Source organism: Pogona vitticeps, chromosome 4, assembly GCF_051106095.1.
Source record: "Pogona vitticeps strain Pit_001003342236 chromosome 4, PviZW2.1, whole genome shotgun sequence".
NCBI lineage: Eukaryota > Metazoa > Chordata > Lepidosauria > Squamata > Agamidae > Pogona > Pogona vitticeps.
The window spans coordinates 136,521,401-136,593,489 of NC_135786.1; the positions used below are offsets into that span (position 1 = coordinate 136,521,401).

The following is a 72,089-nucleotide window of genomic DNA, read 5'->3' on the forward strand; positions in this document are numbered from 1 at the left end:
GAACCCTACCACTTTCCATGTATAAATACAATACCCACCCTGTAGTAGTTGAGCAGCCCATGCCATGAGAGTGATAGAGAAGCTCACGTCTGAGACTCAGAAGAAAGCTAGACTGATTTGCAGTCGAGAGCTAAATTCTTACCCAAACTGCTCCTGCTTTGGATTCCTATAAGCAGCTCTGATTCTTGCAGCTTGACAGTTCAACAGGTATATGTTTTATTTCATTTTATTTCAAGAATTCCTTGGTGGTCTTCCAGGGTAAAGGTTCTCCCAAGGTACTTGCATAAAAGACATAAAGCTACAAAGAAATGAATACAAGAATCCGTTTCAGTATAAGAGTAAAACAGCAGTTAAAAACAAGACACTAAAATTGCATTATATTCTAGCTCAACGTTCTTATCAAATCTCTTACACCAAATTTTAAATTGCTAGTAAAGTGTGCATTAAATAATTAGAATAGCAACTTGGTTAAAAGTCACCCTAAACAAATGGATGTTTAGGGCCCATTTAAAAGCCAGAACTGATTAAATCAACTGTATTTCCTTCAAGAGGAATTCTATAGATAACCAGTCATCATCACCACCGCCAAAGCCAAAGAGAACTGGGTAAATTTAGAACTATGTAACCACATAGCTACCATACCTACTTTTATTGTGGAATTAGGTCCCTCTCCTAACCAAAGTATTGGCTTAATTAGGCCAATGTTATGCTGAATTTGTTTCCATTCATTGTTCATTCAACTCATGCTGGTGGAGAATCATAGCTAACAGATTAAGAAGTAGGAAGTGGGAAAATTTGAAGTCACAAAGGAGTTGCACCAAAATCTGAAAGTAGATGTTGCAGAATGTATTACCAGGAACCAAAAGGAGGTGTTGGAGAAAAACTAAAACAAGGGTAGGCAACTTATGCCCCTCCAAATGTTATTTAAATACTACAGTACTTTTATCAACCACATTCGTTCGTTCGTTTAGTCGTGTCCGACTCTTCGTGACCCCATGGACCGGAGCACGCCACGCCCTCCTGTCTTCCACTGTCTCCTGGAGTTGTGTCAAATTCATGTTGGTAGCTTCAGTGACACTGCCCAACCATCTCATCCTCTGTCGTCCCCTTCTACTCTTTCCTTCACACTTTCCTAACATCAGGGTCTTTTCCAGGGAGTCTTCTCTTCTCATGAGATGGCCAAAGTATTGGAGCCTCAGCTTCAGGATCTGTCCTTCCAGTGAACACTCAGGGTTGATTTCCTTTAGAATTGATAGGTTTGTTCTCCTTGCATTCCAGGGGACTCTCAAGAGCCTCCTTCAGCACTACAATTCAAAAGCATCAATTCTTCAGTGGTCAGCCTTCTTTATCAACCACATCCACTGGCAAATCAATAATCTACTTCGACTGATTGGCTTCCCTTCTGTCTTTCAGTCACCCATCACTTCCATTAACCACCAACTCTGGCTGGCAGAGGTTAATGGGAAACAGGGGTCCAACAGTACCTGGAGGGCCACAGGTCCTTCACCCATTAGAAGATCAGCAAGGTTAAGAAGTTATTTGTTGTTGTTGTTTAGTCTTTAAGTCATGTCCGACTTTTTGTGACCCCATGGACCAGAGCACACCAGGCCTTCCTGTCTTCCACTGCCTCCCAGAGTTGGGTCAAATTCATGTTGGTTGCTTCGATTACACTGTCCAACCATCTGGTCCTCTAAGAAGTTATACGGAACATCAAATAAATTCAGGATGAAATTGTAAGGATGTAAGTAAGTTGAAATAACATATACAGTGGTGCCTCGCTAGACAGTTACCCCGCATGACATTTTTCGCTAGACATCGACTATTTGCAATCGCTATAGCGATTCGCAAAACAGTGATTCCTATGGGGGAATTTCGCTGGACAATGTTTGGTCTCTGCTTCGCAAATTGATTTTTGCTAGATGACGATTTTGACAGCTCCCTCCACGCTCGCAAAACAGGTGTTTTCGGGACCTATGCTTCGCAAGACAGCGATTTAAACAGCTGATCGGCAGTTCGCAAAGCAGCTTTCCTATGGCCGATCTTTGCTAGACAACAACGATTCTTCCCCATTGGGACGCATTAAACAGGTTTCAATTCATTCCAATGGGGAAATGCTTTTCGCTAGACAATGATTTTGCTAAACAACTACTGTATTTCAGTGGAAAGGATTATCATCGTCTAGCGAGGCACCACTGTATGAATGTTCCTTTAAAAGTCCATGGCAATTATTACTGCTACTTTATCAGCTCAAGGTTAAAAGAAAAGTATGCTACATTTAATTGTCTGTGTACTTGCCATGCATCCCTAGTACACATGTCCATTTAAATATAACAGTACTCTGTCTCCTGTAGTAAGAATGTACAACTTGTGAGTTGAAGAGATTTATTACTAAAAATTGGTCACATAGAACCTGAAAAAGGAGACTTAAAAAGGTGTTTGCTTCCTTGTTACTGACTAGTAACAAATTCTTCTTGTTCATTTCTGAAATCTGTGGCAGCTCAGTATAAAATGTCTCTCCAGTTCAGCCGCATGAGAGGCAAAGTACTGCATGCAGCAGCACACTCAGTATTTCCTCAGGAACTATAAATCCATTTGCCGAGCACAGCTGAGAGGAAAAATCAGACTTGCCCAGTTATGAGACATGGGGTGGCTTGACTTTCAGTACCAGTGTGTAGGGTGCTCTCTTAAGCATGGGGGCGGGGTAGGTTTGCATAAAATTTGCATGTGCCACTTTATGTGTGTGTATGGTTTAGGTACCTGGCTGTAGAGCCAGAGATTGAGAGTTTGATTACTCACTGTGCTGCCTGGGGCAAGAGCCAGCCTGTATGGCCTTGGGAAAGCTGCACAGCCCTAGAGTGTCCCTGGAAGAAGGGAATGCTAAGCTACCTCTGAGTACCCTTGACTAGGAAACTCTGAAAAGGGTCACCATAAGACAGAATCGACTTGATGACACATGCATAATATTATATACGTACATTATATATATGTATATAATTTATAGAAATCAAGAAATAATGAATCTAATTTAAATAGAAAAACAATGCAGTGTCTTTCCTGCTTCCAATAGGGAAGTCTATGACCATGTGGTTTCTTTTAGCTATTTGCACACTAATTCTTTTAGTGCTTTTCATCCTTAGGATGAAAGTGAACACGGATGGACCCTGCTTGAGTCAGAGGACTGTCTCTTCTTTCTGCCTTTCAGACAGAGGACTGTTCAACGTCAGGAAAACATTTTACTAGAAGGATAAAGTAAAATTCTGGAAATTTACAAGAACTTGTTTCTAGAACTCTGCAAGAACTTGTTTGTGGAAACTCAAAAGAGATTGTGGCTCTTGAACACCTATTGTGCATTGATGAGGTTGATCTGTCCTTGGCAGCTGGAGAGAATTTATCATGGAAGGTCTTAAGAGTTTAAAAATTGGCAAAAATAAAACAGCAAATGTAACTCACTGGTGATAAGTCAGGCACGATGGGAGCAAGATTGCTAATTGACAATGAACCAACAACACTTTAAAGTACTCTTTCATACATTTTAATGCATGGACAATTCACAATATCAGGTCCTCAAAGATGAATTTAATTAAGCCATTATATTCTAGAGAAAGTGGTGATACTTCTCACCAGTTAAAATTTTCAATCTGGGTATAATATACTCCTGCATTGATACCTCTTTCACTTAGCCACTTTTTCCATTCTGTACTGTGGTTCCGAAATCAAGGGGCTGAGCAGACTCAGAAGGCCCAGGGGGGCAGGTAAAAAGATTTTCATTTGGTGATGTCATGAATTGACAAGGACAAATGATATTTTTGTCTCCCCCACATTGAAATGGGCTTTCCCCCTTGCATTGCAAATGTTTATAGCCCAATTTTTATTTCCATACCAAATATATAATTTGAGAGATTTGGTAAATTGTGAGAAAATGAAATTCCCCTCTACGTACACTGTCCAGTTCCCAGAGATGCATCTATTCCCAGATAAGACCATGATGTAATTGTCTGCCAATTATTATTATTTTATATTATTATGTGCTGTTTAGTTACTTCTAAGTTTTGGTGACCTGACTAGAGTTTTCAGGGTATGTGAAATATACAAGAAGTGGTTTACCATTGCCACTCCCCAGTGAAATTCCATGCTGAATGGGAATTTAAACCCCAAGCTGCTATATCCTTTACCCCACACCAGCTCTCAATAAATATACAGTATTTACTCCTATTATAGAGAAGATCACATTGATTGCCATAGAGATGTTAAAAGGAGGAACTGACTCTGGAAAAAAGGGGACGAAAACAAGCTTCACTGTTAATATAGCTAAAAGTATATAGGGATTCCAATCCAGAAGCATTCAAAACTACAGACATGGAATGGACAAATTGGTCCATTTTGGTTTCTCTCAGATTCAGACTTTCCATTCTATTCCAAATATGAAGAAATCTATAAGAATTGGAAAATTCTGATGGGAAAAAATGAGGGAAAATTCTCTCTCTCCCTACTTTCTGTTATGTTTAGAAGGGAGAAGCACAATTCTTTGCTATTGAATCAATGTAAAGAGAGGTTTACAATCAGCTAGTCCTTCAGCATTATGAACACAAACAAGCTAATAGCTGTCAGAATGCTGATCACCTTCAGGATTCCTAAGTTAAGGCAGAAGGAAGAAAAACAACAATCTACTGTTAATTATACAATGGGCATAGTTGGAGCCACTGAGTGGCACATTCTGTCTTTTCTCTCCTATGATCATTGAGAGATAAATTGTGATGATGGATAGGCAGCTTGCGAGCTGAGCTGGCTTGCTTTAAAGGAGATTAGACAAAGCTGGTTGGATAGTCCAGTGGTTTAGAACTCTGGCTGTGGAGCCAGAGGTTGGGAGTTTGATGCCCTACGGTGCCCTCTGTGAGTAGAACCAGCTTGTGGCCTTGGGCAAGCTGCAGAGTCCCAGAACGCCCCCAGAAGAAGGGCATGGTAAACTACATCGGCGTATTCTCTACTTAGAAAACCCTAGAAAGAGGCTTAACAGCAACAAGCAATTATTAATTAGTTCTTTCTTTCCACATTATAGTCCTGATATTCTCTCATGTTCCCTCAAGATTCATAGATATTCGGGGGGGGGGGGGTTCCTTTGATTTTAATCTGGGAGGGGCAGATGGTCCCCAAAGAGTGGACATGGATTTGATGTAGATTTGTGTTTTTCACTACTAGCTTTTACCTCTTGGTATGTCAGTGGGTGCAATGCCTTTGAGATAATTGATTTTATCAATAGGAATTGGCTTCAACCAACCGTTAATGATTCTACAGCTTTCATTGAGTGCTACATCTACCTGTTTTCTGTAGGCTAAACTATATATAACATATCAGAGTTGCATAGTTGCTGGTAGACTAGCCTAGTTCCAGGCTGTAGTTTTTAATATTCATGGTTGTGTGCCCCAGCTGGCTCCCAAGAGCTTTCAAAGAATATTGTACATACTGTACATTTGGTTTGTATTTGTATATAGTAGATATATTGGCTGAAATCCTGTTGCTGAGGGTAGTAGGTCACAATTAGAGTAGGCCCATTGAAACAGTTGAACTTACAGAGGCATTGACTCATGAAATGCCCACTGATGAAATGGGCCTACATTAGTTGTGACTCACTATGCTAAGCAACAAATTTTCAGCCAGGTTTTGGTAATGGTGTGATTGCATTCCTTCTGAGATACGTCTCAGTTTATTCCATAATAAAATTTTCCTCTTTAACGTGCCACAACCCCCTTTTTTATTTTTGCTACACTGACACGATTGGCATTACTGACTTCTCAGAAGTTTATTTATTTAAACTATTTTACTTTTTAAAAAAGTTAATAACTTGGGAATTTATTTAAACAATTTTACCACACCTTTCTTCTTAAAAAGGACTCATGGTAGCTTGCATCATATTTTTTTAAAAAAAGCTAAAATATTCAAATATTTAAAAGGATCAAACAAATACCCCACTACTGTAAAATGGTAAAGAAATTCAACACCAAAAACACATTCAAAGCAACAAGGCACAGAACAACCCTCCACTAAAAAATCCCTCCTAGATAGCCAATCAGTAAGGGAAGGTCTGAAGAGAAAGGTCTTTGCCTGCTTGCTGAAGAACAGCAAAGATGGGACCACCCTTGGGAGCAACCACAGAGAAGGCCCTCTCCTGTGTCGCCACCAAGCATGCCTGTGAGGCTGAGAGAAAGGACTCACCTGATGATCTTAACACGTGGGCAGGCTCATAAAGGGAGACACAGTCCTTGAGATAGTTTGGGCTGAAGCTGTTTAGGATATGGCAGTCACTTGCAAAATCCTGGCTTGAAATCCTGGCTTCACTAACTACTTACCAACTTTATAAGTTTGCTGATGTGAGAATAAAACAGGATACCACCTTGCCTGCATTTGCAGGGAAATAGGGCAAATAAAAAAAATATTTATATCTAGCTGTTGACTTTGCAGATTGGTAGAACAGATGCAAAGTGCTGCTTTATAATTTAGGCATACCACTGGCCTCATTTGAAATCTTATCCAGGCTTTCTCCCTAAAAGATATTTTAGCTGAAGACACTAGGGATCAAATTTGAATCTTTGTGCATGCAAAGCCAAATGTCTTTTCCTCTCATATAGCAGTAGATCTCTACAACACAGTAGGCCGCACTTCCTTATCTAGCCTTTATCTTATTTGCAACTGACACTTCAGCTTTTGTTTTTAAATGATATTGCCAGTCCATGCAGAGATCAGCTGAGCGGATTAACTTTTTTCTTCACCATCCTCATCCTTTGCCACATGCTCTTCACTTCTTCATGTCTACACATGCAAACTTGCTCTACACTTTTCCAATCACTCTATCTGTTCTCCACTAAAGCCTGGTCTTCCACACGCACCTTCATGGTGCCCTCTCTTCCCTGTTCTGAGCCAGAAAACTACCATTTTCCAAGAAGTCTTTTCGCTTAATCCCTCAAGTTTTCTTGAACCTCCCAGCAAAGAATACACACAACTTTGGGCCTTCCCTCTTTTCTGTGTTGACTCTTCTCAGTGCTGAAGTTGATACAGAAAGCTTTTCAGGGTGCTGGCTGTTTCTCATTGTTTATACAACTCTACCTTGCTCCACACTTTGAGTGGTCAGCTGCATTTTTTCCCTGCAATATCATGAAAATAGTTTTACATAAGTGCCCTCTGCTGTTAAGAAGTATATACAGCAGAGCTTGATGTGAATGCAAGCAAGCAATCAGCTCTACACTAAGGATGTTATGAATGCTGGACATTTTTAAAAAAATTCCAGTGATTCTTTTGAAATTTCTCCCAGGGGGGAATCCCTCCAGGACCTCTATGATATTCCCCAGAGCAGCAGTGTGAGCAGTATTCCCCTGCTTCTGGCCAATTTCCTGCTGAAGGTTAAGTTTGATAATCTTGCCCTTTTTGTGTGTGTGTCTTTGTTGCTCTGTTCAGTTTCAGGCTCTTATGCTAGTCAGTTTCCATGGTTGATTGGTCAATGCAGGGAATTGTTGACCAACCATTTGAAATTGCCCAGTGTAGAGCAACAAGTGGTTAACAAAAATCCTGCAGAGAGTAATATACTTCAGGGACCAGCAGCACAGGACTAATCAAATTTAACTTTGACAGAAATATCTATCTGGGCACTAATAAGGAATCCTAAGGGATGCAGGTGGTGAGGTGGGTTAAACCGCTGAGCCACTAGGCTGTCAATCAAAATGTTGGCAGTTTGAATGTGTGATGGGGTGAACTCCCATTGCTTGTCCCAGCTCCTGCCAACCTAGCGGTTTGAAAGCATGCTCACTGAAGTAGATGAATAGGTACAGTACCAACTTGATGGCAAGATAACAGCCTTCCATGTCTAGTCATGCTGGCCATGTGACCACAAAAAGGATCTATGGACAAATGCTGGCTCTTTGACTTACAAACAGGAATGAGCACCAGCTACTAGAGTTGGACACGACTGGTCTGAATTGTCAGGAGGAACCTTTACCTTTAATAAGGAATCTTACAGATAATGGTATCAATTCCTGCATGGTATCTAAGGAATTATGTGAAGGATTTCACAGGAAGAAACTGAGGACTTTATTGGTTCGGATATCCTAGGGAATGAAAAAAGAAAAAGATTATATAGAAAGCTGTGGGACTGAGAAGCATCTAGATCCCCAACTCTGCTGTACACATCCAGGCACCAGACAGTAAAAGCTTACAGAATATGATTGCTTTTGACACTTGTTACCGAATAACTTCGCTATTATGGCCGCATGTCTCCATTCTGTAATGTATTAAAGTTGCCTTTTGCACCAATAAATAGGCAGCAATTTATAGAATTTTTTTTTTCAGTTTTGGAGGACCTGTTGAAAGAAGTTTCTCTGCCCCACCACTGAAGGTCTCCTGCCATGCTTTTAAGACCAAGATTTTCCTTGAAGCATGCAGCAGTGACATGGTATGATGATGAATTGCACCAAATAATTGCTTTTGTTTTGATTGTTAACATTTCTTGTATGGTATTTTGATTTGTTTTAATGTTTAGTGGAACTTGCCATGGTATCGCACCTAGTGTCTTGTTTTGGAGTTCTACGGATCACAACCTCCATGAAGGGAGTCCTCTGAAAATTGTGGAGGCCAGACTTCCCTAATCCTATTTGTATCTCAAATATGTTGAGATACAATTCTTATTGCCTGCCATGGCCCAAGTCATAAAGTACATACATGTAATAAAGTATATGTACATGTAATTTTTGGAAGAAAGGGGAAGAAAATATTAGACACTTTTAAAAGAGTGTCAAACGTTCTCAGTGGTATATGAAATCCTGACTCTTGGAATACCTTGTCAAGGATGCAGCCCTTGAATTTCCTTCCAAGTTTATAACCATCACAGCAAAGGTTTCTGTTTAGGAAAGCATGACTAACTGGTGGCGATATATATATATATTCTTTGGACTTATATACCGCCCCATAGCGCTACAAGCACTCTCCGGGCGGTTTACAATTTTAATTATACAGGCTACACATTGCCCCCCCCCCAGCAAGCTGGGTATTCATTTTACCGACCTCGGAAGGATGGAAGGCTACTCTTTAATGCTGCTCTTTAAATCTGCACTGCAAATTTGTTTTCGACTGTAACAATGACTGCTATTTTGTTCGGCCACTATTTTTCCAACAAGCACAAAATGTTTATTTTATAAATACCATATTTTTCGGTGTATAAGACACTAGTTTTTCCTAAAATCATTACACTAAAAATTGAGGAGTGTCTTTTACACAGAAGTAAGCTGAGATAGCTGAGGAGAGAACAAAACGGCACATACCTTGCCTCTGTAAACAGGCTTCCTCTGTAAACAGTCATGAGGCTTAGCTTACTCCAGCCATGAGCCTTATGGAACTGACATCAGCTGATGCTGTAAAAACTGATTTGAACACACCTTGCTGGAAGTGGAGCTTCAAGAGGGACTCAAAATGTCCGACCGTTCTGAGCCCAGAGGCTGAATCCTCAAAGCTGTTTTCTTAATTTTTGGGTTAGAAAAGGGGGTGGTCTTATAAATGGTAGTGTGTTCTAAACAGTAAATACAGTAACTAGCAAATATACCCAGCTTCACATCTATTGAATGGGCTCTTACTTTGGTACCTGGAAACCTTTAAACAACAGTCACATTGGGTCTGTCATGCTTGGGGGTGGGGGGGGGAGGGGGAGGAAGACATTGCTGAAGCCAAGGCACATCTCTTCAGATCTGAGGGTGGGGTTCAGTTACTCAATGCTGATGATGAGGACAACCTGGGAACAGTCCTCAGATTACTTCCCACTGTGGGCCTGTCCAGACTGGCCCTTTTTGTGCAGGCCAGCATTATGTAAGCAGTGTTGGTTGGGTGGGGGAAGGAGCAATATGCCATTTGGCATGATCCTCATGTCCAAATAGCATATCAACTTCAAGCAACCCTCCAGCTCCTTCCTCCTTTGTAACCGGACTTCACACAGAGCCAGCCTCTTTCCTTCCCACTAACTCTTTCACACATAAAAGTGATTTGCCTGGAATGGGCAGAAGGAAAGAGCTTCACTCACTGCTGCTTTGCACAAAGGCAATGATGTAGCTCTGCTTGCAATGAGGGCTGACTGGAGATGCTCCTCATCTAGGCCTACCAGCAGCCTGGCTGCTGCCAATTTCAGTTGTCAGAACTAAGGAGGGCATTACACCTCTTCTTGCATTGGCTTCCTCCCTGAGTGAGAGCATTTCAGGTGGCTGAAGGACCTGGGGCTTCAGGAAGAAGATCGGGGAGTTTATAATCATACCTGAGCAGGAAGAGTGAGGAGAGGTAGGCTGGCAGGCAGGAGGGGAGCAATGGCCAGGCTTAACTGCCGAAGTGCGGTGGAGTGACATTTTTTCAAGGGAAATGCTGCAAACATTTGGAAGGAGTGTTTCAAGTTGTTTCTTCATGGTGCACCAATCTTTCATGCTGAAGCCAATCCAAGCTGGTAAAACACTCTCAGCTGATCAGTCCCCCCCACCTAAGATGATGACACAGGGTTGTCACCACAGTTAATGCCGCCCCCAATGGTGCTTTGGTGCAAGGTATCCATCCATGCAGGATAAACAAAGAGCTATTTTGGGTGATGCTGAATGGTACCAAAAAGAACGCATACCCTAGCCCTGTACCTAGAAAGAGCATTACAGCTCTTAAGGACGCATCATTCTAAATAGAAACAAGTGGACAAGATCTTTTTTTTCATGGCAAATAGTGCCATTAGGTTTCCATAAACCATAACTATATGCCACTATGGACAGGCTCTCTATTGGGAGCTAATCTATGCACCGTCAAGGAAGCCCTGTCACTTCATGACTGAAAATGGCTCTGCAGGCTTCAAACACATGGATAGACTAAAATCAAAATTGAGAAATATGTTTTAAAAACCAAGCCCCTAATGTTAACTTTAGGATCCTTTCAGTCTGTTTTCCAAACTTCAGATGTCTAGGTTTCATGGTTCTGGCATTATAGTTCTGCTAGCAGAGACAAATTATTAGAGGCTGAATAACAGTAAGCATCTCAGCATTGGCTAATTTTTAAAATCAATCATTGCTGAGACAATACTATTAAAATGAATTTTAGTGTACATATTCTGGGCAATTATTAATTACATTTTGATACTTATGTTTAACATCAAACTCACTGTGAAATGTGTGATTAAATGCAGAATCCGTATTTATTAGAAAAATCATTTATATAGATACATTAAAAAATTCTCAAAATGAGTTAACTACATTAGCGGTTTAAACAATGCATGATACATTTTTATTCCCATTAATATATAGAGATAATAATATTCCCCAAGGGGGACAATTTGAAATGTGAAACACATTATATGAATATACCACATATACACATTCTCACAGAGAAGTCATTTCAATCTTCCATATACTGTTAGATCATGCTTCCATTAAAAGGAGATATTTCTATCCTATCACTTGTATTTTTCTTTTGTGATAGATCAATAGCAGCTGATCTGTTCTCTAGAGAGCAGTAAGTAGCCTTATAACAGGATTATTTCCCATGGTGTGCAAGTACTTCTATTGCATAACTGTCACTTCTGGTCAAAAAAAGTCTGCAGCATTTTGAAAAAATATCATTTGACATAAAAATCCTGCTTGGGGAGGCAGAAGTGAGATAAAAGTATTCCTCACACATAGCAATTAAGTTTTAACACTGCCATTAGCTCTCTTAAGAAATCACTAAGCTTCCACACAATGATGAATACATGAACGGGAGGAACAAATTTGTCAAGAAGTAACATTTCAACTGAGTTTCCAGTGACATTTGGAGAGCATTTGGTAAAATTAAAGAGTGAGCAAAACTTCAGGAAAATGAAGCCCACTTTTTGGAAGACGATTTTCAAGAGAACATTTCTATTCGCATAGATAAGAGTTGAAAAATGGGGTGATTTTCAATGGGTTGTTGTTATTGCTTTCTGCTACAAGCCAGAGTACTTCACACCGTATTGTACAGGGATGGCTTCATGATCTTTGTACACAACCCAAACGGTTCTTACTGCCTTCCCCAGGAGACAGAGGCACCACTCCCCTTTTGCGTGTCCCATTTTCCTTCAGGGTGGGGGAGCAAATAACATTACGTTGCCGACCACTCTTCTTGTCTTCCTGCACACTTCACTAGACTGCTGACATCTGCTATGCCATTTGTGATAGCAGGGGGAAGGCTGTTTGTGTTCACTTGTTCCCAAGCTTGAAGGACTTCCAGTATTTTAGGTGGACTGCTGGGGCTCAAGTCACAGAGTGCATATGCTGCTGCTAGCTGGACACCCCAGGCCACATCTGTAAAGGTTGGAAAGACGACAATCAAGAATGCCCTTGATCAAAGGACCATTAAACAGACAAGGTCAATTATTATAAATAATAATTTCAGAAATTCAAAGCTGGAATGGACTCTACAAATCATCGAGTCCAGTCCCTGTCAAGGAGCCATAGTGGGGGACTGAAGTCCAAACCTTTGGCTCCGCATTCATATACCTAAACCGCTGAAACTAGTCAGAAACTACATTAATTTGCCGTTGTCCTGTGGTCCCCAAGCACTGGGGTTTTCCAGGCCAAATTCTCCCTTCATTCCGCTCACACATAAGCTGACTAGTGCAAGATCAGACTACAGGCTGCTTCACTGTTTGAACATAATGCCAAAGGACGTTCCTTTACATCTCTTTTAGTATAGAACAAGGGCTGCTAGACTCACTACCACTGTTAATACATTATATGAAACAGAGGCTTGCTACCTTTTTCTCTGGCGTGCTGAAGAAAGGCTCCAATAACAGAACTGATATTTTCCACTGCAGAAGAAAATCCTTCTCTCAGCCCTATTTGGCCTAGACGACCTATGAAACATCAATACAAGGAGACAGTGAGCAGGTAAACTGATACCTGAACCATATTGGTCCAAACTGTTTGTGTGTGTCACGTGGTGTAGCATTCCCCAATACAAAGAACATGCATTCCCTCCACAAAAGAACTAGAACAAAATAAGGTAGACCCCCCACTCCCCAACCTCCTGGACAGGTACAGAATTACATATGACTGTGAGAACAGCCAAACTAGTTCAGACCAAAGGCTCTGGAAATACTCTTGACTTCCCCAATGTGAGTACTTCCCCGACAGTTATATGGGGAATAGAGGAGTCAGGTCCTCAAGACACTCCGTGGCTGTAATGCAGTAGCACGTGTGAGAGAACAAAGTCTGTGTGGTACAAAACTCAAAGAAGCAGTACTGGGGAGACAAAAGAAAACTGCCAAGATCTCAACAGACTTTGAACAGTATTCTGTCTTGCCATTCGTGCAGGATGCTGCAGAGATCCTATATCCCAACTGAACCACCTATGGACTTTGATGATTGGTGGTAGAAACAATGATGACAATCCTACCTCTTTTGTGTGGAAGCCGCTGTTTTAAACATAGTCATCTTAAGTAAGCACAGACTTAACTGGGAGAGAATCTAACTTGCGTTCAGGAAAGTTTTGAAGAGCCTGAAAGCTAGACAAAACATGCTACATACTCACCAATCAGCCTTAGCACTGTTGCTACGATTACTTCAGAAGGGGACGAAGCATTTCCATTGTTCTTTCTGTTTTTTATCCACTTATCCATGATAGGCCAGAGCTCTTTGCTGTGGAAGGAAATGGACAATGAGTGGACACATATACTCTTTAAAACTAAACTGAACGGTCAGACCTACATATTCCTTTTTTAAAAAAAAAAGGTTTTAGTTAAGAAAAAGTTATAACAGAACAGTATGGCTTACTGTAATACTTCCCACCCACCTTGATTGGGGGAGGGGGAAGACTTTCTTCTCTAACGGGATAATAAATGATCAAGCAGAGAACACTTCAACTGTTTAAGCTTTGCTGTCAAAATCTTATAGACAGTCAATGGAAAGGCCAAAAACTTAGCATTACTACTGGGCTCTTCCTGTCTGGACAGTCTGGCTCCTGCTCTCAAAGATACCTTCCTTAGCTTCCCATACATATTATCTATATGAAGGTGCATTTGTCCAATCCCAGCCATTGTTGGTCATAGACAAGCTCAGTGAAGCCGAGTGAACAGCCCGAGGAACAAAATAGGGGAAACTGTGAGACCCTCTACTGATTATCCCTAGTGGGGATGAGGGAGTTAAAGAGCCCATTCCTTGTGTCTTGGGGTGAACGATTGTGATGCACAATAAAGAGCTCTGTCAAGGCTGTAATTGTGATGTATGGCAAATTATGAGGCAAGGCAGTTTCTCAACAGGAATAGGTAGAGCCAGGGCTATTGCTCCTTCAGTTCTTCAGTTCAAAATGTGGCTCTTTTGAAGAACAGATTGCTGATGTTTATGTAACAGTAACAACACTAATGACATTTGATTGTTACTGTTAAAATTCAATTGTTGTGAAGGGGGCAAGTCAAAGGACTCTTTCAAATAGACACATTCATCAAATGATCAAACCAAGAGACCAATACTGTATTTCAGTCATCAAAACATTATAACCTCAACGTACTCCCCCCAACCTCCATCTTCTTCCAAGAAAGTATAGAGGGAAGAATACTGAAAGCATGGAATGAATGAAATGCCAGTCTAAGGTTGTAGCACCCTGTCTTAGGAGTACAACAGCAGATTCCTAAAGTCTTCAGTTGCCAGATTCAAAGCAAATGCTCAGCTGCTTAAGCTGAGAGACTGAGTAACAGGAAAAGAGCTCCAGAAACAAATAACCATTTTCTGCTAGTGTCTCTGTCTCTATTCTACACCTCTACACATACGGAATCCCTTACAAGTTCTCTTTTCATGTATGTACACTGACATCAGTGACCCAACAACATTCACTGGCACGGATTACTCATTGATTAACTAGCTGATCTGCCTACTAAATGTGAGCATGTAGCCACAAAAAAAGTTCATCACAAGGTCAAACTTGCTATACACTTATAGAAAGTAAGTAAAGAGAGTGCTATTAGGTGATGAAAGATACCTCTTTCTTCTGTTGCTAACAGTCTTCCATTCAGCTTCATTTTGTGATTAATCACGGGAAGCAAACATGGCCATAAATTTTGACATTTGAATGCTGAAATAAGGATCTCTTAGGAAATCCTACTGTTGGAGGGAAAAGAAATTAACTGGAGAAAGCATGCTTTCCCCATAACACCTAGTTTGACTCTAAAATGATGGACACAAGTAACAAACAGGTAATAATACCTTATGATATTATCATGGGTCCAACACCACTTTTGATGTGAGCAGAGCAGGTCAATAGCAAACACATATTCCCATGTACTCTCATTCAGATCTTCTCCATATTGTTCACTAAGTTGAAATTCCATCTGTGGACACAACTGGATTGCCAAAAGCAAGCTGGAGATCATCATCCCAGCATCTAAAGGGGTACTCTGATATTTTTTTTAAAAAAAGAGAACTTAGTTGAAACAAAAATAAAATAAAGAATTCAATTTGAAACCACATTTTCACATCAGAGGAAGAGAGTCTGTTTTAGGAGTTTGCTGTACTAAGTTCGATTTTGATGCAGCTTGAAAGTACTAGTGGAAAAACAAAACTAGAACAAAAACATACCCCAAAAATATACTGAACCCCTCCCACTGAATATGTTCTTTTTTTCTTTTTGGCTTGTGGCTTAGAAGTACCTCTCAGCTACTGACTACATTTTCCTTCCAAGGTCAGATACTGTTAAGGTAGCACCATAGTTGGCGTCAAAAGGGAATCATTAAACTTGTTCATCGTTCTAAAGGGTGTATCTTAGGCCCAGGCTAAGCCTGAAGACTTTCTGAGAAACCTCCTAACAATTTCCACCTTAAGAACTACAGGCTGTATTTTTGGAGACTTCATAGTGGAAGACAGCTAGCAATACAGTATGCCATTTTGGATTCAGCAGCACCTTTGCAGCTATACCACAAAGGTCAAATCTGTTTGTCAAACATAGGGGATTAAGTCCTAAGTCCTTTTCCTCCCAAGTGATGTCAAACTCTTCAGAAAGAAGGATTTAATTAACAAATATGTGTATGGTGGTCATTGCTTATGCCTTAGTCAGCTGCAGACAAAATTAAATCCTGCTCTTTAATAAACTCTGCATAATTAAAAACGGACTCTCTTCTTGCTTCATTAAGCAAAAGATCCTGTCAAGTCCCCATACCTCTTCCCAATTCAGGTAGGTGTTCAGGCAATGCAGTACGTTTCCTCTTGCACGCTGTCTGACTACTAATTGGATCGCTTTATTGATTACACCTTCAGAGGAGAATATTTCATTCCATATACTTCCAATAAATAAGGTCAGCCTATCAGATTGGGGAAGGTCTGGTAGGAAAAAGGAGAGATTGCAAAGACAAAGGACATTAAAAAAAGAAAAACACAAATACTATTTTTAGTATTCATCATCATCTTAAAACTGCAGAGCTGGAAGAGACCCTATAGTTCATTGAGTCCAGCCTCTGCCAAGGAGGCACAGTGAGAAATCTAATTTCCAACCTCTGGCTCCTCAGCCAGATTCCTAAACCACTGAGCTATTGGACACAAGACACTTTGTAAGACTCATTTATCCGTGCAATGTGGTGCATTATGTGCACTTGTTGACTTGGTGGTATTCCAAAGCTTTCTAATAAAACCCACAGGGTGTTTCTATCTGCTACGCTGGTTGCTTATTACCCAACTATTTGCATATCACAGGCATTGAAGATAAGAAGCAGGATACAAGCACTTAAAATACAAGGATTGGAAACCTATTGCTCTTTTGCACAACAGCCCTATTGCACAAGTAGCTGCTAAAATACATTAAGAGTGCAGGAGGGCATTCATTACATGTTGGTTCCATCAGGCTGACTGCAGCTTATGTAATTGCAGAGACATTATGCTCCACCATTACAAAGAGGATTCTGCTCAGCGCTCTTAGAATAACGAACCTGAGCTAGAAAAATATTGAATAATTTCACAGATTAATTCAGTGCACAAGATATTGGGAAGAATACAGCTATGGAGATATGCGAAAGCTTATGAAGGATCACATTCAATACAGTGGGATCTTGACTTGAGAACTTAATCCGTATTGGAAGGCGGTTCTCAAGTCAAAATGTTCTCAGGTCAAATCTGCATTTCCCATAGGAATGCATTGAAAATCATTTGATCCGTATCTGCTCTTTTCCGTCCATAGAAACTAATGGGAAGCTGCTATTCTGCCTTCGACCACTAGAGGGGGATATTTTGTTTCTTTTTTTCTTAGGTCAAGAAAGGTTCAGGGAAGGCAGGGAAAATACAGTCCAGGCAGTACAGTACCAGGCAGTCTGAAGACTGTCTCCCAATCCACTCTCTAAACGCTGGGAGGAGTGAGGAAGCAGACAGGCACCCTTTTCACTGGCCAACAGTTAACTGAAAGTTCAAATTTTGCACTTTCCCTGCCTCCCACGTGGTTTTTTTTTCAGTTCTTAACTCAAATCTAAGTATGTAAGTCAAGTCAATATTTTCCTATGAGAGTGGTTCTTAAGTCAAAATGTTCTTAACTCAAGCCATTCTTAATTCAAGACCCCACTGTATACTATTTAGGAAAAATCTGTACCAGGTGATGACAGAATGGTATTTAATGTCAGTTATTATAGATACAGTGGTGCCTCGCTTAACAAGCGCACCATTTAATAACGAATCCGCATAACGACGTGTTTTTGTGATCGCTTTTGCGATTGCATTGCAATGTTTTAGATAGGGAAAACATTGCTTCGCATAGCAATGTTTTAAAAACAGCTGATCGCCGGTTCCAAAATTGCCGCCGGAAGAAAAAAAATGGCCACCCGCAGTGTTTTCGTGCCCTGCCCTCGCTTACCGGGCAGTGAAAATGGCGGCCAGATGGAGGATTTCTGCATAGCGGTGAGTTTTTCCCCCATAGGAATGTAGGCACAAAGTTTACCTCAGGAAGTGGAGGGAAATGGAGACCCTCTAGCTGTGGAAAAGGAGGAGACTCATGAGGGTGCCTCAGGGAGAGAAAGTGTTCTAAGCTCCCTTGATTTTGAAAAATGGAAGCTGGAACAGGAATTTAAATTGAAGGAACTAGCTATGAGAAATCAATTAGAATTGGAGAAAGAAAAAGCCAGAGCTGAAGAGCTAGCTATGAAAAACCAATTCAAATTAGAAAAACCCAGTGCTGAGCAAGAGGCCAGACAAACCACATTTGAGCAGGAGACAAGACAAATAGAGATGAGAGAAAAAGCTGAGCAAGAAAACAGAGTAATGGAGTTAAAATACTGTAAATGAAATTTCAAATGGAAATTAAAATATTAGAATTTGCTGCTCAAAACAATAATAGTAATAACAATAACTACTCTAGTGAGGGAAATCTCTCAAAAATTGACTTAAAGAAACTTCCCCAATACAGTGGTGCCTCGCTTAGCAATTGCCTCGTTTAACGATGTATTCACTTAGCGATTAGGTTTTTGGAGCGATTTTGCGCTCCGTTTAACAATGTTTCCTATGGGGAAAATTCGCATAGCGATGTTCGGGCCCTTGCCTCGCTTAGTGATGACAGTTTTAGTTCCCCTGTTTCGCTTAGCAATGTTCCGTTTTCGCTATTTTTAATGTGTCTTAAAAGGTTCAAAATGGTTTTAAATGTTTGGGATCGTTAGTGCACCTTCTAAAACGTGTGCAAACTTAATTTAGCTTTGTTCTGACTCTTCGTTAATTTTGGTGAATTTTTCCCCCCAATTGAAATGCACTGAACCCGATTTTGACAGCTGTCAAAATCGGGTTCAATGCATTTCAATGGGGGGGGGGGGAATTCGCCAAAAATTAACGAAGAGTCAGAACAAAGCCAATTAAAGTTTGCACACATTTTACAAGGTGCTCTAACAAATCCAAACATTTAAAACAGTTTCTGACTCTTCGTCAATTTTTGGTGATTTTTTTTCTCCCCTGTTGGAATGCACTGAACCCGATTTTGACAGCTGTCAAAATCGTGTTCAATGCATTCCAATGGGGGAGAAAAAAATCACCAAAAATTAACGAAGAGTCAGAACAAAGGCAAATTAAGTTTCCACACGTTTTAGAAGGTGCACTAACGATCCCAAGCATTTAAAACCATTTTGAACCTTTTAAGACACACTTAAAATTGCAAAAACGGACATCGCAAAACCATTGGAATGCATTGAATAGGCTTCAATGCATTCCAATGGGGGATACATTGTTTCGCTTAGCGATGTTTCCTATGGCCATTTCCGCTTAAGGACGGCAATCTGTTCCCATTGGAATGGATTAACCAGTTTTCAATGCATCTCTATGGGAAAACGTGTTTCGCTTAGCGATGTTTTCCCATAGCGATGTTTTTTTTACCCAATTAACATCGTTAAGCGAGGCACCACTGTATAGAAAAGGAGACTGACCTTAATCTTTCCTCATATCATTTGAAAGGGCATGCTGGGGCTTTAATGTTAAGGATGATGGTTTTGAGATCCCAAATAAGTGGAGATTTAGCTGAGCTGTATTTTTAGATGCCTCTGGAGCAGGCTAGAGATTTTGAAGCATATAGAAAAATGGTATTTTCTAGATTTGGCATTAATGCAGAACACCTCAGGAGAAAATTTTGTTCCCTGACCAAAATGCCTGAGGAATCTTATTCCCAGATAGGGGCTAAACTTCTTCAATGCTTGGACAAATGAATGGAACGTGAGCATGTCACTTCTCTAGAGCAGATGAAAAATGTGATTGGATTAGAACAATTTTATTCTATTTTGCCTGGGGAATTGTGCTATTTAGTTAAGGAAAAAAAATCTTAAAAATCTATTAGAAGCAGGTAAAACAGCTGATTACATTGAGGAGATTCGAGACTACAAGTTCTCTGAGGTAAAATTTAATAAGCAAAACTGGGACAACCATAAGAAACCCTTTAATAAAAATTACCTCAGCAAAGCATCAGAGAAAGAAGGCTGGGGTAGTACTTCACCTAAATTAGCTCGGCCTAGTTCTCAGACCCAAATGAACCCTGAGGAAAAGTTAAAGTTGAACAGATCTCCTCTAAATGAGAGAAGGGCTTATAAACAGTGTTATAACTGCAGGGAGTTCGGTCATTTACAATTCAAATGTATGAAAAATAAACTTAGGAATGAGAAGGATGATAATCAGCCCAAGAAGGTTTACTGTTTAAAACCAGTTGAGGCCACTGAGGGTGGCTGTAACAATGGTAGTTCTGTCTCCATGGCAACTGGCACAACAGAAAATTCTGATCTGCCACTAGCCCAGGTTGTTCATTGCTTTCTAGTAAAGGCAGAAGATATTTTAATACATAATCCTGGTGAGAGAATTCTTATTAATGGGAAGTCTTATGTGGGAGTGGTTAATACTTGTTCTAACATAACGCTGCGTCATCCTGATGTGATTTCTAAAGAACAAATTCTCCCAAACCAGACTGTTGCCATCAAGGGGATAAGTTCTACTCCAGTGATTTTACCCATGGCTAAAGTGAAAATAAACTATAAAGATTGGATCAGAAATTGGGACATAGCAATTTCTGATCAAATTCCTGCACCTTGTTTAATTGGGCAGAAGAGAACGCAGAAGGAGCCAGTGATCATCAGAGGGACCCCCGAGTGCCAGCAGTTGTGTGTCTGGCTGAAGGAGGCAGTAACGACCAGACCAGTCCACGGCGCACCTTACTACAACGGGAAGGTGAAAGACTTGGACTTTGCAAACCACGGAGTAAAAGAGACTCAGACTGTGCCTCCAAAGCCAAATGATCGATTTTTTGGGGGGGGAGGGGGGGAGGGATCAACCAAGCTGATAATGTTATAAGAAATGTTTTGTGTATAGTGTGGAAAAACTGAATACTGATGAACTGAAATGTGTAGAATGATTCAAGGACTTCTAAAACGAACTGGAATAGACTACTGATTTACTGGTTAATTATCTATGTAAAAGTTTCCAGACTGTGATATATTTCTGTAAGGTTGAAAATTTAATGTCGTAAGTGTCCATCAAAAGATAATGTATATTACTGAATTGTATTGGAATGTGTAAAGTGAGAAGATATTGTTACAGATATATATGATATTGTATTGTTTACAAAATTGTACCAGAGGGTAAGTAGTTTTTATGCAATGATACATGTTTGGGATGAAAAATGTGTTTTCCCTCCCAAACAAACATATTTAAGGGAGGAGGTAGGTAGCGTTCACCCTTTTGTTAGGTATAAGTCATGTATTATTCATGTCTACGCTAATGTCGTGGAGAGGCGGAGCTGAGGGAGGTTAAAAGGCGGAGCCTGAGAGGAGTCAGGAGAGAGAGTCAGAAGAGATAGAGATTGAGTTAGAGACTGGTTAAGATAAATAGATAGAGAAGGTGGAAATTATATGGCAAGAGAATAGTATGTACATCTGAAGAATTTCTGTGATTATTAAATTGACTTCACTTTAGTAAATAAGTTTTGTTTGCATTCACCATACAAGTGTATGATCAAACGTCATTTATTTTGTGGATTGAGGTAATCCACTGGTGACAGTGAAAGGAAAACAACTGGAACCTTTGTGAGGGCACAAAACATAGGTGCCTCAAGGAGGTGAATATCACACCATGCAACTTGCACATTGCCACCATTTGCGGCTGTTTGGAAGGAAACATCATGAAAAACGTCTTATCCCCGGGTCCGCCTCAAGTTCTGGGGATCCTGAGGGACATCTTTTCTCCTGAGGAAACTTTCAGAAACAGTGAAATGGGGTGGAGAGACTCTTTAAAGCCTGAAAATTGCTGCCAAGATTCTGAATGTTACGCACTGCTTTGTGTTTTGGTTCTTTTCTATTATAAAAAGATTCCAGGACAGTTTGTGAAGTTTGCTTTTAAATACTGTACATAGATTCACTAAGCTGCAGCAAAATGAATGAATGAATGCACTGGAGGAAGAGAAGACTTCTCTTCTCCACCATGAAGGCAGCCCAGAACCTTGAAGCAGGTCCTCTGCATGAGGTCCTTGCCGCTGTCAAAGTCCAGTTCACATAATCCTCCTTTTGTAAAACAAAGTAACCTACAGATCAACCTTCTCCAGTTAGCTCTTCATACAAACAGTTTACACTGCGAGTTTGGTACTAAGGAGGAAGAGCTTGTACCATTCCTGTCTTGCAAGTGAAAGGCTGCTCTGGGCTGAGATACAAGAATGAGGGCTGTAAATTCTAATTGGTTGGCAGTTGCTTTAAACTAAATGGACCTTTACCTGAAGCAATATATATTCATCAAGGCTTCAGTCAGAATAACAGACATAAGTTGCTTATAATCCTAAAGAGGCTAAACTATACCATACCTTCCTTCAAGAGACTGTAGCAAAACAGGCGTGCTCTTTCTAAATCTCCCAGTTGGCGGCAAATTCCCACATATACTCTGCAAAGGGACTGAATATAATTGTGGCTCAAGGACATCTTCTCTTTCTTCAGCTTATTCAAAATAGCTTGTAATGCTGGCTCAGCTAGGGACTAGAACAGGCAAAACAATATTTACTGCTGAGAATGTTTTGCTACACAAAATACATCTTATGATAAAATAACACACAACTTTCCTCTGACAGAAGATACAGATTAAGACAGAGCAGATCTGTCAAGGCAGGCTTTATAAAAATATTTTAAAAGAATATGCCACCCTTCTTAAGAATGTAGTCAAAGCTGTGTGCAACTCAAACCAACATGTTATAAAGCTTTAAATAATACAATTATGAACGGAACAGCAACAAAGGTCGGGGGGGGGGGGGGAAGCCTGATAAAAAGTGTTACAGAAAAAGCCCAGAGTGAACAGTAGTACACAGGGGAAAAGCCTAACAAGCCTCCCTGAGGAAGTAATCCCGGCAAGGAAGTGTGTTGAATCACACTGGTGAACTCCTTTTGGACCCAAAAAACATTGTTCAAATTTTAGTACAGTCTATGCTGAAGAAGATGCTGGAGAAGGAACACAGAGCAACAGCAGAGTATCGGCACTGCAGGTACAAATGTCAGCATTCAGTACCCATCATCTGCAGTTAGACTGGCTCTCTTTGCCAGATATCTGACAAAGCCACGGTTAGTTACAGCAGAGAACTAGACCAGATGAACTGGCCCACAGGTATTAAAAGTTGTACAAGAGTGCATCTGTGATATGTGTGACCAATCAAAATGGTATTCTGGAACCAGCTACTGATAGGAGGGGGCAGTCCAAACAACGAGTCAAGTTTTGAATGGGTTCTTGATTCAGAACTGTATCTGGCAGTATGGGCTTGCTCTGTGCCAAATTTAGAGAAGGCTAGACAAGTACTTTTAAAGTTCTCATTTAAAAAAAAACTCTTCTCTTCAAGTGATCACATTTTGCTATCATTTATTGTGACTTGTACCAAACTGTATAGTCAACATTTTTCAGATGCCTATCACTGAGAGAGAGGAGAGAGGAGATAGGGGATCCACAGACAGAGAAGACATGGGATGGGCTGAGGGTGAGGAGCCTTAGAGCAGTGGTGGGAGCTACAGACAGAGGAGAGGGAAGACAACACACACAGAGAGATTGGTAGCAGAAAGAGAAAGGGAGACACGGACAGAGAGCTTCTTTGCAATTTTTTGGTTGGAGGAATCCAAAGCAAATGCTCCGTCCAACCCAATCTCCTTCTTGTTTTCATATGTATTTAGACAGAGCAAGCTAGTGTTGGTGTACTTTAAATTCAGCCCCATTCAACATAATAAGCTTATCTCCAAGAGGTAACCCAGTCTGTGTTTTTGCACTTGTGAACTTAGCAGTAAGTCCCCCTGAGATGAAAGGAACTTATTCCTGGGCAAGATGGTATGTTAGGACTATAAACTTAGCAGAAATGTATTATGGAACTTGGTCAGACATCTGTGAGTATGCTGGCAGGCAGGGTCACTTGTAACATACATTTAAAATATTGCCACTGTGTCCATGAATCAAAATGTCTGCCACTGCGGTGACATACCATGCCCACATTGCCAACAAGAAAAGGATCCCAGGCTTCCCAATACAAAGCTCAGCCTGGATATCGAAGATATCAATTTCAGCAGTCAAGTTGGTCTATGGGATCCCCTCTTGTGCTCACTACTATTCAGACTGATAGCAAGGAAAAGAAAATCCAAGTACCCCTTTTTATTAATTAACCCAATCTCACCCAAGTACAATGTAATTTTCATAGCTGTATTTTTACTCTAAACAATAAATACCCAGAGAAACTGTAGAAATACAGCCATAACAATTGCTTGATGCTTCAGTAAGATATGATTAACTGGTAGAAAAAGAGTCAGATTCTGGAGTTTTCCCTTGCTTGGTATCTTTCTGTGAATGGTAATGAGCATAAAAGGGGATCCTGTAATTTATCCCGACTGATATGGGTATCATCAACATGCAAGCTGGCCATTTCTATGCAAAGCTTGGCATCCTTTTTTTTCTTGCTGGCAATGCAAAGCAATTCTGAACCATTTCGTTATTCTGAATAAAGTCGGGCACTTCGCATTTGTATCTCAGGGATATGAATATGACTCACAGCAGCACAGTGGCCGAATTCCCACCCCCCAGGACCGGCTGGGCGACTCACTGAGCTCCGGCAAGCACGAGTCCTTCAGGGGCAGTAGTGAGCCAATTCTGGCAGGAGCCCAGCTGGCCCTTCTCTGCCTCCCTAAGCAGCCGGCCACTGAAGCAGTTGGCTGTACGGGGAGGCAGGGAAGGGCCAGTCGGGCTCCTGCTGGAATTAGTGTGCTTCCGCCACTGAAGGACCCCAGTGCCACATGGAGCCTGCTGAGTCATCCAGCTGGGTTCTGGGGGGGGTGAGTGGAAATTGGATCACTGTGGTGAATGTATTCATACCCCTGAGATACAAATAAGAAGTGCCTGACTCTAATTTTGAACCACTGGCAGAGAAGGAATGTCCCACATTCATAAACTAGAAATTTCTTGCAGGATTGAGTTACTCAATACAAAACAACTTGAAATAGTCTGTTTTAGGCAAAACAGGTCCCACTCTGGTGTTCCAGCATCCATCTTTGGCATCTTCTAAAGGTCTTAAAACCTTTATAGATTATGTTCGGGATTATTTATTTAAGTTTTTGAAAAATATAAGATGAACTCTAAATATAGGTTTAAATTAATGTACTGAAAATTCCAGGAGAGGCCAACCTTAGACTGTGAGATACCTGAAAGAGCACAGACAATTCTAATGATGAAAATAAATCTTCAGACTGATTGCACTTTCTGCCCCTCTAGCTAAAATTCGTACGGACTGAAAATTATCAAAGACCTTTTCAAATCTATGGTGGGTTTTATGGAGGTGACTATCCAATTATTACTTTGATCATCCCACAAATAATTGCTTGTTCAAGCATACTGGTAATTAGATTAAAAAGGTAACTGACCTTCTTTGCAACACTGAGTTCATAGACCACTTCTTTCTCTTCATCTCTCATTACTGGTACCCTTAACGTATTGCCTACAAGAACATGGCTACGAATAACAGGTAATACGTCAAAACAGTCTTTGGCAATCTTTTCCAATGCTGCAGCCACAGCTCTACTGTCAGGATTATCAGTTTTTTCAAATGACAAAGGCAGTTCTGAATTGCAGTCACCAACTGAATGAGTGGCATCCTCATTGCCCAGGGAGACAGTTTCATCAGCAGAGCACTGATGATCCACATCTGAGACTACAGATGAAAGCTCTTCCTTGCAGATTTCCAAATTTGGTAACCTGCTATTCAGCCTTGGCCTTTTGGCACCCTTTGGCATAGCTACTGATGACAGTGTCCTTTTCCCAGTCTCATTCATACTGGAGAATGGCTGGTCTGGATAAGACATGTTTTTTGTTCCTGTTTTAACAAAAACAGTGGATGTGGAATTGATTGCTTTAAAGCCACTGATTTGATGGACAGGCTGAGGGATATTCTTGCTATCTAGAGAAGAAGACCTACTGAGCTGAATGTTACCTTTCAGGATGTTGAGCGTTCTTGCTCGAGCAGATAGCTCTGGATACATGCTGTCCAAAATTTTCACTGAATTTTCCTGAGGCACAGATGGTATTCCACTGCTAGCTGCAGATGGAGGAAGTCTGCCTGGCACAGGAAGGGCATGCTTAGGAGTGGTGGCACAAAACTGAAGGGGAGAAGACAGAGTTCTCTGACCTACTGACATTTCAGAAGGAGATGGGGTGGTCAATGTAGCTGTGGATTCACATTTTGGAGTATCTGACAATGGTGACATCGATGGAGAAACTGGAATTTCACATAAATGAGAAACTAATTCATGAAGTGAGGATGGTAAGGAAGATTGCCTAGACAAAGACATTCTTGGGGAAACAGGCTTAACAGTTCTTGGAGGCGTAGCTAACAGAGGGGGGAGCAAAGGTGGTAGAGGGGGACCCATTTCTTGCCTAATTTTTGCTAGAGTTTTTGGACAATGTTTCGTTGGTGCAGAAGTATCTGCCTCAGCTAATATTGTTTCAGTCAGCAAGGTATGGCGACTCTTCCTTCTTCCTTTAAAGCTTGGTATTCTGTGGAAGAGCCTGTCTTGTCCACTTTTAACATCTGCAGCATCTATAGAATCTGTTGGTTTAGAAACCTGCTCCGCTCCATTTTTTGGACAAGGTTCAAAAAGAACTAGCGAGTCTAGTTTCACAGATACTAATTTCTCTTGTTCAGAGATAGAGTTGGAAGATTCGAAGGTGGGTGGCATGGCATTCAAGTTGGTTTTAACAGCAGGAGTTGTTCCCTTATTCTCTACGCAGCATTCCTTGTTATTACCATCATCAGCATGGCAAGATGTTAACTGGCTTTGCTCCAAATCTGAAGCAGCAAAGCTTCTTCCTTGCGCAGGACTTGACTTCTCTTCAGAAATGTTTGACTGAACGTCAGAGGTTTCTACACTAACACCACTGTGCTTTGTGTCTGGTGCTGATGTATCACTATCAATCTCCAGATTTCTGGCTGACAACTTTCTGGAGAGAGATTTCTCATATGTTAGTGCCTGGCTTGGCAGTGAAAAAACTGGTGGAATATTTTGTTCGGTTTGCCTCTCACCTGACTTCTCTGTTGCTATAGAGTCTTCCAATTCTAATAAGGCATTTTCATCACTACATGTTAACCTTTCTGCATATGAATGTTCCCATGCAATCATCTGAGAATCAGTGTCACATATTGCAGACTGTCCATCTTTTAGGGAGGCACTTTCTGCATCCTGAGATAACTCATGCACGTCATCATCTGGACTTATAGTAGATAATGTACCTGTAGGACTGCTTCTTATGCCCTCCAATCCATCTTTGGCTGTTGCAAACCTTGGAGGTGTTTTTGTGAAATCCACCTTTCTTAGCAGGCAAGTTTCTTCTTCTGAGGAATCCGAGACAGGTGAGTTCACAATCGTATTTTCTGACATCTTTGCCTCATCCACAGTTTCAGATTTTATATCACTGCTTAATAGTGCAGCTATTTCTTTAGCTGTTGCTTCAAGGGTCTGTTTTACAGTATTTGAAGATGTCCCTGATTTATCAGGAATAACAAGTTCCTCATCATTTTGGACTGATTTGTTTTGTGTCGGAACATCTATACTGTTTAGACTAGAAGCTTCAGGAGTCAATGCTTCAGACTTATTTCCACCATGATAACCTTTAATTAGTGCCTGCAGTTCACCAGAAAGTGACTGTACTTCATTTTTACTGTTAGAAAGCCAGTCAATGGTTCTATGGCTACTTTCCTCAGAATCATTAATATTTCCCTCTTTACCCTTCAAACCTTCTCCGGAATTAGGACAATTAACACAAGCACGCATTTCTCTAATTATAGACGAAAGTACAATGCATGTTGGGATGTGAGATGGTGCAACTGAATCATCACCAGAGTTTTGGACATTTCTGCTTAAATGCCCAAGATTGACTTCAAGGTTAGGACAAGTGACACCAATGGATTCTGTAGTGGACTTCACTGTGGTGGTCAAAATTGTTTCAATATCTCTGTTTTCAGGCTCTGACACATTTTGCTCAGATGGAACTGCACCTTCATTCTTGATGTGTTCTGATACCATCTCCTTTGCTACAGAATAGCCATCATTCTTTTCTGTCTCTTCTGTAGCATATTTCTTTAGAGAAGATGAATTGCTCTTACCATACCAATCTGACATCTCTTGAGATGTGTCATTTGTTCCACACTGTAGATTTCTAGATAATGAACTCACTTTCTCATTATACATAGTTCCCAAAGCAGATGGTTTTTCGCCTTCTCCTACCATAAGAGAATGTATGGCCTCTTTTTCTGTGATATTCAGTGATTCATTGCCTTTTTCCTGTATGCTGCTGGAAACCAAACATTCCTCTTCTTTAGATATCTCTGCAGTCTGAAAGCTATTTGAAACACTATCTACTTTGGATGCACATTTAGATTCAGTGCCCATATTTTCAGTGCAGTCCAATTCTGAAGCACTTTCAGTGACATTCTCCAGTTCAAAGGCCACACTATTAGATTCAACAAGTCCTTCAGAAAGTAGCAAAGTGTTTTTGATGACAAATGTTTGAGCTGGTATCACTGAATCACTTTTACCACCTGTCTCTTGTGGTAATTTAGCAAAAACTTTTTGGTCCATTACCTGTTCTTCTTGCAGACCTTCCTTTTTTATGTCCATTGATTTTGGTTCCTCAGTCATGCTATCTGCTGTTTTCAGTGGATTATCATCTATATTTTTGGTAGGAACAGAAGCAGTAATGCTGCATTCATTTCCTATCTGTACTACTTCATCTACATGACACAATGATTCAGTGCATCCAACTGCTTCCAATGTAAAATGCAGCTCTGGACTCAGAGCATCTATATTCACAAATCCTTTGCCATTTGCTTCCATCTCATTTTGCTCATTGGATTTCTGTGCACGGCTATGGCCTTCTTCTACATATTGTGATTTGGTACCTGTATCTGAGGCATTAATCACTTTTTTGCTGGGCTGTCTAAATGGCACCTCAGCACTCTGCTGCTGGACCAGCTCAAGTTGACGTTCTGCTCCAAAAAGGGATTTACGGGTGCTGACATTCATTTTCTTTTCCATGAATTGTACGTCATTTTTGTCTGCACTACATACTTCAGGTGCTGCATTTTGTTCAGTGGGCTCTCCATCAACACGCCATGCTTTTATGGAATTACTTTCAGACTGGATGTTGTCACTGACATCTTTCACTCCTCCTCCTGTCAGTCCTTCAATTTTCTGAGGGTCTCTATCTTGAAGTGGCTGAGGCCAATCGTCTAATTTTGTTCTAGCTAATTCTTTCTTTCCTTTTTCTTCTTTAAAGGCACTGGAGTCTTCTAGCACATCCACAATGCTTCCTGTAAGCATTTCCTGAACATACACTGGTTTGACTGTTTCTTGTTGACCTTGTAGGTTAATGGACATTAAACTTGGCAACAGGAGTCTATCTGTTGTACTGACAGTCTTTTCACTGAAGCCTTCTGTACTATGTGCTGTTTTGCCAGTCACTGTGTGTATTTCCATAAAGTCAGAATTCTCTTCTAGATGCCTCTCTTGATTCTTGGATGTGGCATCTTTCTCACTAAAGTATGTTGATGTTGCTGTCAAAGGGTCAGGATACAGAACTGACTGTTCATCCCTTAATTTTCTGAGTTTTTCAGGTGGTTCTTGAGGATCATTATTTGCAAGATTAATACTAGAACTGCTGCATTTGTTCCAAGATCCTGCTGAATGATTTTCTTGAACAGTTTCAATTGCTGGTTCACTCTGATCGCTTTTTTCCATAATGTTTTCCAGCATTTGTGCATTTTCATTCATTTCATCATCACTGGAATCTGTTATGTCTCCGAACAATATATCCTTAAAGAGATAAATGAGAGTTGGTAATACAATAATTGCCGTAACAATACAAATTATAATGTTCACCACTTTTTTAGCAAAATGGGTACAGACCACTAGGTGTGTGCGTTCTTTTTCTGGACTTCAAATCCCAGAGTTCTCCCTTCTGGAAGTTCTATTGGATGGACAGACAAAGTACCTGTATTGTGCTCACCTGGACAAAGGCTGGGCTGGAAGGCCTCATGGCCCAAACTTGGGTATAATCTGTTGTTAGAAAAGGAAACTACACCAGAGCAGAGCTTCCAGAATTGAGAATGTTGTGATCTGGAATAAAAAAAATGAAACTAAACTAAACTAACCCCCCCCTCCCCAACCAATCAATGTACATGCCTACATGACTACTAAAGGCATCTTTAAACAGCTGTATCTTTTAATGACAACTTAGCTCTAGTTCTCAGTAATATGACAGACTGTTCAATATAACAAGAGGCCCATGGTGCAGTGGTTAAACTGCAGTCAAACCTTTGTTCACAACCTGAGTTCAGTCTGAATGGGTTCAGGTAGCCAGCTCAAAATTGACAAAGTCTTCCATCCTTCTGAGGTCAGTAAAATGAGGACCCATTCACGGGGGGTGGGGGCACATTCTTTGCACAATTATGGTGTAAACCACCCAGAGAGTGCTCTAACACTATGAGGAGGCATATCAGTTGAAACAACAAACACTGCCTTTTGAGCTAACAGAGGTTCCTAGACAACCCACATCTACAGTGCATTATAGTACATGAAAAGACAGGTACTGAATATCAAAGGATCATCTTCTGATGTGGAAAAGGGACCGACAGTTTAAAACAGCTTGCTTATGTTCAAGCCTGTTATAATGTGCCATATTGAATTGGATCTAATAGCAAGAATCCTGCCGGTGATTTAACCATAAGTTAAATAATTTAACTCACCATAGCGAATTTACACCAAATACTGTAATGTGTCAACTGCATTACCAGGCACATGCCTGTTGCACAATGAGGCACATGACTTCTAATGTGGCCAGCACCTTATTAGTTGGTAGCAATTTGCCCTGGTGGGTTAGGCAATTCAACATATACATGGATAAAGCAGGATTCTGACCTATATGCTTAGGAATCGGCTCTATCTGCTCCTTTAAACAGACAAAGGTTGAGAGTGTGTGAAAGAGGCACATTGATTCACTGATTTTGGCTGCAAGGGGCAATAACATTTTTTCAGTTTTCAAAGTGTTAAAAAACCTGTGAAGCATGTTTATCTAAGACAACAGTAGGCTGACTGCTCACAATGGACAACAATAGCTCTTTCATGTCACCTTAGGCAAAAAAGTATCCAGCCTCAGCAGTATTGTGGCAATTTATGAAGTCAATTACCATCATAATATTATATTGCTTACTTTTAAGTCATTTTGAAACTTACTGGAGTAGCAGCAGGTGAAAACTTTATGGGAGACAGCAGAGGGGGAAGAGGGGTAAACCAATTGAAAACATCTCTCATAATTTCATCAAGTTCTTCCTGATCCTTGTTGAAATGATCCATACAACTTGCTGCTAAATCTGTCTGAGTGATGTGCTGTAGAGACTGGTTTTTACAAAGAGTACTGTCCCAAGCATCAGTAGTTTCCATGCCCTTGCTTTCTGGTGGATCACCACATCTGGCAGGACTGTCGTCCAATTTTATCTGAAGTGATGTCAAAGAAGTTTGTGGTGTATGGCTTTCAGTTGAAGAACTATAAGTAGGAGCCTTTCCTTGAGATTTCTTGAATTTTGAAAGATTCTGCATTGTTTCTATGGGATAGGAAATAATCCACAGTTAAAACAAGATGTCTATTTTCCTTACCTTCTGAAAGCTGGGAAGATCCAAACTTAAGCTTTTCAAAATGATCTGTTCTAGTTCTTTGATGATGTAACCCTAACTGCTACCTTATTTTGATCTATAACTACCATGTGATTTCCACACAATTAATATCAGGATAATATGAACGCTCTACATGGAAACTAGCAGAGTCAGCATGCATATTCAATAGTGGTATGCTGGACCAGGACAGGCTTCTTTCGGAACAAAAACACTGTGGCTGAAATGCACGTGTCTTCACTTTGATTGAATCAAGAGTATTATGTGTTTGTCTAGTGTTCACTCTATACAACTAGAGGGCTTTGCGGGTTGACAATTTACCATCAAAATAAACTTTAAAATAAATAAAATAAATTTTATAATAAATTTTACTTGTTTGTTTAAAATATGTCAGGGATCCTAACAAAGATACGCGTGCTCCTCCCAGCAATCATACATTGCACCTCTGAGACAGAAATCCACAGTACCCAGAGGCATCTTTATCAAGACTTCCTGTTTGAAGGCTAGGCATTCTGACATTAATAAATAAAAGCACATTTCTAGCTTGTATGGTATAGGCATTATTCAGATATTTCCTCCTGAGCTTCTGGAAAATTGATAGGAGCAAGAGTCCTCTTTTCTCCTCATATGGGACATTGAATAGCCAATTTGAGAGGGCTTATCTCATTATCACATGATAATAGGCTTTCCCTAATTCAGAATTTAATCTCCAGAGACCAAGAGATTCTTTATTCAAAGTAGTGCAGGATCTCTCAATCTGACCACCAGCTTTCCCCAGAGAGAAAAGGAGCAGAGGATGAGTGCAGACCAAAGACTGCCTGTTTCAGGTAGCAAATCGTGTGTGAACAGACTCAGTGTGTGAGCAATACACAGTGAGAGCTCAGAAGAGAGAGGCAGGGAAGATATTAAAAGTACTCACTTGTTTTTCCATGTGAGCGGGAATGATCGTGTAAATCAGCTGTAGTCAGGGGAAGAGACAATTTTTATTCACTATTACAGAAAACAGCAGACATTGTGAAAAGTGTTTCAATTATCTCTAGAACTACAGTGCATTGCTCACCTAAGAAGTAATCATTTCTGTTGATTTGACTTGGTGTAGAGCCATCAATGCACATCCAGAGTTCCTTCAATAGAAGCTTAATTTTTTCTGTGAAATAAAGTAGCATCTAAGCCATTATGTTTTCAAAGAGGTGCCCATGTCAGATTATTTTAACAATAGCAAAAAGAGAAAAAAAGTATTTGTGACCCCCATTTCTACTTTGCCTTTGCTGTTGCTGTCACTAAATTGTTATGGTACTTCTTCACAACATAAGCTGCTGATACATGACTTTGAGGACAGCATCCTGGCAAAAATGGTGTTGAACCACACTTGGAACGTATTGTTGAACTGTCAGAACTCCTTCTTATAAGACATCCTGGGCATGTGACTGAAGGATACTCTATGACAAGTAAGTACAAATAAATGAAATAGTGTTGTTTTTTCACAGCTGAAAGACCCTTGAATGGGAGATTTTTCAAAAAGAATGTGGATCTATGGTTGCAAAATGCACTCCCATAAAGCTAGTTACTGCTATGTAAGAATAAAATAAAAAGATTTCAGAGAGTCCAGAGAAATCCAGGCACACACCAAAACAAACATTTCCATCACAGTTATCAGAGCACAAGAACATAATTTCTGTAATATTTAACAGAAAGCTTGACTTTGTACAAAACGTTAAGTCATGAGCAAAGCAAAATGTTCTTTTCCCTTCTTTAAAACTCTCCTGAGCCCTATGCCTCCTTGGAGAACTAAGTCCTGCTAGCACAATCAACAATACAACAACGTCAATTTGAATTGCATCATTTTTTTCCTTGTCTCTGCTTGCCTTTTTGTTAATTAGGTTGTGGACTAAAAAGAAAACTGGAATTAAGCAGAGCTTCTGTTTCACCCCTGTGTTGGCATTCTAAACACTTTCTGGCCATAATTTAATTATTTGGTGCTTGTATGCAAAAAGACATGCATTGATTAAGACCTGGTCATCTGGAACAGGAATTGAATCAGGTGAGAAAGCATCTTTGAAAGCAAATTGGTGCCTTCATTTATCTCCTAGAAGCTACCACAACACAGCGCTCAACATGAGTAAAGGAAAGCAAAGGGGATGCCTGGTTAAATAAGTTAGTAAGATTTTGACAGGCTAGTACTGTTTATGGCATCATTTTCAGAGCTGTGTTCCTCTGAAATTGGCCTTTCAAAATGATCTGAAAGTGCTTTTGAGATGTGGCCTCATTATTACAATACAGCAGATACCCTATCATCAGGCAACTCTAACCTAGCTCAACATGTTCCCCTCCAGAATTCCTCCATCAGAATTACAGCCATGGCCAATACCCTCTGTTTTCCAATATCATAAGCCCTAGAGCATTGCTTGCCATTCCAAATTAGACAAACTCCAATTTCCACAAGCTGCTATGTTCCAATACACTGCACTCTTCTATGCTCTTGTACTGGAAGCAAGGAGACTACTAGGCCAAGACATGAAGTATCAGCCATCTTGAGTTCAGATTTTTTCCTCCCCCAAATGGTATAGTTATTTGCACAATGTGTACTGGGGTGTCACAGGCTGCACTAGAGGTTCCAATAATCATTTCCAGCTATTAGAAATGTAAACAAACAAACATTCAATAGATCAAGAAAAAAGCCTCCCGACTGCACACATTAGCTTTAGAGATAAATCCGTATGTACCAAATGTACAGAACTTTTTAGTTTTCTGTTAAAGGATATTATTTACTACTTATATGGTTTCTGGAGCCCTGCACATGATGCAAGGCTCCAGATGTCCATGATTTGAGGCACCACCATGCAGTATCTTTATATGTAAAGCTGAAGCATGAGGCTTTATGCCAGGATGTGCACAGACAGCTGACCAAAGAACAGTCAACATGAACAACTGCAACCCTCTTTTATGAAAGAGGAGAATGATGTATACATACCAACCTTTGTTTAGATTTCCTACTGGATTCTCTCTTTCACTCTGGGTCTCTGCATTCTTCAAGACTGAGAGGAAATAGGTCGACACAGATATAACAGATCAGTAATTAAGATTTGAGCCTAAATTTGAAATGGCAACAACATAGAAAAGAAGAATCACCTTTCTTCTGCTTTTTACCAGGAAAGCCGCCAGTCTTTTCCTGTAAATATGAATGGGGAAAAACCAAAGTTGTTAAAATTAAACACCACTCAAAATTTCTAGTATGCAAAAAGATGGGTCTCTCAAAAGCTTTACAAGTCTCATGCATAACTGAAAGGTATATTTTAGGATGGCTTATTCTTATCTCTAACACATGTTAAATGTCTAGCAGTATAAGCTTATATTCATCCCTTGTGTGCACACTATCTCTTACCCTGGATTGCTACACATATGCTCACAAACACATCTGTCACATCTCCATATACACACATATATCATACATATCTACAAACATGCACACACATTCCTTTCTTCTCACTGCAAGCACATAAAGACTACATTCACTATTCTTGGTGACCCCTCCAAGTTCCTCCCTCTCTCTGCTTCACCCATAAACCCTTTCAGCATGTCCCATCCCCAGCAAAAAACCATGTGCACACATACAACACACTCTCACACAAACAAGTCAAAACACTCCCTAATTAAAAAAAAAAAATTCTCAGCTGGTGTTCTGAGATCAGGCCCCTGCATGTTTCCACAAACCCAACTCCAATGTGATTTTTCTTAAGACTCTTCCACACTGTTCTCTGCATCATACTACCCCTTGCAAGACAGCAGCAAAAAGAGTTGCTGAAGCACTTGACCCCCCCCCCCCCTTTTTTTTCCTTGGAGGCCGAGCATGCTGCTGAGGGAAGTATCAGCAAAGAGGCATTCATGGGAAACAATGATGGCATTACATGGAGGCCCTCATAGCTTCAATTAAGAGACTTAAATTTAAAAAAGATAAAAATAAAACAAAACAAAAATAAAAATAAACATAAATTGATTGGGATAAGGTACCTTGGCATATACAATTAAATTTGTAGGGGGATGCACTGGTGCCAACAGGTATAACATCACCAACCACTGCTTCAAAGTATCATCCCTCTTAGTAGTACTCCTAAATCATCATCACCACCACCATCACGATTATTTAAGCTCCTTAATCACTTGCATTCTGTGCCAACATGCGTTCTTCTGCTATCCTACTTGCAGGCCACAATGCCAAAACATGAAGTCAATCTCCAAAACAGTGTCTATGACCAGTACTCTTTGTATTGCAAGTCCTGTATCAATAAAATTCCCAAAGGGGTCATGAAATAATTGATTTTACTAGTCATTGAGCTGGTGAGGAATGAAGAACAATGAGAAAAAAACTGAGGAAAAGATGGTGCACAAAACACAACACACTAGACACCTCAGAAACAAATACTAGATGAATTCCTGGGGACAGGCTTACTCTGAGTAGCACTTACTCTGTAGCTTGAAGAACTACTAGTTGAAATGTGCACAACCACAACAGTCAAAGAAAAGTACTTCTTTAATTGTAATAAACTACTTGATTTAAAAACTTACCTGTGCTTTCTTCAATTCCTTCTCAAGAACTTTCTTTTCTGCTTTCAGTTGCTTGAACTCCTGGATATGTTTTGCTGCAGCCTCTTTATTTAAAATAACAACAACAAAAGTGTGTTAAATCCACTCAACTTGACTTCAGACTTGCCATAAAAGCCAGCAAACAAGGACAACATGCACTGGTGTGATGGTATCTTCCCATTCTGGTTTGTCAAACTCTCAGTTTATTCAAGGCTGCAGCAACCAGCTTGGTGTTATCATGTATGTATTTCATTAAGATTTCATCACACTGGAAGTGTGCAGCTTGGCTCTGTGAACAGCCACAGTAAAACACCATGCATCAGCACCACAGTTTTACTTCCAAATACAGACATGTATCTTAGAAACCTGTCTAACAATCTCTTTAAAACCTAGAGTAGGATTTTTACTAAAAGTTAATAAAAACCAATTGTTCCCATAAAAATATATATTTGCACATTTCCACTGCAAGGGACACCAGTTTCTGAGACTGTAGTGCTATCAGATAAAAAAATAAAATAAAACACCATAAAGTATGAAAGGATGAGAGAATGCACTCCTTCTCACCATTCCTAAGCCTTCATCCTTCATACTCTTCTCCCTTTTTAACCTGATATACTTCCAGCAACAGTCAACCGAACAGTGGTTTGACCTTAATTATAATGCACACCTGAACTATCCAATACAGAGATATCCTTTCTTACAACACTTACAGATCTTCTGAACATTTCTAGTTCCTGAAATTCTGTCTATCTCCCTTCAACAAGAAAGGATACGGATTACCCTCTGCAGAGAATTCCAGAAGTCCTAGAGGTGTTCTCATAAGCAGTACTAAGACCAGCCTTTCACTTGGACTACCTCACTTTTGAATGCTTCAAAACAGACTCCAATTCTAGTAACTGCAGACTTTGATTACAGGTGCTAAAAAGTAACTTCAGCTGTGTGGCAGAGGAAAATAAAACCTCCTTTTCTCTTTATGTAATTCTTAGATGAAATAGTCACTTGTGAAGGAAACCCAGGGGAGCAAAGCATCCCTCTGCAGTGGTGACAGAATGCAAATACAGTGGTGCCTCGCACAACGATTGCTTCATACAACGATGAATTCACACAGCGATGGGGTTTTTTGAGGAATTTCCCCCATCGTTTAACGATGTTCTCTATGGGGGAATTTCACTTAACGATGTCCCTTTTTGCTCATTTAAAAGTGTCTTAAAATGTTTGAAACCTGTTTTAAATGCTTGGATTCCATAGTGCACCTTGTGAAACATGTGCAAACTTAATTTGGTGTTGTTCTGAGTCTTCATTAATTTTTGATGATTTTTTTATTTTCCCCATTTAAATCAATTGAATGGACAGTTCAATTCATTTAAATAAGGAAAACAAAAAATCACCAAAAATTAAGGACGACTCAGAACAACACCAAATTAAGTTTGCATAGGGTTCAGGAGGTGGGCTAACGACTGCAAGCATTTAAAACCTGTTCCAAACATTGTAAGACACTTAAAAATGAGCAAAAAGGGACATCGGAAAAGACTTCAAAAGCACTGAAGCCGGCTTCAGTGGTTTTGAAGCTCTTCCGTTTTCGCTCATTAAGGGTCTTACAATGTTTGGAACAGGTTTTAAATGCTTGCAATCGTTAGCCCACCTCCTGAACCCTATGCAAACTTAATTTGGTGTTGTTCTGAGTCGTCCTTAATTTTTGGTGATTTTTTGAATTTTCTCTCAATGGAATGCATTGGACGGAAAGTTCAATACATTCCAATGAGAGAAAATTCAAAAAATCACTAAAAATTAAGGACGACTCAGAACAACATCAAATTAAGTTTGCATAGGTTTCAGGAGGTGGACTAACCATTGCAATCATTTAAAACAGTGTCCAAACATTGTAAGACACTTTTACAGGAGCGAAAAAGGACTTCGCAAAGGCATTGAAATGTATTGAGTCGGCTTCAATACATTCCAATATAGGAAACATTGTTTCACTCAACGATGTTTCCTATGGGGATTTTCACTGAACGATGGCAATCCGTTCCAATTGGAACGGATTAACCAGTTTTCAATTCATTCCTATGGGAAATGGTGTTTCACAGAACGATGTTTCACACAACGTTGATTTTTTTGGAACCAATTAACATCGTTGTGTGAGGCACCAGTGTAATTCTCTTGCTGAGCTTCAATGACAGCATTGCATATAACTGACAAGGCATGGGCAAGAGGGCTGGATTCTTCCAAGCTGTGAATTATCACTAACACATGGAATTAGAATTAGACTAAACACATTTCTAACATTATAGTTTCACAAGAAGTGTGTGTGTGTGTGTGTGGGGGAAGACACAAGGAAGGAGTTAGCAGTAAGACAGCTTAACATGTCTGAGTAAATACATTTACTTAAGATTAAAAAGTGAGGTATAAATGTTGCTATAAATTTCTTCTCATAAATGATAGTCACTCTGGACTATTAATAACCCCATTATTTACAATACAAATTTTTAAAAAATGAATTACCTTCGAGTTTCTTCACTTTAGTTTCTAGTTTCTTCTTCCTGATCACATATTTTAAAAAATACACAGAAATACAGAATTCACTCTTAATATTGGCTTTTTGTCCAATTAGCATACCATACATAATATCAATACCAATTTAACATTTAATCATATATTTTGCTAACTTTGAAGCAGAACCTGAGCCCACTGCTGGATTCCTATGGATCTCAACACATGTGATAAACAATTCACCTTAAAAGTATGCCCCACACATCAAGATGGGGAGGAGACAGCGTAACAGTCATGAAGGAGACACAGCATACAACTCTGGGGAGCAAACAGTGGTGGCTGACGGTGATTCTGAATGTACGGAAGATGGAGATTCAGGTCTCCTCCACTTATCAGAATAGAGGTATGTGGTTACAGCTTATCTGGTAAGAGAGGACATGACAAGAAGAGCTCAGGGTGTCCACCAGAAAAGCACCAAAGAGTTCTCTATACGTAGGAGAATTTCAAGGGAGTGGTCAACTAAATCAGAAGTGGCCCATGATTTCCTTCCGTGTGGGTCTTTTGGCTGAACCAATGCATCTGGCTTAGAATGCCAGAAAATGCCCTGCAGTCTTCTGATTAGAGATGTAAAAATGTCTGGTAATTTACATGGACAGTGTTTTGAGGACAGTGGTGGAGAAATAAAACAAAATACTGCAACTGGCAAATGCAACGAGCCAAATCAAATTTACAAACAAAATAGCCTCCCCTCCCAAATAACTTCTAGCATCAGATAATGGCTTTGTTTTTATTGCAAACATTTGGCCAAGCTAAAACTACTCAGAGATTTCTATCTGAAATTTAGTATACAGCTTTTTGGCAGAAGTTTCATATATAACTGAGCTGGCCTGCTTGGTAAAATGGCCAATTAAGGGACAATCACCGATTGCTAAACTCTGGTTACAAAACAAAAAGACCTGTTCTAGCAAATTTCAATTGCAATATAATATTATTATGTATTAAATATTTTGTCCTTTTTAAATTTTTCAGGAAAAACAAAGTAAATTGATTTTAATATTAATTATATTCTAGACGTTTTATTATTATATTGTCAACCACCTAGAATAGTGTTATGCACTAATAGTGTGGCTGGTAGGTAGGTAAATCAATCAACCAGTTCTTAGGAGGGGAAATTCTCTGTTCATCCATTAACTCTTGAGCTTCATGTTTCTAGTTTAGATACAGAGGTCTGCAAAGCTTACTAACTTTGTACATTTCTTGGGGGGAGCAAACTCAACCTCTCATTTTCATCCAGAAAACTGGCAAGGTGAACTAATACTAATCTATCCCCTTTCCCATTGCTTCCTACTCAAGAATCTTTTCCCTAAAGTAGATGTTCCACCACAAAATTAGCTATGTTCCTAATTCTGCCCCTCCTGCTCACCACCACACTATGGTATGTAGGTGATGAAAATACAGTCAGCAATAACAACAATGAGAAGTATAAAATCTGCACAGAACAGGTTAGTTTTACCTCTCCTTGGAATGCCTGAAGCTAATCTAATATGGTGTTCTGTCTCTTCATTAACTATCAAATTATGTTGTGTACAACAGTGTACAATTCATTTCAACCCAAGGCTACTACACTCAAGAATGTTCATGATAAAAGAAATTGGTGTTTTATAATGAAATTACTCACACAGCATCACTTTTGTCCATTTCCTCCTTCACTCGAGCATATTCCAGATGGGTTTCTTGGTATATCTTTAGTGAACTCTAATGAAAACAATCAATGCTGATTACAAATAAATCACAATGGACTTCAGTTCTACTGATTTTTTATTTACCGTATTTTTCGCTCCATAAGACGCACCGATTTTTTAAAAGAAAACAGGAAAATATAATCTGTTTTCTTTGCTCCATAAGACGCACAGACTTTCCACCCCACTGTTTTGTGGGGAAAAAGTGCATCTTATGGTGCAAAAAATACGGTATATCCCACTTTTCCATGACTTCTCACAATACCTTAATACAGAAGTATAAAACTTAGAACCTGAAAATCAATTGCTAACTAGATTAAATACAATAGAATATATGTAATTTCTTGTCCTTGCAAGGAGTATGATGACGTTACTTTGAAACAAATGCGATATCCTGAAGTGTGACTGAGGCCAGATATGCCTTCTCTAGTTCAGCTTTTTACCACTTTAAAAGCTATTTACCCCTTCAAACCTGATAAGGAACAAATTTCTGCTTCAGAAACATTTTATCACAAATCCTTCCTTTCAACAGGATTACACATACGAAATGTAGAGGCATGCATATCTTCTATGCAGAGAATACCACAACTCTTGTGAGCCTGACATAGATGTGCAAACATTTTAAATTCTCATTTTCCTTTAGACTGGCTTTCTTCAGCGTGGTATCCTAAAGATGTTTTGGACCATAGCTCTCATCATTCTTGACCACTGGCTCGTCCTGGCTGGGACTGGCTGGGACTGAAAGAAGTTGTACTCCAAAACATCTGGAAGCCCCAGGTTTGGAAGGCTACTTTAGAAACAAATCATGTCCAAATAATGCACAGTACAGAGAGTGTATAATAAAGAAAAGACAATTGAAATTCAGTCTTAAATCTCAGAAGTTTGAATCCATGTCATATGAACATCTGGTTGCAAGAAAGGATTTCTCCTGTACCTTGAACCTCTCCATGCTATTCAAAAATGTATTTTGAAATTCCACCCACTGTGCTGGCTTGCGTTTGTATGAGACGTAAGGGATTCAAAGAAATAGACTGGGATCCTTTAAGTGCCCACAGTTAGCTTGCCTTTGTGAAAGCACACTATATTTTATGGGATCATGAGACAGTTCACAAGCAACCTCTATGGGATTTACTGACCTCCTTTTTTTAGACCAGCCTATTACAGGTTTCAAGGTACAGATGCATAATCTATATAGTAATCTGACTGAGAACTGAGATGCCTCAAAGCAGGCCTCAATATATACTTTTACTTCACAATTGGAAAGTTACCTTTTTCTCCTCTAGCTCTGCTTTCACAGACCCCAGCTCTTCCTGACACTTTTTTAAAGGTGATATTTTCTGAAACATTTGTTCCACTTGCTGATGAAGAGTACTGTTCTCTCTGAAATGTGCATTGTAGAATAAGATTACAGAAGCTGAAAGAAAACATGGCTTTGAACACAAACGCCTCGGTACAACCTCGAGAGTCCTCAGTTCAGCAAGATCTTCTGTGCATTTCTTAGGCCACAACAAAAGGTAAAATTAATTAAGAAGCAAAGTTTTGAAGATAGCGCCCAGGTATTTTGCTGGAGGAGGGAAGTGAGGTACAAAGCATGCTAAAGTCAAGTATTAATGACGGTTAATTATTATACCAAAGGAACAAAAGAGAAAACTAAAAAAAGAGAAAAGCAAAGATCTATTCCACGAAAGTTGACAAATTGCAGGACAATTTAAACCCAGATTAAGCCTACTGATATATCAACTGAGGAATATACTATGACAGGCCTTGCCCATCAAGATTCTCTGTGCAGCAGAAGAAGGTGGAACTGCAGTGATCTATCAAGATTCTACCACCCTCATTAGAAGCCCTCTCCCTTTATCTATCTATCTATCTATCTATCTATCTATCTATCTATCTATCTATCTATCTATCTATCTATCTATCTATCTATCTATCTATCTACCTACCTACCTACCTACCTACTCTACCCAAAGGTCTCTGGGCGGCTTACAAAAATTAAAATTCAATTAAAATACAATAAAAGATAAAATGATTAAAAAACAATTAAAATTGCCATCAGGACCCACAGTTGATGTTATTTCAATTAAAAGCCTTCTGGAACAGGAAGGTTTTGACCTGGCGCCGAAATGTCATCAATGTCGGCACCAGACGAATTTCAGTTGGGAGGGCATTCCATAGTCTGGGAGCAGCTGCCGAAAAGGCCCTTTGTCTACAAGCCATCCCTCTTACCTCCTTGAGGGACGGCTCTTTCAAAAGGGCCCCCTGGCTAGATTTTAACTGCTGGGTAGGCTCATATGGAAGAAGGCAGTCCTTCAGGTATCCTTTGCTGGGACCTGAACGTGGGTGCCCAAAACAGAATAGGAATTCTGTTGATGTATTGTCCACCGTATTGTCCACCCAGGTGACAAATTTCCCTTCCGGACCTAGCCTCGAGAGTGATGCTGGGGGAACTTCAGCATCTATGCTAACATAATCTTATCAGCAATGACTCAGGACTTTTTATCCCTTATGATGATTGTGGGTCTGTTCCAAGTGATATTTGGCTCCATCCATCCTGCAGATGACAGGCTGGATCTTGTTTCCTATGTTGGACTGTATTATGCTGACTTGGGTGTGGTGGAACTCTAGGCTTTCATTGACAAATCATTACCTGGTAGGATATGCTGTCTCATACTCAGAACCTCTGCAAGGGTGGAGATGGGGGACTGAAGCAGTCTGCCCTAGGAAGTTTGGAAACAAATGGTTTCGTGCCAGCTCTTGGGGAATTGCCTGAATTGGTGACCCTGCCAAAGCTGACCTGTAGAACTGAGAAATGGCCAAAGCTGAAAAAAACAACTGTTCCTAAGTATTCCCTTCCACAGTGTGGAGCCAAACTAGTCTCTGATTTACAGTAGGGCTGGTGAAGATGGAGCAAGTGGGTCAGACACTGAAGTGACAATGGTGGAAAACTAAAGAATGGATCCAAATAATGTAAGGTAGAGCACACTGGAATCCTTTTCCATAGTGGTCGTGGCAGCATCAAAGAAATAAATATTTCCTGCCACTGTTGAGTCTGCAGAGCTTCAAGCAGACCCAATTTGAGTTGTCCAAGTTGTATACATGCTGCCCCATAAACAAAAGGATGCAGATTACTTGACAGACCACAGTGAATAATATGCACAGCACTGTACATACAAAGTCACTAGGATCCCCTCTGACATGGATGTTATAACTGACAGAAGTCTTGTGGATCTTTAGCCCTTTGAATCCCACCATACTGGACAAATATTCTATTCTTGGACAAAGTATTGAAGTGTGGCATGGCTGTTCATATTGAAGGATTCCTGGATGAGATGGAATATTTATATCCATTTCAATCTGGTTTTAGGCCCAGTGACTGGAAAGTTTAGTGACCATGGTGGACAATTTATGTGAGGGACTGGACAAGAGGAATCTACTCCTAATGGTAATGCTAGTTACAACATACACTGTAGTACACAATGAGTGTCCAGGCTATGTGAAAGGCTGTATCTCTCATGAGCCTCTGTGTTTTTTAAAAATATTTCAGGGGGGAGTTTCCTTCTTTAGGTTCTACCAGTGACACAGGCATATTTGTTAACATGAGTGCTTTTTTGACAGCTGTGCCTAAGTTAATGCATGATATCCTTTGAGAGATCAATTTGCCCCCCTCCATGCTCTCCATCCACTGACATGCAACAGCCTTCCTTTTCAGGCAGGTTTCTAGCAATTACGTTGGGACAAAACAATAAAATAAAAGTCTTATTGTGAAATATTACACATTTCTGATTTTAAAGTGTTTTAAAACTGTTCTAAAGTAACTAGTCTTTTAAACATTTTATGCTTAACTGTACATTTTTAAAATCTTTCATTAAACTTTATTATGCTAAAAATGGAAGAACAAATACAAACAAAAACAGAATGAACAGACTATAGAATGTAGACACAACTGCAAAAATAACAAGATCTATAAGCTTCTAGAAATGGTTTCCAAATGTCTAAAAATAATAGTTGACATTTCATGTTGTACTTTATTTTGTTTTTATTTTTTTAAATGGCCTTTAACAAGAATAATGCATCACAGAAATGAAATCAATGGATTCTAGGTCAAAGCAAGCTCAAACTCTCAGCAGAAGCTAAAATGATAATCTGAGGCTACTCTACTTTGGATATGTCATGACAAGACTCATTGAAAAAGACAGTTCTGCTAGAAAAAGTTGAAGGCAGGAAAAAAAGAGAAAAAGATCAAATACGATTGACTCAACAAATAAAGCCATAGCCTTTAAATTGTGAAATGCGACCAAGGCTGTTAATGCTCAGACCTTCTAGAGATCATTCATTAGGAAATAATTTGATGGCACCGTAATAATAATTATTACAGATATTCATTACTAGTACCCAGAAATTTACTCTGCGAACTGTCTTTAAAATTGACAAAATCTCAATTAGACTATCAAAATGGGATAGGTTCTTACCTTTTAGCAGCTTGAAGCTGTGACACCTTGTTAAAGAAAACTTGAAACAAAGGGATTATACCACACTCTCTGGAAAAAAACTTCCTAACTGTTAGAGCAGTACAGCAATGAAATCAATTACCTAGAGTGGTGGTGAGTGCTCCAACACTGGAGGCATTCAAGAGAAACTTAAACAACCACCTGGCAGGTAGCCCTTGATTTGGATTCCTGAGTTGAGCAGGAGGTTGGACTTGATGGCCTTCCAACTTCATTTTCTACAATTTAATGAAATCCTGTTGTTCAACTGCAGAAATGGTGTAACTTTCAGGAATGAATGGCTGTAAATCAACAGATATTATCTGCTGCATACTGAGACACGTGACTTGGCATGCAACAAATAATACTGATTATTTCTCAACCTTCAGCAATTTGCATGTACAAGTTAGGCTGTTTGCCTAATTGCACAACAGGATTTATGGCAGGAATCTGAGGATAGGCCATCATGCTGAGTGCCTTCAGGCTCTTGGACTCTTTGTAACAGAAGGCCTATTTAGCTCATTCTCTGATCATGTTCCACCTTTAGGCAAAGACATTTTTATTTGCACAGGCCTTTGGCTGCTTGTTATAGCTACTGTAAATATACAATAGTTTGCTCAATTGGCTGTTTTCATGCATTCGTTCATGTGTTCATCACCCTTGTTTTGGTGTTTTTGCTATTCTGTCCTTTACCCTGAACTTATTCTTCGAGTACCATAAACATGATTCGGTGGAAAACAGGGATATAAATCTCATAAATAACACTGTGTCTGTTCAGACACACATAGGTAACTTTGTATTCTCAATTATCCATGTCAAATACACACAGACATGAGCCTGGCGCTGTTCTTATTTATTTATGTATATCATTTATTTATTATTAGATTTTTATCCCGCCCTTCTAGCCTGCGTCTACTCATACATAAAAACAGTTAAAACAATAATTTAAATTGATAACATTAATGTTAATCAAGATGGAAAAGTAAACAAAAGGCCAAGCAGAAAGTAAAAGTCAAGTATTGGTAGGAGGGAAGGCCTGACTAAAGAGCCAAGTCTTTAATTGGCTCTTAAAGACACCCAGCAAGGGTGTTAGGCAGATCTCTGACAGCAAGCTGTTTCAAAGTCGAGAGGCCACTGCTGAGAGGGCCCGATTTCTTGTTCTTTCTTTTTGGACCTCTTTCAGTGTTAGGCCCCTCAGCCGTCTTTCCTGGCTATAGCGAATGACTCAAATAGATCTAGGTGGGAGAAGGCGTTCTTCTAGGTATCAAGGTCCTAAACTGTTTAGGGCTTTGTATGTCATCATTAACACTTTGAAGTCAATGCGGAAGTGAATGGGCAGCCAATGCAAGGCAGCCAGAATGGGAGAGATATGCTGGTATTTTCTCGTTCCAGTAAGTAGTTGGCTGCCGAATTCTGCACCATTTGAAGCTTCCGCATCAATCTCAAAAGCAGCCCCACGTAGAGTGCATTAGTGGTCTAATCTTGAGACTACGAGCACATGGACCAGAGTGGTGACGGCCCTGTCATCAAGATAGGGACGCAGCTGGACAATTCGCCATAGATAGTAATAGGCGGAGTGGACCACTGACACCACTTGGGTTTCCATGGTGAGCGGCAGGTCCAGATGTACTCCCAAGTTGCGAACCTCACTCTTCGCGGCAAGAGTCACCCCCCCCCAAAAAAAAGTGAGGGAGTTTCCCAAGCTGCTAATGGTCGGGCCACCTACCCTCAGGATCTCCGTCTTGTCTGGGTTCAGCTTCAACCCATTCTCCTGCATCCATTGCAGTACAGCCCCCAGACAGCACTGAAGGGACAGAACGGCATCCACTGAAGTAAGCAAAAAGGAGCTGTAGAGCTGCATGTCATCAGCATACTGATGGCACGAGGCCCCACACCCCGATGACCCCACCCAGCGGCCTCATGTAGATGTTAAACAGCATTGGGGAGATAATTGACCCTTGTGGAACCCCACAATTGGAACTCCACGGGGCCGAAAGATTCTCCCCAAGCTGTACTCTCTGGGGCCGGTCCTTCAAGAAGGAACAGAGCCAGGCAAGTGCTGAGCCACCAATTCACAACTCTGAAAGCCTCCCCAGGAGGATACCGTGGTCAACGGTATCAAAGTCGGCTGAGATATCGAGGTGGACCAACAAGGACATTTTGCCCCCGTCAGCCTCCCTCAACAAGTCATCCAGCAGTGCGACCAGTACCATTTCTGTACCATGGTGCGGCCTGAAGCCCGACTGGAATGGATCCAGGGCATTGGTTTCATCCAAAAGGGCCCGAAGCTGATCGGCCACCACCCTCTCCACCACTTTACTGATCGTCTGCCACCAGATTCTTAAATAAAAGTTTTTAAAAGAAACCTGAGCATAATGTTAAACAGAAGCACCAACACCCCAAAATAAATAAATCAAACAAAAATGAAGCATCAGCCAACAAGTATTAACACAGTGAAAGATGATAAGGCCAGGGTACATCAGTGCCTTCTTTTACAGAAATGTAAGAGTTAGGTGACAGCTTTGTAATCCTGAACCACACAGCCTTTTCCTAATTCTTTTACAGAAGGTCCCCTGAAAAAAACAATGGTCCTTTAGCATAAGCACAAAAGCTCTTCCTGATGCTATGAAAACAGGCTGCCTGTTTTCTGTCAAAGTTGCTGTGGCTGCCACTCCCCATCTATGCACTGCCACCTGATGCAACGTTCAGTAATCCGAGCTTTAGCAGATTACACCATCTAGATTTCATAAAGTTGTTACTTTTTCCACAACATGTATAGCATGCATACTGCAGCAACCTGATACAGAGATGTATTCACCATAAACTATACATTCTATCACTTAAAAACACCCCAAACCTGTAATGATATGCTGATTATATATGGAAACATTTTATTAAGGAAGTGGAGAAATGCTGAAAAGGATATCATTGCACTTTTGTTGGTATTCTGTCAGCAAGTGGCTGTAAGAGAAGGAAAAGGGAAAAAATGAGATATAGCTCCACACTAAACATACATGACAGAATGCTGGCAAAATTTGGGATTTGGACAATAAAGTGAAAGATACACACATGGGCCAAAATCATGTTGCTTAATTACACCCATGGAAGGCAGATGTTACAATTAATGAACCCCTGTTTAGATTTTCAGGTGCGTGCAAGTCGGGTGGGTTGGTATATGCCCCAAAAAATCTATATGAGGGTTCTTTAATTGACAGCCAGAAGCTGCTGAGAGTTACACTATTTGCATATGAAGGCATAACTGTGCTGCAGGATTTTGGCCATGGAATATTGCTGTGCTGAAAATGTTTTGAAAATTAAGATAGCAAATGGCAGATATGCTGACTCTTATCTCTTCGGGTTTTTAAAAACATGCACATTAACTATGCTTGCTAGCTCTTACACCAGATGTAATTTTATACAGAACTGCACCACGTAAAAGGGCATGCAGCTGCTATTCTACTCCATTCTCAAAATGCCTGGCTACTCCCTGGTCCTTTGGCACAGTGAGCTTTTGTGGACTATAAGAACTCTATTGGGTCTGTGACTGCAAAATAAATACTACTACTACTACTACTACTACTACTACTACTACTACTACTATCATTCTGTGCTGAAAAAAATTGCCTCCGGGGTTATACCAAGTTGCATGTGTGCAGCAGATGCTTTAAATTTTCCTGGACTTAAAAGGGATTTAAAGCCACTGAATTATGTGTGGGTAGGCAAGCTCCAAAACTGGTACATGTGAACATAAAGACATTTGTGGCTAGAAAAGATGAATATATACTTACTCCGTGTCAATTATCTTTTGTTTCAGTGCAACTAAGGCAGCTACATATTCATTTAAATTCTAGGGGGGAAATAAATGTAATGATAAATTAAAGAAGTTTACAAAATAATGTCTTAAGAATATTTTTTAACTCATATGCCGCCCACACTACCCAAAGGTCTCTGGTAAGGGCAGCAAAATAAGGAAAATTAAAAGGCAACACAATTACAGACATGATAAAACAGGTATTGAGACACTACACAGAAATGGTCCCTAAACCAAAACTTTAAAAAGTTTTACAGAAACAGTAACAAAGCTGTGGACAACTTTAGACTGAGAAAAGGATTGGCTCACTCTTTTTCTAAGCTCTGGAAATTGACTAATTCTTAATGGAGTAAGAGGTGAACTGAAGTGTGAAAACGGAAGACAGACTTTAACTTCTCTGTACCAAAACTGTCAGATTCCACAATTTGGAGACTGAAACACATTCTCAGCACTCATATATAAACTAAATTAAGTTTTACATTTTATTAAAATTATTTTGTGGTGACAGCAGCCACGAAATTAAAAGACACCTGCTTCTTGGGAGGAAAGCGATAAGAAACCTAGATAGCATCTTAAAAAGCAGATATCACTTTGCCGACAAAGGCCCACATAGTCAAAGCTATGGTTTTTCCAGTAGTGATGTATGGAAGTGAGACCTGGACTATAAAGAAGGCTGACCCCCAAAGAATTGATGCTTTTGAATTGTGGTGCTGGAGGAGACCCTTGAGAGTCCCCTGGACTGCAAGGAGAACAAACCTATCAATTCTGAAGGAAATCAACCCTGAGTGCTCACTGGAAGGACAGATCCAATACTTTGGCCATCTCATGAGAAGACTCCCTGGAAAAGACTCTGATGTTGGGAAAGTGTGAAGGCAAGAGGAGAAGGGGCTGACAGAGGACGAGATGGTTGGATAGTGTCATTGAAGTGACCAATATGAATTTGACCAAACTCCGAGAGGCAGCGGAAGACAGGAGGGCCTGGCACACTCTGGCCCATGGGGTCCCAAAGAGTTGGACACGACTTAATGACTAAACAACAAAAAAATGTTTTATAAGAATTTAATACAGGTTGCTACCTGTAAGCCTGTAAACAAGGAAAAATTGCCTCAGAACAGTGAAGCTTTACTAAGCTTGCTAATATAAATGATTTTTCATCATTTATATTTTGATTAGTGTGGACATGTAGACTAATTAAGACTGAGGAGATTGCTTTAAATATTATAGCACTGTTTGAAATTATCTAACAGTCAAATGAACCAAGTATATTCTTTGAAATGTAAATCTGCTGATCAAACACATCTGTATAAATGATCCACCACTGACAGAACCTTCATTACCATCCAATGTTTCACCAAACAGAGACTTACAATGGTCAAAAGAATCAACTCACACATTCAATTGCCATCAGGTAGGAACGTGAAGTATGAGTGAAAGAAGCCCATGACTAACCAACAGAGCAGAAGCAGGCAGAAAGCATATAGTCACCCAGTGGTCCAAACCCATGGACCACTTATACGCCTGATGGGTTTCTTACAAAGAATGCTGGAGCAAATGGGCATTGTTCTGATTTAACAGATATATCTTGTATTCTTAAGCAAGAGCATATAATCAAGTTCTCTCAAAACATCTATGAGAAGTTACACTTTTTTACCACTCTTTCCAGAACCACTCAAGATGCATTAAAGCTTCTGTAATTTGTAGTCTGGAAAAGGAACATTTCATAGCTCTATAGATTAGTGATACTTGGAAGTATTAAGAAAACGCTAATCACACACTTCTCCTTTGTTTATCATACTATACCATGTTAGTAACTCCTCATAGCAAGGCTGTATATAAGGGTACATCTCTGACCAGTTATAATGAATGCCAGTTTTGATGCTATCTTTCTTAGAGTTCATCTACCCACAAAAATTGTTGACCTCATCCTTGTTCCCTCTTAAAATAATTTGCTTTTTAGATTTAAGAGTAGAAAAGGGCATAGAGTAGCTCACTACCTTAAACAGAATGTTCACACTTCATAACAACTACAGTGGGGTCTCTACTTGTAACACCAGAACCTTATAACATCAGGATATTATAGCTCCAAGGTATTTTAAATACAAGATATTGTAAACTCAAAATATTGTATGCTAAGCATATCTTGCAGTCACTGGAAAATTGTGTGATTTGACTGGCAATTGCCATTTTATGTTCTCGTATTACATCAATACAGTGGTGCCTCGCATAGCAAGGGTTAATCCGTTCCGGATTAACCCTTGCTATGGGAAACATCGCTGTGGAGAATGAAAAAAGCCATTGAACGAAGTTCAATGCGTCCCTATGGCTTGAAAACTCACCACTGTGCGAAGTTCTTCCATAGTGCCGCCATTTTCGCGCCCTCGGTAAGCGAGGGCAGGGCACGAAAATGCGCCGTGGACCTTCCGGTGGCCATTTTGGAACCGCTGATCAGCTGTTCTCCCCCGCTTCGTTATGCAATATTCGCTAAGCGAATCGCTTAGCGAATATCGCAATGCAAAAAAACTCCATGGGGCCATCGCTGAGCGAACGCTCCAGCGATGGCCCAGAGCCCCTCGTTAAGCATTTTCGTCGCTCAACGGGGCGCTCGTTATGCGAGGCACCACTGTAATTCTATTCATTACGTATTTTCAATTCAACCCTTAGCTTACTGCCATGCTAAACTGACAGGCATGCATGAAATTCTTCAAAGTGTTATCATATCATGGTCCTGTTTTCAGACTTGTTGGAAATAATTGATTGTTTTGAAACTCTAAATGTAAACTACTGTTAAGCCAGAGTTTTAAAATGCACTTTTGTTTTCAGAGCAACATTTCTGCACTCCCCTTAATAATTTTTAACACCTTGAAGACAAAAAAATTCAAATACTGATACTGTGTATACTACATTTCCACAATGAGCCATTGATTTCATTCAAAAATGAAACATAAGGAACAAGCTAGTAAGGTACAAATTTAAGAAACAGAGCCAGACATCACAAACAATATACAGTGGTGCCTCGCTTAACGGGCGCTCTGTTTAGCGACGAAAATGCTTAGCGACGACTTTTACAGAGTGTTTTTGCGCTTTATTTAGCGATGGTCCCTATGGGAGATTTTCGCTTAGCGATGGTTGGGACCATGCTTCGCATAGCGATTAAATTTTGGGTCCCCTGTTTCACTTAACGATGGTGTAAACAGCCTCATGTTCGCTGTTTTTTAAATGTTTTTCTGTTATTTATAAAGTTAAAGTTTACTGTTTAAAATGTTTGAAATCATAAAGTGCACTTAATAAACCCTTTGTTAACCAAATTTGACTTTGTTCTAACTCTTTTTAAATTTGTTGTTGTATTTTCCCCCCCATTGAGATGCATTGAATAGATTTCAATTGGGGAACCGCGTTTTGCTTAGCGATGTTTCCTATGGCAATTTTCGCTTAAGGACGGCAATTCGTTCCTATTGGAACGGATTATCCGGTTTTCAATGCATTTCAATGGGAAACCGCGTTTTGCTTAGTGATGAAATCGCTTAGCAGTGATTTTTCGGAATGAATTAACATCGCTAAGCGAGGCACCACTGTATTGTACTGGTTGTGCCGAGGTTCATGGCTCATTTCATTATAGATGTAGGTACTGAATGTATTTCAAACATTTTTCAGAGGATACAGTACCTACAGATTACCTAAACCACACAAAAATGTACTTTATAACAGTTACGTGCCATTAAGTTGAAATCAATTTATAGCAACCATTATACGGTGTTCAAGGTAAGTGAAGTATTTAAGGATTTATTTCACCAGTTCCACTCTCCCCATGAGTTTTGATGTCCAAATGGAGATTCAAACCCTAGAATCGCATATAACACTAGGAACAGCATTTTGGCAATTTATACGATTCAGTGCAAATATTTTTTTAAAAAGAGAGAGGAGAAATTGACCCCTTTCCAAAAGAGATGGGCAATACATCCAACATACAAGGAATTAGAAAATGGGTGCCTTTCTGGCAGCTTATTTTGAAGAACATAATTATCCTGTAGTAGACTTTAAATTCTGGGTATTAAAATAAGTATAACAAATTACACAATCTTGTTGGAAAAAAGAAATAGAAAATATTTTAAAATTAAAAACTCTGGATGTTTCAGGTTTAAATAAAGAACAGTCTTCCATTCATCCCACTACTAAACTGAACTGGATACTCTTTTAAAATAAATTTTGGTATTTTTTAAAATTTAGACAACATATTAAATATTACAATGTAAAAATATCTAAATGCTTCTACATTAGATGTTTCACATGTTTAAATGCATAATCCATTGTACATTTATGAAGTGCCTTGTATCTATATATTATAAGGCCCTGACACTACAAAATGTCAGAGAATAAAGGGTATTTTCTGAAATAAAGGAAACTAAGGACCAAACAAGAATGCAATTTATAGCATCTTTTTAGAAGATATGTTCCCTCTGAAGTAATCTGTCACAGATTGAAATATCTGCCATAGGACTTGATTACCTTCCCCTATGTATCTTGCATTTGATACTGAAAAGTAAATACAGTACACTACAGGTACATGTTTCACTGGCAAGTCTGACTGCTGAGGCATAAAATCTCACAAAAATTTATTAATTTTATAAAATAGTATCTAGTATGATGCTTAGAGTTCAAAACTAGAGATGGGCATGAATTTAAAAACGAATTGCAAAATTTGTCAAAAATTGCTAATTTGACAATCATATTCATATGAATTGATAACCCTGACAAATACATATCGATCATTTTTTTTTTTTTGCAATTTTTGATCCCTCTGGCTATAAGTGGCCCACGAGGCCTAGAGACACCAAAATTACAGAAAAGCTTCCCCTGACTCTCCTCTACAATCCCTCCAAGCCTGGTGAAGATAGGGTTTTCCCCCAAGCCAGCTGCTAAAGGGCAGTTTCCTGGGGACCCACTCTGTGGGCATACACTTCAGATGTTCAAAACCCAATGTCCACCAAACTTGGAGGGATTGTAGAGTCATGGGAAGCTCCTCTGTGATTCTGATGTCTCTCATTGCCTGGCGGGAACTTTCTGGGGGGTATCTAACTGGAACATTTGATACCCAAACTTCAGTATTGTGGTGCTTGTAAAGAAGTCAGGAGATGCCTCTCTACAATTTCAGTGTCTCTACATGCTTGTGGAGTGGTTGTACATTTTAAAGGAAAAAAAGAAAATGGAAAATTGATTTGTCAGAAAAAAACCCATAAATCCATTATTTGTCTACCTTGATTAAAAACAAATCAAAATGAATAACTATTTTTCCAATTTGTGCCCATCTCCCATAGATGTAGATGAGATCAGAAAAACAACGATAAATATTGTTGTTGTTTAGTTGTGTCCGACTCTTCGTGACCCCATGGACCACAGCACGCCAGGCCCTCTTATCTTCCACTGCTTCCCGTAGTTGTGTCAATTTCATGTTGGTTGCTTCAATGGCACTGTCCAACCATCTCATCCTCTGTTGTCCCCTTCTCCTCCTGCCTTCGCACTTTCCCAACATCAGCGTATCTTCCAGGGAGTCTTCTCTTCTCATAAGATGGCCAAAGTATTGGAGCCTCAGCTTCAGGGTCTGTCCTTCCAGTGAGCACTCAGGGTTGATTTCCTTTAGAAGTGATATGTTTGTTCTCCTTGCAGTCCAGGGGACTCTCAAGGGCCTCCTCCAACACCACAATTCAAAAGCATCAATTCTTTGGCGGTCAGCTTTCTTTATGGTCCAGCTCTTTAACATAACTTAATTGATTACTTGCTTTTATGCCTTGTGTTTCAACTAAAAATAATGCTCATGATAGCTTATAAACTTCTTAAAAGAATGAAAACAAAATCATATTTAGCCAAAAATCGTATCACCAACTCCACTGCAAAACTATAAAAATCAAATTAATACATTAAAGCCAATTAAAAACAAGACAGGATACAATTCAAACAATATCAAGGAGCAATTTAGACATAATATGCCACTCTAAAAAGTTGTATCTTTATTCCCGTCTTAAAATCAGTCCAAATGGAAACATCACGACTTGGATGGCATTCGATATCCACACAGACTATTTTGAGCAATTACTATTTACTAGTATGAAGTGGGAATTATGTACACTATAAAATGCCTCTGCTATTCCTTAAATACATTAGGAAGACATTTATTATTTCCTAAATTCACTCTTCCAAAAACTGACTATCAATTGTTTCTGTAAAATAACACTAAGGTACTAATGGTGTTTTCCATCTTTGGTTTTTCTTAGAAAAAAAATGTAAGACTGCAATCCTATATTCACTTACTTTAAAATTAATGTATGTCTATTTTTCCTCAACAGAGATTACTTCTGAATAATCAATTGTAACATTACATTGCTAGATGTGACAAAAGTACAAAAGTTACCTCTCTTTTTCATGATGGGTGTTTCTATTTTTTTAAAAAACACACACAGTGAAATGAAATACAACTTATTTTTCTATAGAGCTAACTCAGCAAATGAAAATATCTCCAAACCGTTCAATTTTTTAAAGGAAATCACTATACACTTCAGCAACAAAGAAAGACAGGTCCAAACTGGTCCAAACCATATACATGCATATTTACAGGATCTAGACCAAATCATACTGAACTCACTTCAACCTGAAATATGTTCTCTATCATTCATTCACACACTGTGTTCGTATACAAAATACACTACAAGCTGCAATTTCACAACATATTTTATACTCCATTTATGCCTATTTTCCAAGCACTCTGCAGCACTTTATTTAGAGGGAGAAATATATATATACCCTGTTTCCCCCTAAAATAAGACCTAACCTGAAAATAAGCCCTAGTATGATTTTTCAGGATGCTCGTAATATAAGCCCTAACCCAAAAATAAGCCCCAGTTAAGTGAAACCCCACCCTCCACCATTGTACAGCAACCAGAAGATGACATAACTGCATTTGAATAAATGTACAGTACATGGTTGTACATGACAAAAATAAAACATTCCTTGAAAACAAGCCCTAATGCGTTTTTGGAGCAAAAACGTAATATAAGACCCTGTCTTATTTTCGGGGAAACAGGGCGTTTCCATTCTTCCCATAAACTTTTCATCATCCTAATCTTAGAACTTCAGAGTCCAGCCCCTGTCAAGGAGGCACAGCCGGGAATCAAACTCCCACTCTTTTAATGATAACAATAACGGCAATTAACTTTTAATGATACATTTCTCGCCGCTTCAACACTTCGCCATTCCGTGTTGCCCCCCCCCCCCCCCAAATCACCACAGAGGTACGAAAACGGAGTCTCCACCTCTTAGGATGAGTACATTCAAAAGAACTCTTCACATGTTCTAAGGCACGTTTCACAAGGCAGGCGCGAAAAAGCACCCTAACCCAGAGCCGAGAGGTGAGCCAGCCGGCGTTAAGCGCAGGGACCTCCCTCCGAGGGGGTCGTACCTGTTGGAGGGCCCCGCAGTTGGCGCAGGCTGTGGCCGCTTCCGCCGCGATTCCCGCCGTGGTCGCCGCGGGCGGTGTCTCCCCGGGCATCATGGTTCCCACCGCCGCCCCACGAGCCCATCCGTCGCCCGTGAAAACCTGCGGGGAGCAGGGGGGCGCCCGGCGGCGACAGGGATAACGGAAGGCACACGCAAAAGCAACGGAGACTAATCACGGAAACTCCTGGATTTAAAAAGCCCCAAGGCGCGACGCATGGCAAGAAAAGGCCCTCCTTCCCAGAGAAAAGCTGTTTATAGCACTGCCTGACGAAAAGGCCTGCGATTTTTTTTTTGACAGAAATCCAATTTTTCCCTTCCTCACCCGCCGCGCTGAGCCCGAAATCCACAATAAAAATAAAAACCTCGTTTAAAAAATGTTCCCCTGACAGGACCTTTTGTCTCCGGAAAAAAGGCAACACGTTAGACAACCCTTCTTCTAATAGGCGTCTATCATGCAGAGGAAAGACTACAAATCCCAGCATGCCCTTTCCTCGAGATCAAGCGTGAGATACTGATGGACGAATGGTTGATACGCTGTAATTAATTACTGTAACCGGCTCTCCTGTTTTTTGGGGGAAAAGCAGCACCGTAACTGATTAGCCCCATTTGCACCAGCTTGTACTCGCAGATGTGCGAACTTAACAATTTGGACGTCAGCAAATCGGCAAGTCAGCTGTGAGGGCATTATAGTAGGAGTAAAGCGACAAATAGGTGTGTGCAATAACTGAGGTTGTTGTTTAGTCGTGTCCGACTCTTCGTGACCCCATGGACCAGAGCACACCGGGCCCTCCTGTCTTCCACTGCCTCCCGGAGTTGTGTTAAATTCATGTTGGTTGCTTCAATGACACTCTCCATCCTCCGTCGTCCCCTTCTCCTCCTTCCTTCACCCTTTCCTAACATCACCGTCTTTTCCAGGGAAATAACTGACATAGTTAAATTAAATCACTAGGTGGTCATTTACAGTGAAATAAGGCTAGTCCATCATCCTGCTCAGCATTGCGGTTCTATTTGCAGATCCACAACGTAACTACTACAACAACCACACCACTCTTCATTTTCTCCAGAAAGGACGTCTTCAAACACAATTCAGGAATCCCTCTTGGAAATACTAGGTTGGGGACGTTTATTTTACTTCCCATCAGAAATGCTGAAACTGTCATGGTCTTGACCTTTAACAATAGAAAGGTACTAAGCATATGATCAATAGTACAGTACTGTACTTGTCAGTCTATTCACCAAATGAAATTTTATTTGCCAACAAACCCTACATTGCTGTCATTTATTTTCACTTGTCAATCAAAATCTTGTGGGATCTTAGTAGTACTCTGATTTCTACCATGCATAAATGAAAGAACACATAAAAGGACAGTTTTTTTTAAAAGAAAGGTTTCCTAGTGGAACAGCGAAATGCATATGATTGTTCACAAAGACCAAGCAATTCCAGACTGCAATAAATGCAACTGATAGTGCTGCTTCTGACATAGAGGTAACACAACCAGTAACTTTTCAACTTTTTAATAAAGGCTTGTCATCTAGTTACCATACTCCAGATGGCACCAAAGATTATCCAGAGAGGAATCTTGCTTTAGTATTGCGATAACAAATGTTGAAAATAGTACAGTGTAGAAATATTTTCTACCTAGAAAACCTGGAAAGTATTGCTGTACCTTGGAATCAACCTGACAGCATGCAATTATTAATATATTAGAAATGACAGGCAAATAAATGAGCCCAACAGAGAAATCCGCATGTGCGTTTTCACCTAGATTTTTTAAATAATGTCAATAAAATTTCCACCTAGCAGTCAAAGCAATCAGATCCAGTTTTCAAAAATTGTTCCTTCATGCATTCCACTTTGTGTTGTAAATATTTATAAAGAGCAACACCCCTTGGATCTTTCCCAATTCTATCTTGATGTCCTGTGCTTCTGTAAGATACACATTTTAGACAATGTAGTTTTAGAGAGTTGCATAAGAATAGCTAACTCATTCCAATAATGTAGAGAATAGAATAATTGGGGGGGGGGGAGAAACCATCACAAAGACTTGGAGGGGACATGGGGGAAACTTAAATGAAAACTTAGGGTTACAACTGGGGTGTACTTCTGGATTCATCCCTGAGCCAGGTCTTGGCAGTAGTCAGGAGTGCATTTGCACAGGTAAAACTGGTGTACCACTTGCACCCATTTCTGGAGATGTCTGACTTGGCTACAATGACACATGTCTTAATTACATCCCAACTGGATTACTGCAATGTGTTCTTTATGATGCTGCCCTTGAAGAGTGTGCAGAAATTTCAGCTGCTCCAAAACAATGCAGCCAATGACAGGCCAGCTATAGGGAACATTTAACACCTTTTCTCCAACAGTTTCACTGGCTACCAGTCCATTTCTGGGTACAGTTCAAAGTGTTAGTTATGGCCTGTAAAGTCATGTTATCTGAAAGGCTGTAATTTAGGGCCAGTTTATCTGAAAACCTGAATCCTGCCAATCATTAAAATTTGCTAGAGAAGTCCTTCTCATGGTCCCACCACCTTCAGAATCTCTAGTGAAGACTTGAGAGACGTCCTAATGGATGTCTCTGTCTCTGGAACTCCTCGCCAGGAGATCTAGGTTTGAACCCTTCATGAACCCAGCAGCAGGAAAATTAAAAGAAAATTTAAGCAAGGCTTCGTCAATTAAGAGTCTCTTCAGACATGGGATCTGTCTTGAAAATCAGGCCTGTTTGTGTGTGCCTGGGAAGTTGGCTACAGCTGGGACAGTTGGACCTTTGCCCACTGACAAAGAAGACTAACATCAAGAACTTATCTCCTGAGAAAGAGACATTCAAGGCCACTGCTAGCCAGTGCCTTGGTCCTGTGTTCATTAGGAAAATAACATTACCTATCTGAGAGGGGAGGGACACTAAAGATGCTCTGTCCTTCTCAAATATTCAAAGAGAATGATAGCTAACTAGTAGTTGGTGTGGAAACATTTAGAAAGGAAGATTAATGTATAAAAGGAGGCCAGAAGTTACTTTTAGTGGGTTTAGCTTTGTGGAGATGCTGTGCTTGGTTGCTGTCTTGTTGTGAGGCATGTGCTCTGTGCATGCCTCAGAACTATGCTGACTTTCATACTTGTCTGTGAGTATTAAATAGTTTAGCTTTCTTATTTTGGTGCATCCTCTGGATTGCCCTAGCTTTGTCTCATAGTGCTTTTGCCTTCAAAATGCTTTTGAAGCCTTCTTGAACTTTTTGCCTTTTTACTCTCTTTAATAAAATATAAATGTTTTCTGATTGATTGGGTTTTTGCCTCTGAGATTTTGTGGTACTAAATCCAATCGTCCTTGACTAGGTTGTAGTTCTTTGTGGGTGTGGAAGCAGCTCTACCTTGCAAGGTGTGGGTAGTATTTCAAAGCAGTTAGCCTTGTGGGTTGGTGGACTCCCTGGAAGCAATGCCAAGTCTAGGAAGGCTGGATTGTTGGAAGGCACTGGTAACAGATTAGCTCCATAGTCATGACCACAAGTCAGCCTCCTCAGTTCATTCACCCACCCTAGGGCTAACAGGTTAGTGTGACTGAGTAGTTATAGAAGCCCCCCCCCACCGGACCTGGACAATCTTCACAACTTTAAATAATTAATATGTAGAACAATGCTGCATTCCAGACGTACAGATCTACAAAGTGATTATGCTGATTACATTCTTCTTATGAATTTTTACTTTCTTTGTTTATGTTGAAAACATCATACAGTAGTACAATTAATAAGTAAATCAGATAATTTCTGCCCAATGATGGGCAACATCATGAGCATCAAGTGTTCCATGGTATGTATTGAGGGACATAAGGGTACCCTGAAACAGCTGTGAAGTTGCATTTGTTCTCTGTACTTGCAAAGGACTGTATCAGTGTGAAAACCTGATATTCTTGGATGTATCATGGTTCTACTGTCTCATGTCTACACAGCTTGTTAACTGAACCCAGTTCTCTGTGTAACTGGGAGCTAGACTTTCCTGGGGCACCAACCCTTTTAAGAGGTGGGTAGTCATTTCTTTCCAGGTCCTTGCATTCTCTACTGCTCCTTGAAGATTCACAGATGTTCTGAAATATCTTTCCTTTGATTTTAATGTGGGAGGGATGGGATAGTAGCCAAAGAGTTAATATATTATATGTGAAATGTATTATACGTGAAAACTATAAAACAAACAAACAAACAAAAAGACAAAAACATGGTGACGCCTTAAAGATTAACTTTTATATTTTTTTAATGTGAGCTTTTGACAAGTCCGCTTCATCTGTGTTTGATGAAGTGGACTTGTACACAAAAGCTCACGTAAAAATTATAAAAGATAATCTTAAATGTGTCACCACATTTTTGTCTTTTTAATTTTTATTTTGTTTTCACCTGTTATGCTTGCACAAACTAACATGGCTGCCCCTTCTACAGCTACATTTAATGAAGATCCTTTGAATGTTTCACTGGTACCTCTCTCTATATGCCATTGGGTGCAATGCCTGCTAGGTAATTGATTTTAGCACTGGGATTGACTTCAGGGATCAGTAATGGTTCTACATCTTTCATCGAGTGCTGCATCTACCAGTTTTGCATGGGCTGAACCATGCCACACTGGGCTGGTATATTTGTCAGCAGAGCACCATAGGGTCAAGGCTACAGTTCTCCATGTTTGTGGTTACGTATCAGAAGTGGTTCCCAATAACCTTAGAAGAATATTGTTCCTTGAGGAATCATTTGCTTCATATTTAGGCAGTGTTTCTTATAGGTAGTGTATGCTCCAAAGTAATACCTAAGCATTTGGAGGCAAAACGATGATCTAGTTGGATGCCTATCCAGCTAACTTGAAGTTTTCAAGATGCCCGCCTGTTTCTCAGAAGGAAGGTACATATCTGAGTCTTAGTAGGAATAGGTTTAAATTGATTTATATCATAATATCCTCCAGATTCTTCTAATGCATTTGCTAGAAGATGTTTTGTCATCACCAACTGCAAGATTATTTGCATAAATAAAACTTTTTTGTGGATTGTTGGTGTCAATGTTAAACAAAGCAAGAACCAGGATACAGCCCTGGCCTGGACCATTATTTCAAGTCTCCTCTTTCAACTGCATTGTCCTTGAAAGTTAATGACAAATCTGAATTGTTTTTTCAAAATGATTGCTATTATTTTAGTTATCTTATAATCCTGGGTTACAATATAGAATTTTTGCACTAGCACTTGATGATGAACTGTGCCAAGAGGTCAACAAAGGCTGTTAGCTTGAGTGTCACTGCCATTATTCTACTACTGCTGCTGCCCAGTAGCTATCCTTCAAGAATTTTCTTGCCCTATCACCATTGGAGCTCTCAGTTTTCTTCTGCTGAAGTGACAGTTTATTCCTGACTAAGATGGATGCCTCTTTGTTTAGTGTCTCATTCTTCTTCCTTTCTTCCTCGACAATTGGAGTTTTTTTTCCCCTAAAGTATTTTTAAGGGTTTTTTAAAAAAAGAATTACAAAAGTAGTCCAAAGAAAGAAATGAGAAAGAATCCCTTAAAAATCAAGGGGGAAAGACAATCCATTCTGATTGGCTGCTGGCAGCAGCCCTAGGAACACTATTGGATGAAAAAAAAATCCTGGGTGATGTCATAGAATTATAGAATCATTGTAGGGTTGGAGGGGACCTTGGATGTCTTCTAGTCCAACCCCCTGCCCAAGACAGGAGGCCTCATACCATCCCAGACCTCACACCATCCTGGACAGATAGCTGTCCAATCTTTTCTTGAAAACCTCCAGTGATGGGGCACCCACAACAATATGAGGCAAACTGTTCCACTGCTTAATGGTTCCCACTGTCAGGAAATTCCTCCTTATTTCCAGGTTGAATCTCCCTCTGATGAGTTTCCACCCATTGGTTCTTATCTTACTCTTAGGAGCAATGGAGAATAAATCGATGCCCTCTTTGATAAGCACAGAGTAAAAGAATGGTTAGACAAAAGAGGGAAACACAAAATAACACAAAACGTTCCTGCATCTCTTTTTCATCAATGCGAATCATTTGTGTTTTAGAGCCCTGCTTTTGGTGATCAACAAAAGAACATGAAAATGGAAAAGACAGACTCTCTTTTTGTTGTTGTTGTTAAAACAAGGAAGTCCCATTCATATTGGAAATACTGTAGTATTTTATCTTTTGTTGTTTTATTTTGAGAGGAAACAAGTATCAGTTGTAACTATTTCTCAAAATCAAGTGCAAGAGGAACTTTTATTTCACTAAAAATAAGTAGTTAAAACTGACATTTAATGACTTTAACTTTGGTACGATGCTTTCCACAATAATGCAACCACATAATTATGTTTCTGAATATTGGTAGTGTGTTCTCCACCCCACATGATAATTCAAAAGATAAGCCTTTTAAATGTTTTCTTCCCTAGCAACAAAGAGTGGTTTTCTAGGGCATTTAACTTTGATAATCTCTGACAGACAAACATAAGTAAGAGGGGGAGGAAGACGAAAGAGACTGTTATGTTTACCAGATACTCTTCGTTTCCATAGTGAAGATGGCTCTGTCCTGGTGAAAGGCTAACAGAGCTATATGAAGGAGAAATGTGGGAAGGCTATCTCCAGGTCAAAAGGTGAGAATAGTAAAAGAGGGTCTTCATATGTCTTAAATCATACTTTTTAGCAGTGTCCAGACAAAGTGTTTGTCTTGTTTTTCAAACAGTGAAAACTCCTTTCCTTCTGTTGGATATCAATAAAATTCCACGTCTGATTAATATAGAATCGTTAGTCCATTGTGTTTAATAGTGCACTCTTTCATATATTTATGTAGAAACCCCCCCCCCCTCTTGTTCATTCATCACAAGAACTCCTTCCTTTCTTTTTATTTTCAATTCTTGTCTGGCAGCTAGGTGAAAAGAGTAAGTTCATATTAAAGAGGTCAATTGCCGGGATGGCCTAGGGTGGCTCCATATTAGCATTTTGCTCTGTTACTAACACCATTTGCTTAGAGAAACCAGAATAACCCACACTGTTGCATTTCTGTTCTTTTTCTGTTATTGTGTTTTATATATAAATCATAGAATAGGGAAATTGGAAGAGGAATATAAGGCCATCAAGTCCAATTCCCTGCTCGATGCAGGAATACAAATCAAAGGATATTTGTCAAGTGGTTGTCTAAGTGTCTCTTAAATGCCTCCAGTGTTGGAGCACTCGCCACCTCTCGAGGTAATTGGTTTCATTGCCGTACTGCTCTAATAATCAGGAAGTTTTTCCTGATGTTCAATCAAAATCTGGCTTCCTGTAACTTGAGCCCATTGCTGTGTGTCCTGCACTCTAGAACAGTCGAGATCAGACCCTGCCCCTTCTCTGTATGACAGTCTTTCAAGTATTTGAACAGTGCTATCATATCTCCCCTCAATCTTATTTTCTCAAGGCTAAACATGCCTATTTCTTCCAATCTTTCCTCATAGGGCTTGGTTTCCAGCCCCATGATCATCCTTGTCACCCTCCTCTGAACTTGTTCCAATTTGTCAGCATCCTTCCTGAAGTGTGGTATCCAGAACTGGACTTAATACTTAAGGTGAGGCCTAACCAGTGTTGAATAGAGGGGAACTAGCACCTCACAGGATTTTGAAACTATACTTCTTTTAATGCAACCTAAAATAGTATTTACATTTTTTATAACCACATCACACTTTGGGCTCATATTCAGCTTGTGATCTACAACAATTCCAAGATCCTTCTTGCTCATAGTATTGTTGAGCCAGGTATCCCCCATCTTGTAACTAACTGTGCATTTGATTTCTATATCTGAGGTCCAGTATTTTCCACTTATCCCTGCTGATTTTAATTTTGCTGTTTTCAACTCAGTGTTCCAGCGTATCAAGATCATTTTGAATTTTTTTTCTGTTTTTCAGGGTATTAGCTATTCCACCCAATTTTGTGTCATCCACAAGTTTTACAAGCATTCCCTGCACTCCCTCATCCAAGTCATTAAAAACAATATTGAAGAGCACCAGACCCAGGACTGAGCCTTGGGGTACCCCACTTATTACCTCCTCCCACTTGGAGAAGGAACCACTAATCATCACCCTCTAAGTACAATTCTGTACCCACCTGAGACTTGATTTATCCAGTTCACATGTAGTTAGTTTGGTAATCAGGATATCATGGGACATTTTCTCAGAAACCTTGCTAAAGTCAAGATATACTATGTATACAGTATTCCCCCCCTTCATGGATTTCTGCCTTGTCGTGGCGAAAGGGAGTGAGCAACTCAGAGAAGCTATGGGCTATGCCGTGCAGGGCCACCCAAGACGGACAGGTCATAGTGGAGAGTTCCGACTAAATGCAATCCACCTGGGGTAGGAACCGGCAATTCCACTCCAGTATCTTTGCCAAGAAAGCCCCATGACCAGAAACAAAAGGCTAAAAGATATGACGCTGGAAGATGGGACCCTCAGGTCAGAAGGCATCCAACATGCTACTGAGGAAGAGCGGAGGACAAGTACAAGTAGCTCCAGAGCTAATGAAGTGGTTGGGCCAAAGCCGAAAGGACACTCAGCTGTGGACGTGCCTGGAAGTGAAAGGAAAGTCCGATGCTGCAAAGAAAAATACTGCATAGGAACCTGGAATGTAAGATCTATGAACCTTGGTAAGCTGGATGTGGTCAAACAGGAGATGGCAAGAATAAACATTGACATCCTGGGCATCAGTGAACTAAAATGGACAGGAATGGGTGAATTCAACGCAGATGACTATCATGTCTACTATTGTGGGCAAGAATCCCGTAGAAGGAATGGAGTAGCCCTCATAGTCAACAAAAGAGTGGGAAAAGCTGTAATGGGATATAATCTCAAAAATGATAGAAAGATGTCAATACGAATCCAAGGCAGACCTTTCAACATCACAATAATCCAAGTTTATGCACCAACCTCCATTGCTGAGGAGACTGAAATTGAACAATTTTATGAAGATTTACAACACCTTCTAGAACTGACAACAAAGAAAGATGTTCTTCTCATTCTAGGGGACTGGAATGCCAAGGTAGGGAGTCAAGAGATAAAAGGAACAACAGGAAAGTTTGGCCTTGGAGTTCAAAACGAAGCAGGGCAAAGGCTAATAGAGTTTTTTCAAGAGAACAAAATGGTCATCACAAACACTCTTTTCCAACAACACAAGAGGCGATTCTATACATGGAAATCATCAGATGGGCAACATCGAAATCAGATTGATTATATTCTCTGCAGCCAAAGATGGAGAAGCTCTATACAGTCAGCAAAAACAAGACCTGGAGCTGATTGTGGCTCTGATCATCAGCTTCTCATAGCAAAATTTAGGCTTAAACTGAAGAGAGTAGGAAAAACCACTGGGCTACTCAGGTATAATCTAAACCAAATCCCTTATGAATACACAGTGGAAGTGAAGAACAGATTTAAGGAACAAGATTTGGTGGACAGAGTGCCTGAAGAACTTTGGATAGAGGCTCGAAACATTGTATAGGAAGCAGCAACAAAAACCATACCAAAGAAAGGGAAATGCAAGAAAGCAAAGTGGCTGTCTAACGAGGCCTTGCAAATAGCAGAGAGGAGAAGGGAAACAAAATGCAAAGGAGATAGGGAAAGTTACAGAAACTTGAATTCAGACTTCCAAAGAATAGCAAGGAGAGACAAGAGGGCATTCTTAAATGAACAATGCAAAGAAATAGAGGAAAATAACAGAAAAGGAAAAACCAGAGATCTGTTCAGGAAAATTGGAGATATCAGAGGAACATTTTGTGCAAAGATGGACATGATAAAGGACAAAAATGGAAGGGACCTCGCAGAAGCAAAGACATCAAGAAGAGGTGGCAAGAATACACAGAGGAATTATATCAGAAAGATTTGGATATCCCGGACAACCCAAATAATGTAGTTGCTGACCTAGAGCCAGACATCCTGGAGAGTGAAGTCAAGTGGGCCTTAGAAAGCCTGGCTAACAACAAGGCCAGTGGAGGTGATGGCATTCCAGTGGAACTATTTAAAATCTTAAAAGATGATGCTGTTAAGGTGCTACTTTCAATATGCCAGCAAGTCTGGAAAACTCAACAGTGGCCAGAGGACTGGAAAAGATCAGTCTACATTCCAATCCCAAAGAAGGGCAGTGCCAAAGAATGCTCCAACTACCGGACAATTGCACTCATTTCACACGCTAGCAAGGTTATGCTCAAAATCCTACAAGTCTGGCTTCAGCAATATGTGGACCAAGAACTTCCAGAAGCAGAAGCAGGATTCCGAAGGGGCAGAGGAACTCGAGACCAAATTGCTAATATGCGCTGGATTATGGAGAAAGCCAGAGAGTTCCAGAAAAACATCTACTTCTGCTTCATTGATTATGCAAAAGCCTTTGACTGTGTGGACCACAGCAAACTATGGCAAGTCCTTAAAGAAATGGGCATGCCTGACCACCTTATCCATCTCCTGAGAAACCTATATGTGGGACAGGAAGCAACAGTTAGAACTGGATATGGAACAACTGATTGGTTCAAAATTGGGAAAGGAGTACGACAAGGCTGTATATTGTCCCCCTGCTTATTCAATTTATATGCAGAATACATCATGCGGAAGGCTGGACTGGAGGAATCCCAAGCTGGAATTAAGCTCGCCGGAAGAAATATCAACAACCTCAGATATGCAGATGATACCACTCTGATGGCAGAAAGTGAGGAGGAACTAAAGAACCTTGTAATGAGGGTGAAAGAGGAGAGTGCAAAAAACGGTCTGAAACTCAACATCAAAAAAACTAAGATCATGGCCACTGGCCCCATCACCTCCTGGGAAATAGAAGGGGAAGATATGGAGGCAGTGACAGATTTTACTTTCTTGGGCTCCATAATCACTGCAGATGGAGACAGCAGCCACGAAATTAAAAGACGCCTGCTTCTTGGGAGGAAAGCGATGAAAAACCTTGGCAGTATCTTAAAAAGCAGAGATATCACCTTGCCAACAAAAGTCCGAATAGTCAAAGCTATGGTTTTCCCTGTAGTGATGTATGGAAGTGAGAGCTGGACCATAAAGAAAGTTGACCGCCGTAGAATTGATGCCTTTGAATTGTGGTGCTGGAGGAGACTCTTGAGAGTCCCCTGGACTGCAAAGAGAACAAACCTATCAATTCTAAAGGAAATCAACCCCGAGTGCTCACTGGAAGGACAGATCCTGAAGCTGAGGCTCCAATACTTTGGCCATCTCATGAGAAGAGAGGACTCCCTGGAAAAGACCTTGATGTTGGGAAAATGTGAAGGCAAGAGGAGAAGGGGACGACCGAGGACGAGATGGTTGGACAGTGTCATCGAGGCAACCAACATGAATCTGACACAACTCCGGGAGGCAGTGGAAGATAGAAGGGCCTGGCGTGCTCTGGTCCATGGGATCACGAAGAGTCGGGCACGACTAAACGACTAAACGAACGAACGAACAGTATTCCCTCTGTCTATCAGGGAAGTTAACTAATTAAAAAAATGAGATCAGGTTAATCTGTCAGGATTTGTTCCTGACAAATCTGTGTTGGCTTACTGCACTGTTTTCCAGGTGCTTGCACAGTGACCATTTTATGATTTCTTCCAGAGTTTTCCCTGGGATTGATGTCAGGCTGACTAGTCTGTAGTTCCCAGGTTCTTCTTTTTTATTTATTTATTTATTTATTTTTGAAGATAGACACAACATTAGCCCTTCTCCAATCATCCAGCACCTCACCTGTTTCCCATGATTTCAAGAAAATAATGGACAGCGGTTCTGAGAGTTCTTTGGCCAGTTCCTTCAGTACTCTTGAATGCAGTTCATCCGGCTCTGGAGATTTAAACTTGTTCAAGGTGGTAAGGTATTCCTTGACTATTTGTTCATCTATCTCTAGCTGCAATCCTGTCCCCTCCACTTGCACTTCACATTTGTCTGGAGATTTATAGTCTGTCGTACAGGAAAAGACTGAGCTAAAATAGGAATTGAGCACCTCTGCCTTTTCTTTGTCATCTGTTATCATTTTTACATCTCCATTAAGTAGCTGTGCCACTATTCCGTTTCTTTGTCTTGCTTTGCCCATACCTGAAGAATGCTTTTTGAAATGGCTTTTAGTGTCCCTAGCTAATCTCAGCTCATTCTCCGCTTTTGCTCTATTAATGCCATTCCTGCATTTCCGTGCTTCTTGTCTGTACTCTTCCTTGGTGACCTGGCCTTCTTTCCACTTCCTGTACATGTCTTTTTTTGTTTTCAGGTCCTTCCTGAGCTTTTTGTGAAGCCACGCTGGCCTTTTTATGCTCCCTCTCACCTTTTTTTCCCTTGTTGGAATTGTTTGTAGTTGTGCATTTAGAATTTCTTTTTGTAAGAAACTCCCACCCTTCCTTTTCTTGTTAGTATCTCCTGCCATGGGACCTTACTCATCCTTATTCTGAGATTATTAAGAGTGGCTTTTAAAAATCCAGCATATTTGTGTGGCTACACTCTGCTATGGTTTCCTTTGAAATCAAAAATTCTAATAGAACATGATCACTCTCATCCAGTAAGGTTCCCCTTACTGCCACTTCCTCCACCAAATCATCTCTATTGGTTAGAATCAAGTCAAGGATAACTAGTCCTCTGGTTTCTTTCTCCACTTTTTGTAGGAGAAAAATATCAGCTGCACAAGCCAGGAATTTCTGGAAAGAACCATACTTTGCAGAATTTGCCTCCCAATATATATCCGAATAATTGAAATCTTCCATCACTACTACGTCATGTCTCTTCGAAATCCTTGCAATTTCCCCCCCAAAAGTTTCTTCTGTTTCCTCTCTTTGATTGGGTGGCCGGTAATAGACTGCAGCTGCCATGTTTTTTGATCCAACTATATTGATAGAGATGCTCTCAATGGGACAGCCAATCTCCTCCTCCTGTATTTTTGTGCACCGCAACTCCTCCCCCCTTTCTATTCTCTATGTTCTTTTTGAACAATTTATATCCTTCAATTGCTGTATTCCAGTCATGGGAGGCATCCCACCAAGTTCCAGTTATTCCTATCAAGTCGTATTTGCCCTCCTGAATTAAAATTTCCAATTCTTCTTGTTCGTTTCCCCTACTCCTGGCGTATGTAGACACCAGAGATTGTGTGATTTGTGGGCGGTTTGTCTTTGTACATTTTCATGACTGTTACTATTAATGCTAATGTTATTATTGACACCCCCCGTCTTTGATACTCGTAGTACTCTGTTGTATGAAAATTAAAGAAGTGTTTGTGAAAAAGGACTATCTCCACTTTTTGGGGAACAAGAAGGCGTATGGGGTTTGTCCAAATTTGAACCCACTCACACTCTAACCATAGTGCTAGAATTACAACAATTCTAACTTGAGCCAAACGTACTTACAAGTGCCTCTCTGCACCTTTGCCCTGGATGTACACACTTCATGGGCCTTATGGGCATATCTCTGCATCCCCCTAAAGGCTTGTATGTATTTATGTGTGCATCATTTTCTTCAGGGAACTCTTGATGGCATGGATGATCTTCCTCACTCTCATTACAGTTTGGCTGAAGGGCAGTGACTCATCTGGTAAGCTTCATAGCTAGATGTGGATTTAAATCTGCTTCTCCCCAATTGTAGTCTGATCCTCACACATTGAGTTGTCCTGAGCTGATGGAGGAGAAACTGCCTCACTTTTGGTGGATCTTACTGATGAATGTAAATAATCCCCATCTCCTGTTTCAACAACACCTGTCATCTTTCTACTCCCGCCATTTAAATATGGTTATTTATTTAAGAGTACTGATAAGCCTCTTGATCATTTCCTCCTCTCTCTGTGTTTGAATTAACAAATTGACTGGGTGCTTGACTTCTGAACTCTCATAACTATGATACGGATAGAAATAAATTGAGCTTTATAGGTTCAGCCTTGGAGGTGCTTTTACAGAGTATTTTTGCTGGCTGTGCCCTTTCTACTGATGAGTGTTTCAATACTTTCACCTCGGGGAGGGGGGGAACCCCATAATGTTTAGACTGGAGTCCTGCCAGTTCCCCAGAGAACATCTTATGCAATTTAGTCCCTGGTGGGCCATAAAACTAGAGCAGGTGCACCTCACAAGATCATCCCTAGGTCATTCCAGATGGCTGAAGCATATGAGCCAAGAGACACACCCTACCAAAGATAAAAATGCACTTTTACGTAGATTTTCTCCCCCTCCTCTATTTTTAATTAGAACACCATGGTTGATATTACTATTCCTTTTTCCTCTCTGGCTTGTACTTTGCTGACTTGTGTATCAAGCAGCTGCACAGTGGCCTCCAAGCTGTGTTGTATAAGTAAGGCTGCCAGGCCTCAGGGTGCTGGCTGATGTCTCAAGAATTTTTATGTTTTCCCAAGTCTCTAGGTGAGGACACAAATCTGAGAGCAAGCAGAAGTGGAGAAAGAAAATGTCTGATTTTTGAGTGTGAGGCAACTTTAAAGCCTGACATGCATCTCCATCCATACCTAACTGGTGCCAGAGCTCAGTGGTGTCATGTAAAAGTATTTGTATGGGTCTTGTTCTTATGCAGAACCAGCACACTAAAAATGCAGGAGTGAAGGGAGGAAGAGAACCAGTGGGTGCATGTACTCAAGCCCATGATACAGCTTGGAACAAAGCAAAGAACAGAGTGCCTTGCACTTTTTTCCACAATCAATTGGCCTAGAAGCAGCAGAAAGCCTTAGGATTCACCTCATTTGATGTGGACATTAAGAGTTTAACCTTCTTTGGGCAAATTCTTGGGCAGAGTGTTAAATATTTGGCTACCAAACCTTTAACTATGCAGTATGAAGTGCAGAGACCTACATAGCAGAATTAGCTTCAAGTCTCCCTATAATAGACCACTCTTTATTTGTTCTCATTAGCATTTACAGTCTCAATACCTCACTCTGAAACATTGGTAAGAGAAAGAATAAAAAGTTCCATTTACTCACAGTTCTGAACAGATCCAAAATAGCATATTGTAGAAAAAACGACCGATTACACGAACAGGATTTAAATGACTAATAGCCTGCTTACTGACTATACATATTCCACTACTTGGTTATCTCTAAACACTAAATGAATAATCGCTAATTGAAAAAAAGAGGGGGAAAGGTTCTTAAGCAGAGAAGTGTGGCTATTTTCAAAATCAGAGGTAGAGAGGATACAATTGTTCTTGTTCTATTTTGACTGTCATGCTTACGTTCTGTCTGACTGCTGAATGCTTATGTTTCTGTTCCTGTGATTACTATCTACAACAGCAATCTGCTACTCCCTACCCCTTATTTCTTCCTTTTATTTTCCTTCTTCCTTCTTACTTTTTTGCGCTGCTCTGCTTTATTTTGCCCCGTTTGCTTGCTTACTTGCTTTAACACGGCGGGCGAGAAAGAGAGAGAAGAGTGATTCTGGAGGTCCTGGAGGCTGCTGTGGCGAATATAGGCTGAAGCTTCGGACGCGGAGACCGGTGACCAGCGCTGGAGCTCGGAACACGGGGCCGGTAGTGGCTGACCGGTGGAGCTCGGAGGCACATTGCATGATCCCGAAAAGCGTCGCCGCTGGAGTTTCCTGGGGACTGAAGCCCAACAAGAAGCCTGGCTGGGAGCCGGAAGGAGTCCCGGGGATCATTGGGGAGCCGCTAGGTCTTGTTTGGAGGATGTCTGTGAGCTTCAAGAGCTCTGAGTGCTTTGGGAGGCTTGGTGAAGCGGGGCTCTCGGTGCGAGGGAGCTGAGTACAGCTGCCAAGTGAAAGACCTCATTGTGGGCTTGGACTGCCGTGTTGGGAGCTACAGCAACAGCAACAGTGCCAAGACTTACTTCCCCCCCCCCTCATTCTCCTAGTATGGCCGGTGAGAACTTTTTTGCTATCATTCAAAGGAGGGAAATTGCAACAGTAGCACCA

At 40.3% G+C, this 72,089-nt stretch overlaps 1 protein-coding gene across 3 annotated transcripts; it reads right to left on the bottom strand.

Annotated features, from left to right (window-relative positions):
• Positions 1 to 11,169: 11,169 nt before the first annotated feature.
• On the bottom strand, positions 11,170 to 56,417 carry ICE1 (interactor of little elongation complex ELL subunit 1). Of its 3 annotated transcripts, XM_072998458.2 has the most exons (20): positions 56,204 to 56,417; positions 48,734 to 48,792; positions 47,871 to 47,906; positions 44,931 to 44,948; positions 41,727 to 41,838; positions 40,398 to 40,474; positions 38,732 to 38,769; positions 36,212 to 36,294; positions 34,778 to 34,817; positions 34,624 to 34,683; positions 32,709 to 32,795; positions 32,568 to 32,606; positions 31,214 to 31,581; positions 25,352 to 29,794; positions 22,282 to 22,450; positions 16,156 to 16,316; positions 15,207 to 15,397; positions 13,540 to 13,646; positions 12,764 to 12,862; positions 11,170 to 12,311 (listed from the first exon to the last, which is right to left on the bottom strand). In XM_072998458.2, exons 1-20 carry the CDS (start codon positions 56,294 to 56,296, stop codon positions 12,109 to 12,111), a joined length of 6,483 nt encoding a protein of 2,160 aa, XP_072854559.2. In that variant the 5' UTR covers positions 56,297 to 56,417; the 3' UTR covers positions 11,170 to 12,108. The 3 variants fall into 3 exon arrangements, with proteins under 3 accessions (XP_072854559.2, XP_020651243.3, XP_072854560.2); XM_020795584.3 differs by lacking the exons at positions 40,398 to 40,474; positions 41,727 to 41,838; positions 44,931 to 44,948; ... (1 more) ...; positions 48,734 to 48,792; positions 56,204 to 56,417 and adding an exon at positions 38,963 to 39,141; XM_072998459.2 differs by lacking the exons at positions 31,214 to 31,581; positions 32,568 to 32,606; positions 32,709 to 32,795; ... (8 more) ...; positions 48,734 to 48,792; positions 56,204 to 56,417 and adding an exon at positions 29,988 to 30,097.
• Positions 56,418 to 72,089: the final 15,672 nt, after the last annotated feature.

Coding starts and splice junctions, on each gene's coding strand:
- ICE1 (XM_072998458.2), bottom strand. CDS start 56,296: ATGATGCCCGGGGAGACACCGCCCGCGGCGACCACGGCGGGAATCGCG. Junction 32,796..34,623: donor AGTAGGAAATCTAAACAAAG/GTTGGTATGTAT, acceptor TTTATTTCACAG/AAAAAATTAAGCTTCTATTG. Junction 29,795..31,213: donor TTTCACCTGCTGCTACTCCA/GTAAGTTTCAAA, acceptor TATCTCTTTAAG/GATATATTGTTCGGAGACAT.